Source organism: Ranitomeya variabilis, chromosome 6 (genome assembly GCF_051348905.1).
Source record: "Ranitomeya variabilis isolate aRanVar5 chromosome 6, aRanVar5.hap1, whole genome shotgun sequence".
Taxonomy (NCBI): Eukaryota; Metazoa; Chordata; class Amphibia; order Anura; family Dendrobatidae; genus Ranitomeya; species Ranitomeya variabilis.
In genome coordinates, this window is record NC_135237.1 from 87832759 (window position 1) to 87904847 (window position 72089).

General features: G+C 42.9%; 1 protein-coding gene and 1 long non-coding RNA gene across 5 annotated transcripts; one reads left to right on the top strand and one right to left on the bottom strand.

Annotated features, from left to right (window-relative positions):
* Positions 1 to 8816: 8816 nt before the first annotated feature.
* LOC143781852 (uncharacterized) lies at positions 8817 to 15495 on the top strand. 2 transcript variants are annotated; one of them, XR_013216818.1, is made up of 6 exons: positions 8817 to 9056; positions 10091 to 10270; positions 12452 to 12522; positions 14071 to 14106; positions 14427 to 14499; positions 15124 to 15495. It is a non-coding gene; the product is annotated as an uncharacterized LOC143781852 (long non-coding RNA). The 2 variants fall into 2 exon arrangements; XR_013216819.1 differs by having other exon boundaries at positions 8864 to 9056; positions 14074 to 14106.
* Positions 15496 to 20308: 4813 nt separating this feature from the next.
* On the bottom strand, positions 20309 to 55616 carry LOC143783469 (ferroportin-like). Of its 3 annotated transcripts, XM_077271870.1 has the most exons (9): positions 54978 to 55616; positions 54381 to 54489; positions 45970 to 46037; positions 43119 to 43278; positions 38695 to 38810; positions 36868 to 36994; positions 31122 to 31376; positions 24100 to 24813; positions 20309 to 20760 (listed from the first exon to the last, which is right to left on the bottom strand). In XM_077271870.1, the coding sequence occupies exons 2-9, from the start codon at positions 54478 to 54480 to the stop codon at positions 20489 to 20491; spliced, it is 1812 nt and encodes a 603-aa protein (XP_077127985.1). In that variant the 5' UTR covers positions 54481 to 54489; positions 54978 to 55616; the 3' UTR covers positions 20309 to 20488. The 3 variants fall into 3 exon arrangements, with proteins under 3 accessions (XP_077127985.1, XP_077127986.1, XP_077127987.1); XM_077271871.1 differs by lacking the exons at positions 54381 to 54489; positions 54978 to 55616 and adding an exon at positions 47248 to 47361; XM_077271872.1 differs by lacking the exons at positions 45970 to 46037; positions 54381 to 54489; positions 54978 to 55616 and adding an exon at positions 45061 to 45355.
* Positions 55617 to 72089: the final 16473 nt, after the last annotated feature.

The following is a 72089-nucleotide window of genomic DNA, read 5'->3' on the forward strand; positions in this document are numbered from 1 at the left end:
CCGTTATTGCATTTTAATGCAATGTCGCGACGACCAAAAAAATTCTGGAGTTTCTAATTTTTTTCTTGCTACGCTGTTTAGCGATCAGGTTAATGCTTTTTTTTATTGATAGATCGGACGATTCTGAACGCGACGATACCAAATATGTGTAGGTTTGATTTTTTTATTTATTTATTTATTTTGATTGGGGCGAAAGGGGGGTGATTTAAACTTTTATATTTTTTTTATTTTTTTCACATTTTTTTTTATTTATTTTTTTACTTTTGCCATGCTTCTATAGCCTCCATGGGAGGCTAGAAGCTGGCACAACACGATCGCCTCTGCTACATAGCAGCAATCTGATGTTCACTGCTATGTAGCAGAAATGCAGGTGTGCTGTGAGCGCTGACCACAGGGTGGCGCTCACAGCTACCGTGGATCAGTAACCATAGAGGTCTCAAGGACTTCTATGGTTACAATGCTGAAGCATCGCCGACCTCCGATCATGTGACGGGAGTCGGCAATGCGCTCATTTCCGGCCGCCCGGCCGGAAGCGGTAGTTAAATGCCGCTGTCTGCGTTTGAAAGCGGCATTTAACTAGTAAATAGGCGCGGGCAGATCGCGATTCTGCCCGCGCCTATTACGGGCACATGTCAGCTGTTCAAAACAGCTGACATATCCCGGCTTTGATGCGGGCTCACCGCCGGAGCCCGCATCAAAGTGGGGCTTCTGACCTCGGACGTACTATCCCGTCCGAGGTCAGGAAGGGGTTATTTATCTATTTAAATAATTAAAAATACGGTGTGAGGACTCCTCTATTCTTGATAACCAGCGTTGCTGAAGCTGACAGTGCGTTTATTATTTTGCCAAGCGAGGGCCTGGAAATGGATTGAGAGAGCAATAAATTATTAAAACAACCGCTGTGTTTCTTTCATTAAAATACTTTTAAATCATGTGTGTGTGTGTTTTTTAACCCTTTCAAACAATTGGATTAATAATGGATAGGTGTCATAATTGACGCCTCTCCATTATTAATCTGGCTTAATGTCACCTTACAATAGCAAGGTGGCATTAACCCTTCATTACCCCATAGCCCACCGCTACAGGGAGTGGGAAGAGAGTGGCCAAGTGCCAGAATAGGCGCATCTTCCAGATGTGCCTTTTCTGGGGTGGCTGGGGGCAGATGTTTTTAGCCACGGGGGGGCCAATAACCATGGACCCTCTCCTGGCTATTAATATCTGCCCTCAGTCACTGGCTTTACCATTCTGGCGGAGAAAATTGCGCGGGAGCCCACGCCAATTTTTTCCGCCATTTAACCCTTTATTTTAGCAGCTACAGCGCTGAAATTTTGCACATACACACTACTAACATTAGTAGTGTGGAATATGCAAAAAAAAGGGGATATGAGATGGTTTACTGTATGTAAACCATGTCTCATATCCTGTCGGGTTTGTGAAGGAGAAATGAAAAGCCGGCAATTGAATTACCGACTTTTCACTAACACCGCTGCGTATTTCTCGCAAGTCACACTGCTGGTCCGTGTGGAATCCGTATTTTTCTCACCCCCATAGACTTTCATTGGCGAATTTTTTGCGCAATACGCTGACAAACGCAGCATGCTGCGATTTTGTACGGCCGTAGAAAGCCGTATATTACGGATCCGTAATATACGGCTGATAGGAGCAGCCCCATTGAGAATAATTGTGCCGTTTATTTTGCGAGTTTTACGGACGTAATTTCTGCGCTCTTACGTCCGTAAAACTCGCCAGTGTGAGGCCGGCCTTAGTGGCAGCAGGTGTTGGCTGATAGGAGTAAGGCCGGGATCACACATACGCGAGATACGGGCAAGTCTCGCAGATGAAAACCCAGCTCTGGCGCCAGCACTCCAGAGCAGAGCGTGCAGCCGCACAGCAATACATGGAGCTGCACGCTCCGCTCCGGAGTGCCGGCGCCAGAGCTGGGTTTTCATCTGCAAGACTTGCCCGTATCTCGCATATGTGTGATCCCGGCCTAATAGTCCCAAAAGCCCCCATCTGCTGTCATTGTTTTCACTTGAATATAGCTCTCATCATTCTCCCCTGCTCGCGCCAATGGCCGGCAGAGCAGGGGACAATGTTGGGAACCGTGTTCAGCACCCAGCGCCGGGGAACAGCACTTACTGTAGAGTTTCTTCCCTGGCGCCCATCTGTGTGGTACTGATGCCACACAAGTTCCACAAGAATTACACACACGGACATTGGACGCCCCCCCTTTGAAAATTACGAAGGGGGTCGCATGATAACACAGCCCCTAACCATGTCACTATTTTGGAGCAGTTTATACAATTTAAAGTTGAAAGTCTCATTAAGATTTATGAGGTTCAGAAGTTTTTACAGAAAGGGTTAATTTATCTGGTAAGCTGCGCTTTGGCGTGAGCAGGTTCTTTCTGGTTTTAACTAGTTATTATTCCCGCACTTTTTATGAAAGATGATTGGCTTATAAAGAAAGTGCGGGAGGAATTTTCTCTATAAAGTCAGCTGTTCCATCAGCTGTCGCTCAGTCACCTGATGAAGACTGAAGACAGCTGATGGATCCTCTTCTACAACAGCTGATCCGGAGCGCTGAAGCGGAGGGCGGCGCCGAATGGCTGCGGAGTTGCCTGGCGATGAGGCCAGCTATAAAACCTACCTCTATCACAGAGGTGCCGGCTTCTCCAACGCCTAGGCTGTCTCCCTTCCCGCAACAGGATGAAGCTCCCATGACGCCGGCGCGGTCAAGTCGGAATCCAGTCAGGAATAGGAGGGCGAGAGTGACCTACTCTCCATCGCCTCCGCCTTCCCTGGCGCCTGAAAATGTTCGGCCGGCGCGCACTATCAAGCGGAAGTCGTCGCGGCGGAAATCCCGGAGTCCGCCGCGAGATCTTCATAGGAGCCGGATGACATCTCATCCTCCAGCGCCGGATATCTCGGCTGGGTCCGGCGCGTCAAGAGGGGATGACCCGGAAGTATCCGCCGCCTCTGCGGCTGCATCGAGTGCTGCATCTAACCGCTATGGCCGTACAAGCGCCATGGCGGTCCAGGGACCTTGGCACGACCCGGGGCTCAGCGTCAACGAGACTGTCCTCCAGAGCTCTCCGGCCTCCGTGTCTGCTGCTGCCAGATCCTGGATGGACCAAACTGGAGCACCCGTCGGAGCAATGGCGCATCCCCCTCGCCGAGTGCATTCGCCTGCTGGAGCAGGCTTGAGTGCTGAATCCCATGATATCCAGGACCGGAGGCTTCACGGAGATGGTGAGAGCCTAATTGTCACTTCATCTGTTAACCCCAGTAATGTGAAAGATTTAGTCAGGGAAGCGTTGGAGGAATACCTGGGCAGCAGTATCCTCTCTCCTGCTCCCAGATATTCTTTTAGCGATACTAATTCTGGTAGCTGTAATGTGGTTTTGAAGCCTGGTATTCCAGGGGTTCTTGCGAAGGAATCTCTTACATGCGATATTTCACCGCTGGGTTTTCATTTAACCCCCGCGGTGAAAGAATTGATTTGGAGTAGAGCATTTGTGGATATTTTTTCCCTTTTGCCTTCTGGTAGGGAACAGCAGGGTAGATCTGAGAAGAAAGAGGATGTGGACGATAAAAGGAAGTCCAATCCAGTTAAATCATTTAATAACTGGATTCAAGCGTTCTCAATCTATTCTGCTGTACTTGGGGAGAAGTTTCCACACCTTTGCTCAGGACTATTTCAGCATTTAGACTCTATCTTAGAGGCATATCGCAATTTTGGGGGAATGGCTTGGTTGCTGTACGATGAGTCATTTAGGCAGAAGTTATCAATGTTCCCTAATTTATCGTGGGGTACGAAGGATGTGGGGTTGTGGATTAACCTCATGATACCTCAGAGGTTTTCATCTCATAGACAGACCCCCGTCCCCACGATGAAGAAGGGAGTATGCTTTGCCTATAATGAATCAACGTGTAAATGGGCTCAGAATTGTAGATTTCGTCATGAGTGCTCCTTCTGTGGGGGCACTCATACAATGGCCAAATGTTTTAAGAAGCAATTGCAAAGCAACCAGCAAATTAACGGCAGAGAACCCTTTTCTAAAGGCATCGACCCCAGTGAATCTGGAAAGCATGGTCCCGTGGCTAAACATCTACCCAGATCGGGAGATTAGTTCCCTTTTGTTTAATGGTTTCTTAAAGGGATTTTATGTTCCCCCATTTTTGGGTTCAGGCTGCAAAATTGTGTCTAATTTACCGTCCGCGCTTGAATTCCCTTGCATAGTAGAGGAAAAGATCATAGCCGAGCTAAAATTGGGTAGGGTCTCTGGTCCGTTTGATAATCCCCCATTTGAAAATTTTAGGATTTCACCTCTAGGAGTAGTACCTAAGAAAGACAGCGGGTCATTTAGACTCATTCATCATTTATCGTACCCTAGGGGTGAATCCCTAAACGACGAAGTGTGTGATTATCCTTGTTCGGTAAAATATACTTCTTTTGATGTCGCGTTAGATCTATTGCGGACATTTGGTCGCGATGCCCTTATGGCAAAATCGGACATAAAATCTGCATTTAGAATTTTACCAGTTAATCCGGACGGTTTCAACTCCCTTGGTTTTTCTTTTCGAAATAAATTCTTTTTTGACAGATGCCTCCCAATGGGTTTTTCTCTTTCGTGTTTTTATTTTGAATCTTTTTCTACGTTTCTTCAATGGGTAGTTGAATTTAAATTTTCAGGAGGCGGTATGATTCATTACCTTGATGATTTTCTGTTCATTGGTCCTTTAAATTCACGGAAATGCCAGGATATGCTGGATAAGTTTTTGGAAGTTTGTTGTAGTTTTGGTGTTCCCATTGCTGAAGACAAAACGGTTCATCCCTGTACTTCACTCGAGTTTTTAGGTATTTTAATCGATTCCCATAGCATGTGTTGTTCTTTACCTCAAGAAAAATTATTTAAATTACAAGCTGCAATATCCCGTTGTCTGTCGTTGGAAAAAATTACTTTGAAAGAATTACAGTCTCTATTGGGTCTCTTGAATTTCGCTATGAGAATTATTCCCATCGGCAGGGTTTTCTCTAGAGGCTTATACGACGCTACAGCTGGTTTTGTTTCCCCAAAAAGTCATATACGTCTTGGTAGAGACTTAAAAGATGACCTTAAAGTTTGGTCTAAGTTTTTGTCTAACTTTAATGGTAGGTCTATGTGGCAGACATCATTTGTGCCAGCAGAAGAACTCGGTCTTTATTTTCAAGCTGATAGAGATTCTGGATTTGTTGTATCGTTGTTTAAATATTGGGCTTCAGAGCCTTGGTCTCCTGCTTGGCAAGCGGACAGAGTTTTAAATAATCAGACGGTTTTGGATCTATTCTTGATATTTTTATGTCTTCAGCTATGGGGCACCCTTTTGAAGGATAAGCGTTTATTGTTTTCTTCTGATCATCAAGGCTTGGTATTTGCTCTTAATACTCTGTCTTCCAAGAATAAATTGGCAGCTAGAATTATTAGACAGATTGTGTTTCTCTGCTTGGAGTTTAATATCTGGATAAAAGCTTCCTTTTTGCCTACAGAGCATGTTGTTAAATCTTCATCTGTTTATCACCGCCAGCTACCCATGCGCGAAAGGGAGTCTTTGGAAGGGGAAGAACACAGAGTGTCCTGCTCGCCTTGGATTTGGAATATAATTCAGGAATAATTTCTCACTTTATTGCTCATTCATTGGCTGATAGAACATGGGCCGACTACTCGGCGGCATGGAAATTATGGATAGAATTTTGTTTAAGTAAGAATCACCCTCAGGAAAATTGTTCCATTCGAGTGTCGCTTAGTTTTTTAGAGCATATGGTGTGCAAAGGTTTGTCTTTTTCAGCTGTGTCAAAGAATGTTGCGGGAGTTTCATTTTTTCACAAAATGATGGGAGCTCGCCCTATGTCGGAGATTTTTCAGGTAAAGCAGTTTTTGAAGGGCTTTAAGAAAGCTAATTTTAAACCCGACGACCGTCGCCCTATTTCGTTCCAGCTGCTCAAAAGCATTTGCTCTATACTTCCTTTTGTTTGTAGTAATGAATTTGAGGCTTGTCTTTTTTCCACAGCCTTTTCTCTAGCCTTTTTTGCGGCTCTACGGGTGAGTGAAGTCGTTTCTCAAAAGAAATCTTCCCCTTCTGGTCTGTTTTTTCAAGATGTGAGGGTATTCGATTCTCACATCATGTTGCATATTAAAAAATCAAAAACAGACCAGATGGGTAGGGGGTCTTCCTTACGTTTGAATGCTATATCTGAAAAAGTCATTTGCCCAGTTTCCAACTCTGCGAGGTGGCTTTCTTTACGTCCCAAAGGAGATGGTCCATTTTTTATTCACCATAATGGGGACCCTGCAACGATATTTCAATTTAATTTTATTCTTAAAAAATGTTTAAAAGTATTAAAGGTATCGGATCAAAAAATGTCCTCTCATTCCTTCCGTATTGGTGCAGCGACAGAAGCAGCTAGATCGGGCCTTCAAGAAAGTAGGATAAAAAGCATTGGCAGATGGGAATCAAATAGATTCAAACTGTATGTTCGCCCTGATTTGTACTATTTTTAACATTTGGTTCCTCTTTTAGGTGTTTTAGCAGTATGGATCATCGGGCACTCTTATGTCTTTTGGGCTAAGAAAAGGGCAAGCTTGAGATCTTACTCAGAGAATCTCTCTTTTAATACATCATTCCTTAAGGTTTTTTGGTTTAGCAGGAGAGGAATGCGTTGGATGGAACTGCTAGACGAATTGAGAAGATTAAAGAAGATTTGGCCTCGTCCGGACTTAATAATATTTCATTTGGGGGGTAATGACTTAGGTAAAATTAGTACCCTTAACCTTACTGCTCTAATGAAGAGAGATATATCCTTATTAAAAACTGAGTTTTTTGATTCCGCTTTAGTTTTTTCAGAGATTGTACCAAGGTTTTTGTGGTTCAACAGTGAGATGGTGTTCCTTGAAAAAATCCTTAAGAGAGTCAACAGGAGTTTGGAGAAATTTATGCCTTTAATTGACAGTTTCTCTTTCAGGCACTTGGAACTAGAGGAAGTTATCCCAGGAATGTACAGGGGTGATATGGTCCACTTGTCTGATGTGGGCCTGGATATTTTGAATTTGGACTTTCAGTCAATTATAGAAAAATGGCTTTGGCGTTTGGGGGGGCCTCACCTTTTAGGCGAGGCGTTTGGGAAAATCGCCCGCTGAATTCGGGTGGATTGGGTAAGGAATTGGAGTAATATTATTTATTTATTCAAATGGTTTTAACATCGGTTTTTGGATTAAATTATTATCTTAAAAGTAACTCAAAATAAACGCCACGGCCATTTTCTTCCAAAATTATTCTCCGGTGTCATGTGTCTTTATTTAAAGGTTTTAATGGGGCTTGTGTTACCATGGACGCCCCCCCTTTGAAAATTACGAAGGGGGTCGCATGATAACACAGCCCCTAACCATGTCACTATTTTGGAGCAGTTTATACAATTTAAAGTTGAAAGTCTCATTAAGATTTATGAGGTTCAGAAGTTTTTACAGAAAGGGTTAATTTATCTGGTAAGCTGCGCTTTGGCGTGAGCAGGTTCTTTCTGGTTTTAACTAGTTATTATTCCCGCACTTTTTATGAAAGATGATTGGCTTATAAAGAAAGTGCGGGAGGAATTTTCTCTATAAAGTCAGCTGTTCCATCAGCTGTCGCTCAGTCACCTGATGAAGACTGAAGACCCCACCCTCCCTCCCTTATGTTTGAATTTTTAAAAAAAATGATCAACTGTCGTGGCGTTTGTTTGTGGGAAAATCGCCCGCTGAATTCGGGTGGATTGGGTAAGGAATTGGAGTAATATTATTTATTTATTCAAATGGTTTTAACATCGGTTTTTGGATTAAATTATTATCTTAAAAGTAACTCAAAATAAACGCCACGGCCATTTTCTTCCAAAATTATTCTCCGGTGTCATGTGTCTTTATTTAAAGGTTTTAATGGGGCTTGTGTTACCATGTCATCTCCGGTACCGGTTTTTTCTGGTACTGGAAATATCAGGACATTTGAAACCGGCTTAAAGATGAGAACATTCTGGCAGCTCTGACTTTGAATGAAGGAACTAAAAAATAAATCCACCGGTCCCAACTAGAGATGAGCAGGACGCACAGATGACGTTGCGCTGCCCTGGGTGATCAAAAGCCGCGTCGGGGACGCCAGGTTAGAGATTCGTGGCCTCCCGTCCAGCCACCAGGTACCACTGAACTAGACCTCTCGAGCATCTGCTGAGTGTCCCTCCCTGCTAGTGCCCCTCTGAGATCTCCTCCTGCCAGGGGGGATAGAAATGGAAATAGATGTGCATTGGGGGGTGGCTAAAATGTGCTGCGGGGTGCAAGGCATAGGTTGTCCTTATTTCTCTTCTTCAAAAGTTGGTATGAAAAAACTGATGAATCTCTGTTGATAAAAAACTGAAACACTGATGACAAACTGTTCCATTGATGAAAATACATTTTTCACAAATGCAAAAAAAACTAAAACAAAAACTATGTCTGAATATGGCCTCTTACACACTAAGAGCCCCCTAAAAAATAAAAGCATTCAATGAAAGATAATAATAATAATAATAATAATTTTTATTTATATAGCGCCAACATATTCCGCAGCGCTTTACAAATTATAGAGGGGACTTGTACAGACAATAAATAATAAATCTTCAATCGAATAAAACGTCAAACACAGGACCGGATCTCTACCTCACAGGTATGAGGAGAAGCCACAGCTGCCCATTATGGGATGTGTGATGAGCTGCAGTCCTGACAGGCGGCAGTGAGACTCCACGCACTATACAATGGCGACATCTGCTGGACATGAGCACAACAGCAGTCACGTGACAAAAACTTTTGGAAACTTTTCTAGAATTAGCACTTTCGTTCCCTGACGAGATGCGGCCATCCTGATTGTCAGTGTGAGGAGGCTGATGGGGAGGTGATCAGTGCGGACAAGCTTCCAGTACTACTGTGACCTGGCAATGGGAGGGTCCATAGGTCACACGAGCCTTCTAGGGGCGTTACACAACCCCACCCTTCCTCATTTGGCGTGGTGACTATGGAGAGGTCGGTACTGTGCCGCAGTGCTCGCTGCTATGGCGGAGTGCTCTATATAGATTGTGTGTGACGTCACTTACTCTATGTGTTACAGTATATATATATATATATATATATATATATATATATATATATATATATATATATGTATGTGTGTGTGTATTTATAGCTGTGTCCTGCACTGTACGGGGGGCTTCACCCTCGGGCACCACGTGTTGGGCCTTATGGAACCTCACATGCCTGTGTCTTCTGCTCTATAGCTAGACTTGCTGACTGTGTCCTGTTCTGGTTACTTGTGTGAACAATTTCTTTCAAAACTATATAGTTATGCAATAATGTTTGTTTTTAATTTAACCCCTTAATACATGGCCTTTAATGAATAGCCATTTCCCCTCCTCATGTTTCCTCTCCCTTTCAGCAGCCATTACTGGCTTATGTTGTGAATGATGTGGTTGGATGAGGCTTTTTTTTTTTTTAGACCGGACTCCAGTTAGGTTGCAGTTCGTAGTTAATGAAAGTAAAACTCTTCGAAGTTTCCGTTAACATACATAAATAAGCGATTCAGGCTATGTGCACACGTAGAATGATCCGCTGCGTTTTTTGCTGCAGATTTATCACGGATTTACCACATTTTTTTCTGCAGATTTCACTGCGGTTTTACACCTGCGGTTTTCTATTGGAGCAGCTGTAAAACCTCTGCGGAATCCGCAGAAAGAAGTGACATGCTGAGGAATGTAAACCGCTGCGTTTCCCCGCGGTTTTGTCCGCAGCATGTGCACTGCGTTTTTGGTTTCCCATAGGTTTACATTGTACTATATACTCATGGGAAACTGCTGCGGACCCGCAGCGTTTTCTGCATCCGGTGCACATACCCTTACGTGCTAAGTGTTGATAATTTTTTGGCAGGGTACCTTGATCCAAATAAAAATTATATATGATCAGTTGGTTTTGGACCAGTTGGTGCACCATAGATGAAAATCTAATGGCTAAAGTCGAACTGCAGAGTAACTTGAAACCGTTTTGTTTTTTTGTTTTTTTTTTAGGGCTCATTTACCTGTGAAGGCACAGATGGCACTCATACCTGAGAGACTCTGGGGAAATTCACACGTCTGTGATTTTTCACAGACCGAGCGTTCAATGGAAAATTGCGGAGACGTGTCGCATTGAAATCGTCAATGCAAGTCTATGGGACTGTGGAAAAACAACGTAACTGTCAGGAGAAGGTATCGAAATATTTTAATTTAATTTCTCCTTGTACGAGAAAAACAGATCATGTTCTGATAACGCTTCTGTCTGTCTGTATATATTTATATCTATCTATAGATAATCTCTGCTGATACGGGGGGAAAATGGAGCTCAAAAACGAAACAACCTATCCTTAGGTCACCAATGCTAATCAGGGTCCGACCCCCGGCGATCAGCCACTATCTGTAGCAGCCAGAAGTGCTCAATTGCAGAGCTGGTCATCTTCTGATAGTACCCTGCCTCAGCCACTGCCAAAAGATGGCCAACTCCGCCAGTGAGTGCAGTATTTCCAGCTGCCAACACAGAAAACAGCTGGTAGGCGGGGGTGCCGGGTATCGGACCTCAACTGATCAGACATTGATGACCTAGCCTAAGTATACTTCATCAATGCTAAAGTAGTGGACAACCTCTTTAAGGACTTAAAGGGAACCTGTCACCCCCAAAATCGAAGGTGAGCTAAGCCCACCAGCATCAGGGGCTTATCTACAGCATTCTGTAATGCTGTAGATAAGCCCCCAATGTATCCTGAAAGATGAGAAAAAGAGGTTAGATTATACTCACCCAGGGGCGGTCCGGGGCCTCCTATCTTCATAGGATGACGTCCTCTTCTTGTCTTCACGCTGTGGCTCCGGCGCAGGCTTACTTTGTCCTCCCAGTTGAGGGCAGAGCAAAGTACTGCAGTGCGCCGGGAAAGGTCAAAGAGGCCCAGCACCTGAGCACTGCAGTACTTTGCTCTGCCCTCAACTGGGAGGACAAAGTAAGCCTGCGCCGGAGCCACAGCGTGAAGACAAGAAGAGGACGTCATCCTATGAAGATAGGAGGCCCCGGACCGCCCCTGGGTGAGTATAATCTAACCTCTTTTTCTCATCTTTCAGGATACATCGGGGGCTTAACTACAGCATTACAGAATGCTGTAGATAAGGCCCTGATGCTGGTGGGCTTAGCTCACCTTCGATTTTGGGGGTGACAGGTTTGCTTTATGCAAGATAGAGAGATAGATGCTATTGAACCTGTTCTACCCCCAGGGAGCAAGCATCTTTATTGGTACACTTATAATTTTACACCATTTTTTTTTTTTTTTAAGACTGTGTGAAATAAAATGCCGCCAGAGATGTACACGTTGACTCCAGTGCCGTTTTAGTGAAGGAATGTACAACAGTGACGGCAAACCTTCTAGAGACAGAGTGCCAACATGGCAATTTAACCTTAAGACTGCCGTCACACTAGCAGTATTTGGTCAGTATTTTACATCAGTATTTGTAGCCAAAACCAGGAGTGGAACAAGTAGAGGAAAAGTATAATAGAAACATATGCACCACTTCTGCATTTATCACCCACTCCTGGTTTTGGCTTACAAATACTGATGTAAAATACTGACCAAATACTGATAGTGTGATTGCAGCCTAATTCTGAGATTTTAGTTTAGAAAAAACAACTTCTATAAAGAGGAGGCGGGGGCAGCAGAGAGGAGGCGGGGGCAACAAAGTGCAGCCACAGACAGGAGCAAGGGTACCAGACTGCAGATGTAAAGGAATCCTGGTGTATGCTCCCCCATCCTGTTATATATTCCCCATTGTGGTAATGTGCTGCCTGCACTGCTGCTGTTCAATACATAGGGGAAAAAAAACACTCCTACTCGCCTTCCCTCCGCTCCCTTGTAGTGCGGCGCCATCTTCTGACTCCAGCGTCCAAGTGATGGGAGCGCATGACGCCACTGCCATGCACTCAGTCACATGCACGCCGACGTCAGCTGCTGGCCTATGATTGGCCGGCAGCGTGTATTACGGACCCGGCAAGTTCGTTCTCTGCAATGCACACCTGCACCGTTTTGTTGAAGACGTCTGCAAATTTGCATACACAGTGTCTTTAATAAAATGGCGCCATGGTGCCCGCATTTGCTAACTCCGGTGTCACACTGCAGGCGCCAGGGGCTTCGGACAGAAATCTGAGCAGCCACTAGTTACCACCTGAGGTCTCTATAGCGTTTGCTCTATTTCCTAACCTGGCATAAAGCTTGTGTGTGAGGCAGAACGTTGGTTATAGGACACAGCTGCTCGGGGCGCACCGTGGGAAGAGCCGCCGACCTTCTGTGTAGCGGCACTTTTTACACTGTCCTCTCTATAAGATCAATCTGTCTAATGTTGGTTTTATTCTTGCAGCTCTCCAGAAATGACCGTACTCTGGGGCAGGCGGATACTTTGGTTTCCTGGTGAAAGTACCTGAGTCTGAGGTAAAATAACATTTTGCTCGGTGGAGCGGTAGGGCTGGTGTGTGACCACTGCTGCTTTCAATGTCTCTTAAACAGGACCACCATCAGGGCCTCTTTTCTAGTGGTCATTTCACTGGTGAAACCTCTGTTACTCATGGGTCAAAGACTTTAAAAAAAATAAATAAATATAGCCTATAGCCCCTTATCAGATTCCGTACCTCATTTATTTTGTGGTGTTTGCTAGATATTGTAGCTGTGCATAGTCGATGACGACAACTGTACTCCCTGATTATATCATCATTGATGTGTAAAAGGATTTACCTGAGACTATGCCGGTCCCCAGAAATCGACTCCTGTGACCACTAGGCTACGTTCACATAAGCTTTTTGTGACTGTTGGGAATTTTCTGCAGTGTTTTTAGTATGTGTGGTGTTCACTTTTGTGTTTTTCCAGATCTCTGTGTATTTAAAAAATAAAAAAAAAAATCTTTCAATTTCCACACTGGCCACTGTGGCTATGCTCATACTTCCTGTACGTGTGCATTTCCTGAAACATTAGCCACAATGGTCAGATCCTAGCCCTATCTTTTTGTATTGAAATGTCTATTGAGTGTGTGCAAGTGTCATTGTGAAGAGTGGGGTAAACGATATCTATAACTGTATGTAACCCCTTTCTCATGTACAGCACCATGGAATTAATGGTGCTATATAAATAAATAATAATGAAGTGAGCTGTGACCTAACACAGGATATCACAATAATTAGCTGTGTATAGAGGCGTTACCAGTCACAGTAATCCTGCCTCTGCTGAAAACTGTTCCAGAATTTGATAGTATGAGCATTAGTTTTGTTAATAAGGATCATAATATGAATATAAAAAAATACAGGTAACACAAACTTGCTTTAAACACTAGGTGATGTTCTGATGATGGCTTCCCTTTAAATTGAGATTCTGATTTGGCTTTTATCCTAAGTCATATTCTAAGACTCGTTAAAGGGTTGATTGTGACTTGTAGGATCGCTACTTCCAACAGGTGGCGCTATAGAGTTCAAGACCGCTTTCTCTCTGAAGAGACAATTTGCATATAAGGCTTCCCTTTAAGGCATTCTAAAAGACTTTTCAAGTGGAAAGTATGTTCCTTTTGTGGGGTGGGGGGTTCCTGAAGGAGTTTTGGAAGAGTTTCTATTCCTGTAGTGTTTTTTTGCAGCCTTTGGATTTGACAAAAGTTTAGACCAAAAACTATGAAGTTAGTTAGGTACAATGATTTAAAAAAAAAAAAAAAAAAAATGCTCAAAAAACTCCTCAATATGAATATTACATACACATGAGTAGAACGAGCTTTCCACGCGTTTTTAGGGAGGATTTTGCAAAGCTATTCCAAAAATTCCCCTGTGAACGTAGCCTGACTTTCACTGCTCGCTTGGCATCATATTGTGAAACCTAACGGCTGAATTATGATTTTTTATTTCTTTATGAACTTGTTACACTTTTTGCAGCACATGGAAACCTGCTAATGTTGTTTTTTGTTTTTATTTCTCCAAACGGCCCCCCCACGCTCAATTTGTTCAGTAGGTATCTGATGAATTTCTGACCACGCATAGGAAGGTGAGTGACCGCTACACAAGTATACATGTCATTCTAACAGTGTAAGGCATGTAGCCGATGATGAGCACCGTACTCCTGAGCGGAAGTTATTCTGTACCTGATGCCTTCTAAAGGATTTACCTGAGGCTACAAAAGTCTTCGATCTGATAGGATGTGTATAAGTGAATTGATAACCTGCGTCTCAACAGCGGCATCTTATTCATAATACTTTTATTACATGTATTTAAGTTGCCATCTGGTCACAGTTTGGGTAGAGTGGGGTCACATATAATATTTGGCTGGTTTAATATTAATAATGTGGGTTTTGGGTTTTTTTCTAGCAAACTGATGAAGTTTGGCTTGTACCTGGCATAGGACTGCCGGCCTGTATGGGACTGCCCAAGGGTGACAATGGTAAGACATTATGATATCAGACGGGCAGTTGCATGCGGCAATAAATAAGTAGCCATTGATGAATTTTGTACTCCTGACAGGAGATAATCTCCAGTTGATGCTTTTAAGGATTTATCTGAGGCTACGTCTAATTGGACATTTATGTTAGTAAACACGTTTAAGATGCTTTGAGATTTATTTAATTTCTAAAGGGGTTGTCTGACCTTGGGGTACAAGTCTGCAGTCACTCTGTGCGACTGCAGACTTGTGAATCCTCGCAGTGCGCTATGTTGTGAGTGTTCGTGTACATGTAGTCACGTGCCGACTAGACGTGCACAACCTCGCTTAATGCAAGTGTACTGAGTGAGGCCGGACATGTCTAGTTGGAATGTGGCCCGAAGTATGCAGTTCTCTTAATTAGCTCTTGGCTCCGGCACTGGAGAATCCTCAGTGTGCAGTGCTTTCACAAGTCTGCAGTCAATTAATGACTCCGGACTTGTACTGTAAGGCCAGACAACCCCTTTTAAATGTAGTAAGGCCTAGCGAAAGGAGGAGGCCTGACCAATGTTTGCTTTTTCACAATAAATGAAGGAATTGTAAATATTGACTTTTTTTTATTGCGGTTGGTTTTCTTTTTGTTGGTAGGTTAATCGGAGGAGGTAAAGAAAGTGGAGGACTGCTGTAGAAAGGTCTGCCAGCTGGCACAATGCCGAAGAACAACTTCACGAAAAATGATTGAAAGGATGACAATCACTGATGTTTTTCACCTTTCATAAGAAACATTAAAAAATATTTTCAATCTTGACTGTCAAGGGATAATTCAAAGACATTCTTATTTGTGCATGATTCGCAATTTATCAAGACCTGCCCTAGCTAAAAGACCGTATGAGAGCCATCCCCACCTAAGTGCCTTACAATGTAAGAAGGGGTTGTGCAAACCAGGCGGAAATTTCCTTGAAAGTAGTAAGATTTGGTGTTCTGAACTGTTGGCAGAATAAAAGTTATTTGAGCAACTGATGTGGATCTGATGACTTTATCGCCTTAACCCTTTTCTGTAATAGAACGGTGTCTGATCGCAGGACTGACACATTTACAGTCAGGAGTTGAGCCCGTATCCTCTGCAGTGGGTGTCAGCTGTAAATGCCGGGATCACAGCTCTCGCCATTCTAACTTCTTGGATGACTCGGTCAATAACGGCTGCAGAGTCTAAGAAGTTAGAGGAGGCTCCTTGTCGCCACATCGTTGCCCTGTGACACGACTATGTGGTGCAGATGTTGTCTTGGGCAGCCTAACAATCGGCCTCCATTGCTTCCCTCTCATTACAGCTATTGTGTCCTACAAGCGGTACGCAATAGATTGTCCATCAGCTTCAGGCTGACCGGAATAATAAACTGCAATACAGGAATATTCATCCCAAATTATAGGTGCCCGAATACTGACATTTAAAAAAAAAAAAAAAACTGGACTGAGACCCTGTGGGCAGGAGCCAGCACTATACAGTAAAGCCATAGCCATAATGGCGCTGTGATGCTGATTGCTGTGATACCTGCTGTAAAGAATCTGTGGCTGCTGAATAATCGTCCTCTAAAGTTTTGGTGTAATCACTTCGCATCGGGGTGGGCCTGGGGGTATGGTCGTCTTTTACTTCTCCAGCCTCCTATATTTATTTTATTGTCCCTGATTATTCATTGACCTGACTCCTTTTAAAAATTCCGCACCGCTGCCATCATTGAGGTGGGTGACACAGCTAAAGTGTGATTCTACGGCAGGTCTGCAATAAATTGGCACCGGAGGTGCGGGTATAACATTGGCAAATGCCTGCAATTAGAAATGTGGAATAGTTCTTCTGATTTGCTATCTTACTTGCCCCATGTGCAGACATTGTAGTAGCTTGGGTATCCATGTTTACAACTATCGAAGTCTCAAATCTCACTATGAGTGGTTGTAACCATGGATACCTAAGGTACTGCAATGCCCTGCAGAAAGAGGTAATCGAAGTAGTGAATCAGAAGAACTATACTACATTCCTTATTGGAGGTATTTGGTAATATTACACCTACTACATATTGGGATAGGATCTTGGAGATGAGAATACCTCTTTAAAGAAGAAGTAATTGAGTTGAAATCTTTATCTGTGCGTTCGCCACCTCCGGCACCAGTTTTTGAAGACAGACCATAGAATCGCACTGTGCACACGCTGCCCTCCCCAATCTTGGCAGTGGTGGTGCAGAATTATTGAAAGGAGGCAGGTTCACTTAAAGCGTTTGACACCCGTGATACGGGGAAAAGAAACGGAGGAGGCTGGTAGAGGGGCAGAGAACAGAAGATGACCCTAGACCAGGCCCAATGTACAGAAGACGTCACTAGACCAAAAATTTAGAATATGGTTACTCAACAACCACTGAGCGGTATCAGATTAGCATCACTGTGCCATTATGGCCGTGTCTTTACTGTAGGCCGAATTAACATGTTCAGTATTTGTAAGCCCAAACCTGGAGTGGGTGATAAATGCAGAAATGTACCTAGTCTTGACGCGGCACTACATTAAACCCTTCCTGACCGGATGTACTAGTATATCCTGCTCCGCACATGATGGATGCAGGCTGTGTCATACAGCTAGCCTCTGCCTGTAACAGCAGTGACCGGCTCTAGTGCTTCCATTAACCCCTTACCTGCCACTATCTTCAGCATTTAAGACTTTTTGTACCCCATGCTGTTTAGTATAACCATTGTAACTCTATATTACACCGTACATCCCCACAAAATGTAATAATGTTTTATGTACGCCAACACAAAACTGAAAAAAAAACAACTTGCCACCTAAAAAACAAGGTCTCTTACAGTTTCATCAACAGAAAAAAATATAATTTACGGGCTTAGAAGATGGTGACAACAAACGCGTTCTATTTTAATTTCTACATATTTTTCCACTAAATAAATATAAATAAAATCTTTTCACTTTTGTTTTTTGCTGTTATCTCACTGATCTGGAGAATTGTATTGCCAGGCTGTGTTTCCTTCCCAGTAAGCACTTAATCCTGTTAACCAGTGTCACTGCACCATCCCTGCCCAGCTTTCCAGTACATTGTACGATTAAATGAGCGGTGACATTTCTGGCTATACTGGCACAAAAACTAGAAAATTATGGCTGTGGAAGAAAAGGAGGAATACAGTATGTCAATAATATCGCTAAGGTCACATTCTTAAATCGTGTTTCACAGCCTGAGTACAGGCCACGATGCTTGATCCGGCTGCTGATTTGACCTTTAAAGAGGTTTTCCCATCTCCAAGATACTATCCTAATATGTAGTAGGTGTAATAATAATAGCAAATGCCTGCAAATAGAAATGTAGTATAGTTCTTCTGATTTGCTATGTCAGAGGCTTAGGTATTGGTGATGAGCAAAAAAAAATATGTTTGCATCTACGTGGGAACTAGAACGTAATTTTTGAGCATGCTCAGATAACACCTTATCCCAGCACGTTCACTCATCACTATAAGGTATCCATGGTTTCTACCACTCATATACAAGGTTGAGCGAATTTTTCAAAATTGAGCTCCAATTACGTTCGGTGGCGAATATCATTTTTGTAATATTCGCCGAACGTCATTGGAGTCAATGGGAGTAGAAATGTCTGAATATGTTCGGCATCGATTGTCAAACATACATTCGGCACAAATAGGGTACCGATATGGCAAATTCAGATTTGGCGGCCGAATCCAAACACATTCACTCAACTCTAAATATCGTGACAGTTGTTAGTGGACATTACCATGGATACTTAAGCTACTGCAATGGCCGACATAGTCAGAATAACTATACTACATTTCTAATTGGAGGTATTGCCTAATATTCTTACACCTAGTACATATTGGGATAGGATCTTGGAGATGGGAATACCCTTTTAACTTTACCCACTGCTGTAGCTAAAACTAAATTGTGTAGCTTCTAGTCAGTTCTCTGAATACCACCTCGCCCATTTGATCCTAACCAACAACCACTGGGCCTCCCACATTGAGAAGCTGTGGTTTAGATCATACGTGAAGATGTAATCGGCCATGACATCTCTATAACTCACATTGGGTGGAATCTGTCCGGTTCACTTCAGGCAGCCCGTCCATGCATTGCGGTTTGTACTTAGACCCCAAAACACGGATGCATGAATCTGTACAAATTATTTTCAACTTTGTGCTATTCCACAGTCATCCTTCATGCCTGGCAAGGAACCTTTTGTTAGTGCCTTTTAGGATTGCTCCTTCCAATAGCTGACGCTGGAGTTCCTGTCCTTTTCTTCTCGGAAGAGTCTACTTTCATAGGAAAAAATGGACGCACATTGCATCCTTAGTTGTAGTCTACTGGATATCGAACAAGGTATGGTTTGTTTTTTATTAACTTTAGATGTATGGAAGATGTTTTTCTTCAAGGAAAGCTCAGTTGTGGAGATCTGCAATCTACTATTTGTCACTCACAAATACACAAACCAGAGAGTGAGGGTAAAGGGCAATTTACACTGGCCGATAGTCTGTCCGATTCTAACCGTATCGACCACAACAATTGTGTAGTGTGACTGGGTTGTGCAACTGACCGATGTGTCCAAAAACACTCGTCCGTTGTGGATAAAATCATTTTGGCGAGCGGAAAATTGTCATGTAAATGGAGACTGGTCGCTCGGTCAGTGATTTGACGGACGAACAGAAGAACTGGAAATACAAGTCCTAAATGGGGCTGATCGTGTTTCAAGGCAAAAAATTGCTCCGTAACATTAGAAGCACTGGAACAAGTACATATTCGGAATTGGCAAAAAAAAACTTGATGATATCATAAAATATTATATCATGTATTTAAGATAATTAGTATCGCGTATGGGATTTAAACTTCGAACACACCGAATGTGAACACAGTACACAATGTAATGATGTAAGGATTACTATTCAACCAGTTCATTCACGATTCCCGTCCCGTATAAGCACTTGTCTGATGTCGTTTGCTGGTCGTGAGTTACAATCACATCGTTTAACCGACTACACAAGTCTATGAAAAAACAACTTTTTTTCAGCTGCTAAGGTTTTTTGAATGGATTTAGGGTATTTTGATGGAGCAGAGTTAAAAAATCCCATTACTTTTGCTGAATTGGTTCTAGTTTTTGAGATACCGGTAATTTATCCATGAAAATAATGCATTCCCCCAGTGCGACTTGTGTAATAAGGAATGCAATAGCTTTTGGTCTCTTTGACTTTTTAACAACGTCTTAGGTAGTGAAATATCCCATATGATTTTTTTTTCAATTTGTAGGCTTACAAGCAGAGTTGTTAGGCGAATTTTTTAATATTCGGTTCGGATTACGATCGCCGGCGAATATGGTATTTGCAATATTTGCTGAACACAGTCGAACACCGTTGGAGTCAATGGGAGAAGAGATGAGCAAATATGTTCGAAAACGACTGTCAACCATAAAGTCGGTACCAATATGGCACAAATATGGCAAATCTGGATTAGGCAATTACAAGGCTATAAAAGTGACTTGTTGAAGTCAGAATTCTACTGTAATTAACTATGAAATATCTCAGGAACTAGAGCCAATCTGGCAAAACCAAAGTCATATTCTTAATCAGCACCATAAACGTAGTATAAATTCGTTCAGACATCGTTGGCACCAAGATCATTTTATACCAGATTTATCATCTCCTATATGAACCCTAAGCTTCACCAGTGCGGTTAATATCCAGCTGCGTCTCATCCAACATAACAAACACTGATCAGCTCCAGAAGTAAGAGTACAACAATGATAATAGAGACACGTGGGTGTTTTGCGTAATGTATGTTGTTTATTTCCAGTGAAGTTAATAGATCTGTATATGGAATATGGTGGTTCATGTATAAAATAAAAATATAAAAAGAAATGGAACAGATTGGGTGAACATTGGACAGGTCTGCTAAAGTTATCCAACACTTCATGGTAAAGCTCATACTACAAAGATTATACTGGTATAATGGTTAATCACAAGACTGTCAGGCAGGAGTATTTAGTGATTCCCTCTCTTTTGTTTTATATTTTTTGGTATAAAAAAAATACATGGTGTGTCCAGCGATCACAAACAGGATCGAGATGATGACCAGGAGCCCAAACTGCTGAGGCTGAGGAGCAAGAATGACCATGATGAAATGTACCAGATCCATCAGGTAATTCATTGAGCTTTGCACCCCATTGACGATTCCGCGCTCCGATTCGGGAATGTTCTCCTGGAGAAGTTGAGTCACTGTTAAGTCAAAAGACCAAAGACCTACAGGCGATAAAGATATAACAAATATTAATATAACCAACAAGAGACTCCACATAAAGCTCCATGTGTTCATACTTGACAATATTTTAGACAAGCCTTGTAGGCTAATAACTGTGTAGTACCAGTCACAGCCGAATAGATATGGGGGCGCTGTGCAGGATCCTGAAATGAAAAGGGTGCAGAGCAGTAGCTCCATTTACTATATTAGTATAACACTAGTAACTATGTAGTCCACATGCAGGTAAAAACTTCACATTAGTCTCCATACTATCAATTTCCGAGTTCAGGTTAAATTAAAGAGGCTTCCTGGGAGTTTGCTTATTTTTCATTATGGGGCTAAGAACTTACAGGTAGGTAGTTTATAACTACCTGCGTGTTCTGCCCACGCCAATCTCTGTCAGTGATTCTGCTGCTTCCATCAGCTCTTCCTCTTCTGGGCTGCTCTGTTGGCATGGAGTCATTGCCAATGTCATGTTGATTGACAGCCAGCTCCCCGCAGTTAGGCAGCAGGGAGCCAGCTGTCAATCAGTATGATATCGGCAGTGATGCCCCGTCAAAAGAGCAGAGTGGAAGAGAAGAAGCTGTTCTGTTGACATGATGTCACCGGAAGTAGCATAATCCCTGGTAGAGATCTACACTGGGCAGAACAGGCAAGTAGTTGGCAACTACATATCTGTAAGTTCTTTACCCCATAGAGGGAAAATAAGCAAAGTCTCGGATAACCCCTTTAAGGCTACATTCATCCGTCCTTGTACATGTCCATGTGCTGTATGTTTTTTAAATGGACAATACACAAACACATAAATTACATTGACCCCTATAAACATCCAGATTGAGACTCAGCGCATGTCTTATTTTTCCTCCCAATTTGCAGATTTGACTCGGTCATTAAAGTCTATGGGGATCTACTAAACACAAATGAAAATCAGAAGGCATTCTTTCTACTTCAGTAGTCCATATTTCATACATTTTTCACTTATCCATTGTTACAGGGAATCTGTAAACCAGGTTTTTGTTATGTAATGTGAAAGCAGCAAGAAGTAGGAGCAGAGACCCTGATTCCAGGGATGTGTCACTTATTAGGCTTTTTACTGTAAGTTCAATAAGGTCAGTGTTTTATCAGCAGGAGATTATCATTACTGGACTAGCTGTTGGGTGACTTCTAGACCTGCCTCTGTGTGTAACGCCACCCCCACCACTGATTAGCAGCTTTCTCTCAATGCATGATGTCATAAAAACCTGCCAATCAGTGGTGTGAACGGGATTATTCACAGATCAACTTTCTTAGAACTGCTTGATCTGCAGCTGAAAAAAAAACAATGAAGGCACTACAGATAACACAAAACAAAAACGGTCCATTTACAGAAATATAAGTACAGATACAGATGTGTGAAAGTAACCTAAAGCTGACCATATGGGATATAGCTGTTAGCCACACTAACTTCTCCCTAAAAATGCATGATCAGATCATACGAGTGTGCATTAGCTTTGGGTATAGAGTATTTCAACAGTCTCAAGCACCTGGCATATATAAAATGATCCCAATGCCAAATTTTTTAAGCACTCTGTATCAGTTTGATAAATGTGTCACTTATGCCAAAATCATATTTTTAACATTAATTAACAGTCATCAATTAACTTAAAGGGAACCAGTATTTACTACCACAAACCCAACACATTTATGTTATGTCGCTGTAATCCAAAATCAATCCATACCTTTCATCCTTCTTTGCATTCCAACGTAATCGTCTATTAGCTTTTTATGTTAATGAGATGCAAGTGGATTTGGCGTAGCCCCACATTTACAGCTTTTCGTCCTCTTTCAAATTTTCTCCACCGGCCGCCATCCTAATCGACAAGTCACTCTTATCCGAGTGACCTGCCTCCCTTGCCGAAATCTCGCACAGGTACCGTTATTTCCCGTGCTGGTCGTCTTCTCAGAGGGGGTGACAGCGCCAGCGGGAGATTTGTGGCGGAGAGGCAGGTCACTCTGACGAGCGACCTGTCAATCAGGGAACATATGACTGTGGCAGGCAGGGAAAACTGTAAAGGGGATGGAGAGCTGTAAGTGCCGGGCCAAGAATTGAGGTCCATTAACATAAAACTTGTTTGGTTTGTGGTAGTGAAACCTTCTGACAGGTTCCCTTTAAATGAGGATCAGCTGCAATATCAGATACAACCCACGGAGCGATCTGGTATTAGTTCCAGAAAATCACCTATTCAACACAGGTGAAAATTTATTTTTAAAAAGACTCAGAATGTTTGAAGAAAAACAAAACAGACATTAATTGTCACCAATCACCCAATGGCTTCCATTTCATAGCTTATCTGGTGCATGCTGATTTATTTTTTCTTTTTCTATTTTGACACCCTAGAAATGCCTGATCCAGGAATCACCGCACCAACCCACATTAGCCCTGTTTCACACTTCATTGGCTCCGGTACGTGTGGTGACAGTTTCCTCACGTACCGGAGACACTGACTCACGTAGACACATTAAAATCAATGTGTCCCTGCACATGTCAGCGTGTTTTCACGGACCGTGTGTCCGTTTGAAAAACACGGAGACATCTCAGTGTTCGTGGGAGCGCACGGATCACACGGACCCATTAAAGTCAATGGGTCCGTGTAAAACACGTACCGCACACGGATGCTGTCTGTGTGCCGTGCAGAAGACAGCGCTACAGTAAGCGCTGTCCCCCCAGCGTGGTGCTGAAGCCGCCATTCATTTCTTCTCTCCAGCAGCGTTCGCTGGAGAGAAGATATGAAAAATCATTTTTATTTTTTTTTTGTGTTTCAAATAAAGATCCCGGTCACCAAAACAGGATTGGATAAGTGAGGGTGAAAAATACTTTTTAGTTTATAGTTTTTCAACCAGTCAGAGTCCTTTGAAAAATATTTTTTATTCCCTGAAAACCCCATTTAAATTAATGGTAGAATGTATATTTGGCTTCTACTGAAGGTCAACAAGATAAGCGTTGCGATAGCATCCAATTGCACCACAGCTTGAATTTTTGAAATTATGGCTTCTATTCCACTCGCCCTGATAACTCTAAATCTTGAAAAAAATTGGAAAACATTTCTCAAAGAAAACATGGGCCAGAGAGGTCCATACGTATGACAAACCTGAAAAAGAAGCATCACATGGATATGGCTAAACAATTCACAATTCGAGCCAAGTCGATCTTAGACGAGGAGGTGGTTGTAAGGATGAGATATGTGGTGCTGTAAGTTGTGCCAAAAAATTGCACAAAACGATTTGCTTTCCACGGAAAGTTTTGTAATTCCAATGCAATTCATACATATGCCCCATGGTATATCTTGCCAGCATGAACTTACCCACTCTTGCTAATATTACTCCTGAAAATAACAAAATGATTGAGACATAGGAGTCTGGATGATCCCCGGCACGGACACTCTCAAACAACACAGTATTGTTAGTCCAGTGGATCGAGGAGCGGTCTGGGAGGATAGGCTGGTTGATATTCCCTTGAGATGGATATATGTGGAGTTGGTTCTGATGCAGTTTCTGAGTGTTTGAAGAAGAATTCACACCCATAATGACAGCGAAAATGCCCAAATCAAACGGGCTTCCTGGAGCAAAGACTGAAAATACGCAAAGCATTAAGCAACAAACATGGAGGCAGCTGGATATAATTCCTGTGACCACTAAGCCATAATGTCTTCTTAGTTTGGTAAACAGAAATGTGCCCATTAATCCTGAGATGGCCGACACGGCCATGAGTATGCTGAGCAGAGAGCCACTGATCCCCTGAGTGTAGGCATAACCTGTAGTGATACAGTCAAAGCCCAGGACTGTGGTGTACAGGAAGGCCAATCCTAAACCTGCTAAAAAGACCGATTGTCTGTAGTAGGATTTCCAGCCGTCTGTACAGGTGCGCAACATTCGGTGTACTTTTTGGAAGCAACGTGGAAGTGATGAAGTGCGTTCTGCTGCCGGCTCTGGAGTCCGGGGCGTCTCTTCATTGGATACACTGGGAATGGCTGGTGTGCTAATGTAGTCACCTATGACTGAGCAGATAGGCAGATCCCCTGCAAAAAAGGAAATGAATGGAGGATCACATCAGTGGCTGTAGATAAACCGTATACACGTTAAGTTAACATTTGCTGAAAAATCCATGTTTATTTAATATGGAGAGAGCTGCAGTGCACCCTTGGCATGGCCTATGCCTTGGTGCACTGTTAAGTCCCTATATTTGCATATTAAAGCTAGTCCCTTGTGTTCATTGACAGCGGTCCATTGAAAACACCGAGTGCTCCAAGTGACAGTGCGCTGGTGGCACACAATGCGGCTACAGAGGTACTCTATTGTGTGGATCCTTAAAGACACTAATACAAATGAATACAGGGACAAGAAGGCCTTGCCACTCTAGGCACCGGACCTTCTGTGCGTAGTGGCAAATACGGGAATACAAGTAACAGTGAAGCATGGTGGAGGATCCTTGCAAGTTTGGTCTACATTTCAACAAATGGAGTTGGGGATTTGTTCAGGATTAATGGTGTCCTCAATGCTGAGAAATACAGCAGATACATGTCCATCCTGCAGTACCATCAGGGAGGCAGCTGATTAGCTCCAATTTTATAGAGCATCAAGACAACAATCTCAAACATACAGCCAATGTCATTAAGAACTATCTTTAGCATAAAAGACAACAAGAAGTCCTGGAAGTGAAGATATGGACCCCACTGTGTGTCTGAGATTACACAAAGAGACAGAAGCATTTGCACAAGCCTACATCCACAGATCTGTTGTTAGTTCTCCAAGATGTTTGGAACAACCTGCCGAGTTAATTCAAAAACTGTCTATAAGTACCCAGAGGAATTGATGTGGCTTTAAAGGAAAAGGGCGGTCACACCAAATATTGAATTGATTTAGATTTCTTTGTTGTTCATTCACTTTGCATTTGTTAATTGATAAAAATAAACTTTTACCAATTCTTTAACGTATTCTTATTTTGCAGCTTTTCATACCTACTTACATTGTTTTCTTGTGACATATTGTACTTCATGATAGTGGTAAAATTTCTTCGATATAACGTGCATTTATTTGTGAAAAAAACGGAAATTTGGCGAAAATTTTGAAAATTTTGCAATTTTCCAACTTTGAATTTGTATGCCCTTAAATCACAGAGATATGTCACACAAAAGACTTAATAAGTAACATTTCCCACATGTCTACTTTACATCAGCACAATTTTGGAACCAAAATTTTTTTTTGTTAGGGAGTTATAAGGGTTAAAAGTTGACCAGCAATTTCTCATTTTTACAACACCAATATTTTTTAGGGACCACATCACATTTGAAGTCATTTTGAGGGGTCTATATGATAGAAAATAACCAAGTGTGACACCATTCTAAAAACTGCACATCTCAAGGTGCTCAAAACCACATTCAAGAAGTTTATTACCCTTCAGGTGTTTTACAGGAATTTTTGGAATTTTTTTTTAAAAATGAACATTTAACTTTTTTTCACAAAAAATTTACTTCAGCTCCAATTTGTTTTATTTTACCAAGTGTAACAGTAGAAAATGGACCCCAAAAGTTGTTGTGCAATTTGTTCTGAGTACGCTGATTCCCCATATGTGGGGGTAAACCACTGTTTGGGTTCATGGCAGAGCTGGAAGGGAAGCAGCGCCATTTGCCTTATCTAGATGTGTGGTGAGCACTTTAACCCACCAAGTGCTTCACAGAAGTTTATAATGCAGAGCCGTAAAAATAAAAAATCATATTTTTTCACAAATATGATCTTTTAGCCCCCAATTTTTATTTTCCCAAGAGTAAGAGAAGAAATTGGACCCCAAAAGTTGTTGTGCCATTTGTTCTGAGTATGCTGATACCCCATATGTGGGGGTAAACCACTGTTTGGGTGCATGGCAGAGCTCGGAAGGGAAGGAGCGCCATTTGACTTTTCAATGCAAAATTGACTGGAATTAAGATGGGACGCCATGTTGCGTTTGGAGAGCTCCTGATGTGCCTAAACATTGAAACCCCCCACAAGTGACACCATTTTGGAAAGTAGACCCCCTAAGGAACTTATCTAGATGTGTTTTGACAGCTTTGAACCCCCAAGTGTTTCACTACAGTTTATAACGCAGAGCCGTGAAAATAAATTAAAAAAAAAATTCACAAAAATTATTTTTTAGCCCCCTGTTTTGTATTTTTCCAAGGGTAATAGGAGAAATTGGACCCCAAAAGTTGTTGTCCAATTTGTCCTGAGTACGCTGATACCCCATATGTTGGGGGGAACCACCGTTTGGGCGCATGGTAGAGCTCGGAAGGGAAGGAGCGCCATTTGGAATGCTGACTTCGATGGATTGGTCTGCAGGCGTCACGCTGCATTTGCAGAGCCCCTGATGTACCTAAACAGTAGAAATCCCCACAAGTGACCCCATATTGGAAACTAGACCCCCAAGAAACTTATCTAGATCTGTTGTGAGAACTTTGAACCCCCAAGTGTTTCACTACAGTTTATAACGCAGTCGTGAAAATAAAAATTAATTTTTTTCCCACAAAAATGTTTTTTTAGCACCCCAAATTTTGATTTTCCCAAGGGTAACAAGAGAAATTGTGGAAACCCCCAATTCTAACTGAAACACACCCCCTAACCCTAATCCCAACCATAACCACACCCGTAACCCTGACACACCCCTAATCCCAACCGTAAATGTAATCCAAACCCTAACTTTAGCCCCAACCCTAACTCTAACTTTAGCCCCAACCCTAACTCTAACTTTAGCCCCAACCCTAACTTTAGCCCCAACCCTAACTGTAGCCCTAACCTTAACTTTAGCCCCAACCCAACTTTAGCCCCAGCCCTAACTTTAGCCCCAGCCCTAACTGTAGCCCCAACCCTAACTGTAGCCCCAACCCTAACTGTAGCCCTAACCCTAGCCCCAACCCTAACACCAACCCTAGCACCAACCCTAGCCCCAACCTTAACCCTAGCCCTAACCCTAATGGGAAAATGGAAATAAATACATTTTTTTATTTTTTTATGTTTCCCTAACTAAGGGGTTGATGAAGGGGGGTTTGATTTACTTTTATAGCGTGTTTTTTAGCGGATTTTTATGATTGGCAGCCGTCACACACTAAAAGACGCTTTTTATTGCAAAAAATATTTTTTGCGTTACCACATTTTGAGACCTATAATTTTTCCATATTTTGGTCCACAGAGTCATGTGAGGTCTTGTTTTTTGCGGGACGAGTTGATGTTTTATTGGTACCATTTTCGGGCACGTGACATTTTTTGATCGCTTTTTATTTTGATTTTTGTGAGGCAGAATGACCAAAAACCAGCTATTCAGGAATTTCTTTTTTGGGGGGGGCGTTTATACCGTTCCACGTTTGGTAAAATGGATAAAGCAGTTTTATTCTTCGGGTCAGTACGATTACAGCGATACCTCATTTACATAATTTTTTTATGTTTTGGCGCTTTTATACGATAAAAACTATTTTATAGAAAAAATAATTATTTTTGCATCGCTTTATTCTGAGGACTATAACTTTTTATTTTTTTGCTGATGATGCTGTATGGTGGCTCGTTTTTTGCGGGACAAGATGACGTTTTCAGTGGTACCATGGTTATTTATATCCGTCTTTTTGGTCGCGTGTTATTCACCTTTTTGTTTGGCGGTATGATAATAAAGCGTTGTTTTTTGCCTCTTTTTTTTTTACGGTGTTCACTGAAGGGGTTAACTAGTGGAACAGTTTTATAGGTTGGGTCGTTACGGACGCGGCGATACTAAATATGTGTACTTTTATTGTTTTTTTTATTTAAAGAAATGTATTTATAGGAACAATATATATATATTTTTTATTATTTATTTTTTTTACACATGTGAATATTTTTTTTTTTACACTATCACATAGCCCCAGGGGGGAACATCATGTTATAGTGTGAGATCGCTGATCTGACACTTTGCTGTGCACTGTGTCAGATCAGGGATCTGACGTGCACAGCTCCAGGCTTCCCGGCGCCTGCTCCGAGCAGGCGCAGTGAAGCCACCTCCCTGCAGGACCCGGATGCAGCTGCCATTTTGGATCTGGGCCTGCTGCAGGGAGGAGGAGGTAAGAGACCCTCGGAGCAACGCGATCACATCGCGTTGCTCCGGGGGTCTCAGGGAAGCACGCAGGGAGCCCCCTCCCTGCGCAATGCTTCCCTGTACCGCCGAAACATTGCGATCATGTTTGATCGCAGTGTGCCGGGGGTTAATGTGCCGGGAGCGGTCCGTGACCGCATAGTGCCGGATGTCAGCTGCGATAGTCAGCTGACACCCGGGCCGCGATCGTCCGCGCTTATGCTGTGAGCGTGGCCGATCGCATATGACGTACTATACTGTCACTGGTAATTAAGTCCCAGGTCAACTTGACGGGATAGTACGTCATATGGGATTAAGAGGTTAAAATGGCACTCATTTATCATAGTGGTTCATGTTGTTTGATAAATCTGTCGAATTTTAGGACTGTCTAGTTTAAGTTTACACCATCTATTATTTGGGTGACTGTGCCAGAAATGTTGACATAGTGTGTTGCACATTAGACCACGGCTTTTACCAATAAACCATTTTCCTTGTTGGACAAATCATAAAATGTGGTTACAACATAAAATAAATATAATGCAAGACATGAAAGACATTTATTTGCTCAAATAATGCCAGAATTCTTGGGCATTTAACTTGATAAATATGCTCCTTTCTATGTGCCCCAAAATGATACAGTTAAACATCATATATACAGTGCCTTGCGAAAGTATTTGGCCCCCTGGAACTTTTCAACCTTTTTCCAAATATCATGCTTCAAACATAAAGATACCAAAGGTAAATTTTTGGTGAACAATCAACAACAAGTGGAACACAATTGTGAAGTTGAACGAAATTTATTGGTTAGTTTAAATTTTTGTGGATATTCAAAAACTGAAAAGTGGGGCGTGCAATATTATTCGGCCTCTTTAACTTAATACTTTGTTGCGCCACCTTTTGCTGCGATTACAGCTGCAAGTTGCTTGGGGTATGTCACTATCAGTTTTGTACATCGAGAGACTGAAATTCTTGCCCATTCTTCCTTGGCAAACAGCTCGAGCTCAGTGAGGTTTGATGGAGATCGTTTGTGAACAGCAGTTTTCAGCTCTTTCCACAGATTCTCGATTGGATTGAGGTCAGGATTTTGACTTGGCCATTCTAACACTTGGATACGTTTATTTGTGAACCATTCCATTGTAGATTTTGCTTTATATTTGAGATCATTGACTCGTTGGAAGACAAATCTCCTTCTCAGGCTCAGGTCTTTTGCAGACTCCAACAGGTTTTCTTCAAGAATGTGGGGAAGGTGTGTTCAGGGTGATGAGCTGTGTTGCCTTTATGCCAAACATATGATTTGGCATTGTTGCCAAAAAGTTCGATTTTGGTTTTATCTGACCAGAGCACCTTTTTCCACATGTTTGGGGTGTCTCCCAAGTGGCTTGTTGCAAACTTTAAACACCACTTTTTATGGATATCTTTGAGAAATGGCTTTCTTCTTTCCACTCTTCCATAGACGCCAGATTTGTGCAGTGTACGACTGATTGTTGTCCTATTGACAGACTGTCCCACCTCAGCTGTAGATCTCTGCAGTTCATCCAGACAGATCATGGGCCTCTTGGCTGCATCTCTGATCAGTCTTCTCCTTGTTTGAGATGAAAGTTTAGAGGGACGGCTGGGTCTTGGTAGATTTGCAGTGGTATGATACTCCTTCCATTTCAATATGATCGCTTGCACAGTGCTCCTTGGGACGTTTAAAGTTTTGGAAATCATTTTGTATCCAAATCCGGCTTTAAACTTCTCCACAACAGTATCACGGACCTGCCTGTTGTGTTCCTTGGTCTTCATGATGCTCTCTGTGCTTCAAACAGAACCCTGAGACTATCACAGAGCAGGTGCATTTATACGGAGACTTGATTACACACAGGTGGATTATATTTATCATTATTAGGCATTTAGGACAACATTGGATCATTCAGAGATCCACAATGAACTTCTGGAGTGCGTTTGCTGCACTGAAAGTAAAGGGGCCGAATAATATTGCATGCCCCACTTTTCAGTTTTGGAATTTCCACAAAAATGTAAAACAAGCAATATATTTCGCTCAACTTCACAATTGTGTTCCATTTGTTGTTGATTCTTCACCAAAAATTTACATTTGGTATCTTTATGTTTGAAGCATGATATGTGGGAAAAGGTTGAAAAGTTCCAGGGTGCCAAATACTTTCGCAAGGCACTGTACTTATTTTCTGTAAAATGAGTTTACAAGTCAAATAAGTTATTAGAAAACTTTGTTCTGTATCTTATTTCTTTCTTGTTTTGTACCTTGCACATTTATAAGTTCCAGTTGTCGCTCTATGTAATGCTCTCCGATGGATTGCTGTGGTTTTACAGCCAGCTGAGGTACCATTTTGTAAACTCTGGAGAGAAAGATAAATTCCACGAGAAGTGACACCAGATTCCAACCGAGAATGAAACCGCAGCCAACCACATTGGAAGCCCAGGTCATGACCTGACCCACTGACAATGGGGCAAAGATATTGATTACTTGATCCATCCTTCTCACTGTTGCATTCATCCCTATAATTTAGAGATAGATATCACAAATAAAAATCCAATTAATTACATATTAGCTACCAAAACGTTTCCTATTCATGGTTATACAGTGGCATGTAAAAGTTTGTGCACCCCTGGCCAAAATTACTGTTATTGTGAACAGTTAAGCAAGTTGAAGATTAAATTGTCTCTAAAAGGTCTAAAGTTAAAGATGACACATGCCACTGTATAGGTAAGTGTATTGTAAGGCTAAGTGCACACGAAATTTCCGAGGCAATTCTGCAACTCTTGCCGCGGGTATATCGCATGCGGAATTGGCATGCATATTCCTGCTAAAAACTAGCATAATTAGCTTGCAGAATGCTAGTGTTTTCCAAGCGATCTGTAGCATCGCTTGGAAAACTGATTGACAGGTTGGTCACACTTGTCAAACATAGTGTTTGACAAGTGTGACCAACTTTTTACTATTAATCCTGCCTATGCAGCATCAATAGTAAAAGATAGAATGTTAAAAATAATAAAAAAATTTAAAAAAAATGGTTATACTCACCTTCTGATGGCCCCGGATCTCCTCGGTGTCTTCCGTTCCTATAGATGCTTTGTGTGCAGGATCCTCGATGACATCGCGGTCACGTGACCGCCATGTCATCGCGGTCACGTGACCGCAACGTCATCGCAGGTCCTTCACACAAAGCATCTATAGGAACGGAAGCGGCCGCGTGCATCGCTGAGAGGCGGAAAGACTCCGGGGCCATCAGAAGGTGAGTATATCACTATTTTTTATTTTAATTCTTTTTTTTTTAACAATTATATGGTGCCCAGTCCGTGGAGGAAACTCTCCTCCACCCTGGGTACCAACCGCACATGATCTGCTTACTTCCCGCATGGTGGGCATAGCCCCATGCGGGAAGTAAGCAGATCAATGCATTCCTAGGTGTGCGGAATCCCCGCAATTCCGCAAATTTAATGAACATGCTGCGTTTTTTTCTGGAATGCGATTCCGAATTCCGAATTGCGAATTACATTCTATTAAATAGGATGCTTCATGTGAGCGTTTTTTTTGCGGATTTATAGCGTTTTTATAGCAAAAAATCTGCTACGTGTGCACACAGCCTAAGAGTTACATGTGGATTGGGCTTTATAGCAAATGGCATTACCCACACCGATCACCTTTTCATTTTTAGTCACAGGAAGAAAATCACAAGTGACCGCAGCATCTTTTGCAATGGGTTTTCAGTCTCTTATTATCTTAGATCACTCGGAAAATGCTGAAGTCTTGTTATTGGGGTTATCCCATGGTTTGCAGCATGGCTTGCAGGTGATGCGTAAAGCGGCTACATGGGAATCCTTTGGAATACAACCATTAATCTACACGAGCAGTCCCAAAGAATACAGGTTTCATTCAACTCAGTGCACCCTTGTAGACAGCAGCATACAGAAGGTGATAAGTTGCTTATGGCTGGGTGTCAAACTGGTGAGACGACCACCCAATGTAAGAATGGGGCTATAGAGTCCCCTGTTTGAAGCGACTGTCCTGCACAGGGTCAGACATAGCATTGGTGCAAACAAGGGGCCTAGCAGGTAAGGGGGCCACTTCTACCTTCAAAGCAGAAGAAATGGTCCTGCACAGGGTCGGACATAGCATTGGTGCAACCAGGGGCCTAGCAGGTAAGGGGGTCACTTCTACCTCCAAAGCAGAAGCAATGGTCCTGCACAGGGGCGGACATAGCATTGGTGCCACCAGGGGCCCAGTAGAAAGGGGGTCACTTCTACCTCCAAAGCAGATGGAATTGTACATTATGATGAGCTATTACAAAGGGCCCATAATTTGTTTTTGCTCAATGGCCTCCTCTGTCTGTGTTCTCTCCTGATCCTGTATGCACCACTCTACTAGTTATCTGTGGGGCTGATGAAGATAGTAGAGCGATGCTCTCAGCTACGTCCATTAGTTCTATGCACATTAATAGGAACTCTCTGTTGATGTGTATGAGAATATTATTAATGCTATGCTTATAGAGTAAATATGTTTGCAAAATACACACACAGGGTTAATATCTATTATTAATTTTGCCCATATTTTCTCTACAAAGCCCAAGTAAATGGAAATTATTAAAAGCCCAGAAAACCTCACATCTAAGGATATACTAATTATAAAAGCTCAAAGGAAACTGAATCATCCATATTCATGCACCCTGCAGCGGGACAAATGCATGAAGGCAAATGTAGCAAGAGCAGGAACAAATGAATAATTCTGTTTCAGTGTTTTAGCACAGAGGACATATTTAAAAAAAAAAATTAGATCACATTAATGCCCCACATAAAGTATGTTTTCTGCTGGTCCTTATATCACCAATGCTTTAGTGGACTGTAAATGTGGGTCTCCTAGAAAACTGCAACTCCTAACCTCCCTTTTCTACATGTTAGTTTTTTTGTTCGGGCCAGGTACATGATGGACAGCAGCACAAAGCCCAACATTAGCTGAAGTGCTAGTCTTATCAAAATGTATAAACGTGACTGGTGCGCAAAGTTCTGGAATTGAAGCCTTAGATTGTGATCTTAAATAGGTAGGAACATCTGTCTTAGGCCGGCCTCACACTAGCGAGTTTTACGGACGTATGAGCGCATAAACTACGTCCGTAAAATCCGCATTACACACGGCCCAATGATTCTCTATGGCCCAGCTCCTATCTGCCGTATATTACGCATCCGTAATATACGGTCTTGTACGGCCGTAGAAAATCACAGCATGCTGCGTTTGTCACCGTATTGCGCAAAAAAATCGCCAATGAAAGTCTATGGGGGCGAGAAAAATACGGATTCCACACGGACCAGCAGTGTGACTTGCGAGAAATGCGCAGCGGTGTTAGTGAAAAGCCGGTAATTCAATTGCCGGCTTTTCATTTCTCCTTCACAAACCCGACATGATATGAGACATGGTTTACATACAGTAAACCATCTCATATCCCTTTTTTTTTTTTTGCATATTCCACACTACTAATGTTAGTAGTGTGTATGTGCAAAATTTGGGCGCTGTAGCTGCTAAAATAAAGGGTTAAATGGAAAAAATTGGCGTGGGCTCCCGCGCAATTTTCTCCACCAGAGTGGTAAAGCCAGTGACTGAGGGCAGATATTAATAGCCTAGAGAGGGTCCATGGTTATTGGCCCCCCTGGCTACAAACATCTGCCCCCAGCCACCCCAGAAAAGGCACATCTGGAAGATGCGCCTATTCTGGCACTTGGCCACTCTCTTCCCACTCCCGTGTAGCGGTGGGATATGGGGTAATGAAGGGTTAATGTCACCTTGCTATTGTAAGGTGACATTAAGCCAGATAAATAATGGAGAGGCGTCAATTATGACACCTATCCGTTATTAATACAATTGTATGAAAGGGTTAAAAAAACACACACATTATTAAAAAGTATTTTAATGAAATAAACACACAGGTTGTTTTAATATTTTATTGCTCTCTCAATCCACCTGAAGACCCTCGCTCAGAAAAATAATAAACCAACACTATACATACCTTCAGATGATCTGTCACGTCCCACGAAGTAAATCCATCTGAAGGGGTTAAATCATTTTACAGCCAGGAGCTGTGCTAAAGCACTCGCTCGTGCCTGTAAACCCCGGGTGCTGAAAGGAAAGCTGGGTGATCTGTACTTACCTTGAGTTGCGGTGATGCGCCCTCTGCTGGATGTCCTCATATGAACTCGAGCGTGGGAACTTTTCCAAGGCTCCAGTTCATGAGGACATCCAGCAGAGGGCGCATCACCGCAACTCAAGGTAAGTTTTAACGAACACTTGAGCACATAAATCCATTAGATGTCGGTTTTGCAAGCCTGCGAGAAAATATCGCAGTACGGATGCCATACGGATTACATACGGAGGATGCCATGCGCAAAATACGCTGACACACCCTGCCTACGGATGACATACGGATCACTATTTTGGGGACTTTTCTACGTATTACGGCCGTAAAAAACGGACCGTATTTACATATGCTGAGTGTGACGCCGGCCTAAAAGGTAACACAGTGATATAATATTTGCTTTAGAACTGTATAACTGTTAATACCAATCATACATTCATGACCAAAAGTGTTGGCACCCTTAAAATTGTTCCAGAACATGAAGTGTTTCTCCAGAAAATTATTGCAACTACGTATATTTTGTTAATAATCCAACAGGAGAAACAAAAAAAAAACCTTTGCACTGTCCGTAGATATATGGAGATAACATAACGGCCGATAAACCAATGGAAAAAAACGGTGGTGCACTGTTCAAAAGTTCCCACCAGAAGGAGAAAATGAAAAAAATCAAGTAGCAGACAAGGCTGCACTCACCATATGAAAATATTCCTTCACTTAGAATGGATGGAAGCAGAGTGTAACAAGGACCAGAGTATACAGTCACTCATGACAAAGTGGAAAAGCTTTTTACTTAAACATTATACAAACAAAGAACTTCAGGGAATTGTGAAACCCTTTGAACAGACCAGCTGGGACATATTGGAGGACATGGATGGAACATTGGGGAAGTTGAAAATAGCTGATCTGAATGTTCATGGAATAGGTAGTAGGGACACTGCTTAAGAAGTAATATAAATTATGGATGCAAACTACCGTGAATATTCGATAAGGGTTAAGAAGATGTACGAAAAGAAAGGAGAGGAGCACACAAGAAATATACAACTATTTCCTGCATGTCTGGGAAGAGGGTGGGTAGGGGGGAGTTTATATGGTGTTTATTCTGTATTTTGACCTTACAATCTGTAATGTGATAATCAAAAAACTGAAATAACGAATTTGTAAGCTAAGAAAATGCGTTTGAATGTACATTGCCATATATATGTTAAAATCAATAAAAATTATTGTTTAAAAATATTCCTTTATTGAAGTCCTTCTAAAAGCATGTGGTCAGGAAGAAGGAGCAGGTGCGGCAACCAGACCCGTGGAATCGTGTCTCTACGCGAAACGGCCGTAGTCTGACCAGCCGCACCTGCTCCCTTTCCAAGGCCACATGGTTTTAGGAGGTTTTCAATAAAGAAATATTTTTTGAACGGTGAGTGCCACCTTATTTGTAAGACTGCGGTCACACTATCAGTATTTGGCCAGTATTTGTAAGGCAAAACCAGAAGTGGAACAATCAGAGGAAAAGTATAAAAAGAAACACGTCACCACTTTTGTATTTTTCACCCACTCCTGGTTTTGGCTTTCATATACTGAGAGAAAATACTGACCAAATACTGCTAGTGTGACCATAACCTTAGAGAAATTCTACACCATTCAGCGCATGCTCTAACAGAAGCTCAGCCTGTCTGACCCTTGGTTAGGGTGATTGATGGGGGGAAAGGTCTCAGAACCCAGACCACCACAATCAACAGTATTCATAAAGGATACAACATTTAAAAAAAAATACTTAAATGTTCAGTTACTCTTTAAACAATGATGATTACAAAGTCTCAAAAACCTTCATTCAGCATATCATGAACACTGTGCGTTTATACAAGGCTCACCGGCCAATTGGCTTCTGTTATCCCCTGTAATAACGACGATCCAGTCTTTCTGAATGGTTATGGTTAGTGCCGTGCTTGCAAGATTTGCTAGATCCGCTAAAATAATAACCACTCCATAGCAGAATATCTGTGGATAAAAAAAAACAAAATCACACTTGAATTAGAAAATATTCTTTAAAACAGTTTTCTGCTTTGAATTTCATTTAACTCATAAAAATTGGTCCCCATCGCCTGCTCTAGCACTGCCTCTCTGTCCCGCTCCCAGTGATTGCTTACAGGCTGCAGCGGTGACATCATGGCTACAGCACACACCAACACTGCAGCTAATCATAGGGCTCAGGGGCTCTGTCAGTCATCAGCATCGGAGAAATAGCACTGGTCGATGGGAAGATGAGCAAAACAGATTTCATTTTTTTTATAGCTAGCACAAGCCTAAGGGCTGAAAAAGTAAGAAACATTTAATTTCATTAATCATGCTGCTCCCCAAACCACAGCAACACTCACACTGAGGTGTATGTGAGAAAGGCGGGCTAAATATGACTGTATGCCATTATACTGTACATCCAGAGACACGCTAGCTTTATATTCATCACATGCCATAGAATGGTGCTGTTGTTTTTTTGTGGCCGATATAAATGTGTGTAAATAAATATATATATATATAGTGCAGACATATAAAGTAATAATAATAATATAAATAAATCAGAGTGTATATATGTATGGCGTTGAAGCGCCAGGAGGGCGCGAAACGGCCGTCGTTCGGCTGCCACGTTCTATGTAACTATACACCCCCAAGCCGTGAAGAATCAATAAAGGAACCTGTGTGTGAAGATTGGTGAGTGCTGCCGTTATTTCTCTTCCTCCAACTATGCAAGATTGTTGTCTCTGCGGCTTTAGCACCCAACATCTGAGGGTTAATTGCGGTTTGATGGACTGAAGGATTCACGGTCTGTGACAGCGGTAGTGCGGTCAGCTGTTTCCTACTATTAACACACACATATATATATATATATATATATATATATATATATATATATATATATATATATATATATACAGCCTTTTCTTAATAGTATGTATATATTTATAACAACAACTTCAATATATTAACTAGTAATCCAAACAATCAGATTGAGTTACAATTTAAAGTTACACCACAACTTCAATATTTTCCGATGGATACTTACAAGAAACCTTTTTAGATCCTCAAAATACTGAGGACTCGAGAAAGTGGCAGTTATTTGTTACTCTGTAACTTTACTACAACTTGCCGGTGGCCAAATCTCATCATGGCATCCTAGCCACCTTGTTAACGGGAACCTGTCATGTCCCTAAATGCTATTACCCTGCAGAAAAGGGGTTAATCTGCAGGTTAATTTCATTCTAAAGCGTTGCGGCTGCCCCCAAAAAAGCGCAGCTGCCAGGATGAAATTAACTTTATTTCTCCAAGCAGCCTCTGGCTTTCAGTCATAGAAGCGCAACCGATGCGACATCAGTTACCGCTCACTATGTAATGAGTAGTAACCGCACCCTGGCGCTGACTGAAAGTCAGAGTTTGCCAGAAGGAATAAAGTTCCTTTATGACCGGTTTCCTATAAAATACAGAATTCTGCTTTCCTGCTGTTATCACTACGAGGAGCTTATGATTTGCTTCCTAAAATATATACATTCTACAACTAGCATGTGATAGTGTTGGCGACAATAACTGGAATTCTATGCTGTCATACTATGAAGATATAGAAGTGGGTGATAGGGAGAGCTGTATCACAAAAAAATCACATTAAGCCACAACACAAAGCTGCGGAATCACACAGCACCCAAACTTACTGTAAGCCAGCCATGCCAAATCTGTTCTATTTCATTTTTATAGGAGAATACCAACATCAGGACTATACAGCACGCGGTGACGGATGAATTCTGAATGAATAGTGATGCATGAGCAACTGAGGAAGCAAAATGTATCATTAACATAAACGTGCGCTGAGATTTAGTATTGCTCCTTCAAAGCTTAGCAAAAGAGAACTTGGTACATTGCTGAAATTATATTACAGGTATCCTGGGCTGCAGATAGGCTCGAGTCACACCAGCGTATCAAAAATCGGTGCAATGTTGATCCAGAAAAGTAGGACAGGTATTATGCGAGTACAATGCAATTTTTCTCACCTAGCATCTGTATGACATCCATATAAGGGCTCATTTCCACATGCGAGTCACACGTCCGTATCTCGCATGTGGAAACCAAGCTGTGGAGCCGGCACTGAGGAGCGGAGCGTGCGGCCGCATAGGAACACATGGAGCTGCACAGCTCCGCTCCTGAGTGCCGGCACCAGGGCTTGGTTTCCACATGCGAGGTACGGACGTGTGACTCGCATGTGGAAATGAGCCCTAACATGCATATGCAATCCGTTTTTAACATCAGCTTTTACATACAGTAATTCTGTCATTTAAACCTAGTTTACAAAATAATAAAGTAATAGATAGATAGATAGATATCCACCCTACATGTAATAAATTAGCACCATTTAGTGCCTGTCATGTGGCATTAAAGGGTATTTAGTCTTATTAAAACTATTAAATTATTAATTGGAAAATAAATGTCATGGGTCCCCCTTATTTTTAAAACCCAGCTGAGTGAAAGCAGACAGTTGGGGGTTGGTGTTATTATTCTGGGAAGGGGCCACTATCCATGGATCTTCCCAGCCTATTAATATCAGCTTACAGCTGTCTGCGTAGCCTTTACTGGTTGTTAAAAAGGTGGACCCAAAAAAAAATGATGTGGGGTCCCCCCCTATTTTTTATAATCAGCAAAGACCAAGCAGACAGCTTCGGGCTGATATTAATAGGCTGGTAAAGGTTCATGTATATTGGCCCCTTCCAAAACTAATAACACCAGCTCTCAGCCACCCCAGAAATAGCACATGGAACCCATGCCATTTTTTTCATTTATTTTTATATTTATTAGCTAAATGCATTCACAGTAAATTACACACGCACTGTTATATACATATATGGGTTACATACATATGTGCTGTATTATCAGCTGCGGTTGCACTGTGGTATTAGCGTATTTTTGTATGGCTTTAACTTTTAAGTCCTACTTTGTTGGGCATGCCCTGCTTTTTCTGCTGCAATTTCAGAGCTCAGTGGGTGTTCCCTGTGAAGCACATAGTGTGCTCCTCTGCCTCTTCTCTGTTTCTTTCTTACACTGACATAGCTATGCATAACTTAATTTCTGTGGAAAAATGCTTCAGGTCTATAAATTGTACATCATGTCCCTCTGTACCATACCTGGGATGGTAGATTACTCTACAGTCCTCAAAAGAGCTGTGTACACATAACAGTAGTATATAATTATTCATGGTTAATCAAGATTATTTGCTAAAGAGGCACATTCTTGTTATTCCTCTGAAATATTTAACAAATAAATTGATAACTGGGTGTTACTATTCTCCTTATTAAAAGGGTATGTCCTTACAAAGCAATAATTGGACAGTGCCACAGTGTACAGGGACTCACCTCCATCTGATAGTGCTAAGTCTACACTTTTCTCATAAATTACCTGGAGGAATAACAGAGGAACAGCACATTTGTTATACTTATACTCGCTAAAATTTTCATTTCCAGGTAGGGTACAAGTCCTTTGTAAATTAAAGGGTTTCTCCAATATATAATAATATTTCTTTAAGGCTACATTCCCATGATGAGCTTTTAATGAATTTTTGATGTTGGAGGATTTCTGCACCATTTCTGCACCTATTTTGCAAATTAGGTTAATTGCTGGTTTTTCATTGTGTTTTAATGCATTTTTTTACATGCGTTTTTATCGTGTATTTTGATGCTGCGGTTTTTGTTTCTTGTTCATGTGACATGCTTTACATAAAGCTGCTTTGTTTTTGATACATCGTAGTATTTGGCTTTGACAGTCCTTCACTGATCCAGCAATATGTGAAGAAATGACGCGCTAATGAATGCAATATCATAAAAACGCCATATGATAGCAGAGATGAATTTGTCAGTAAGACAATGATTTCAGAGTTTGTTACTTTGCCATTCTGACACAATGTATTATCTCTGTTTTTCGTAGTACTAAAAAAGCTACACAAAGAGCAAAACCCAATGCGTTACCATTAGTCAGGGAGTCTCCATGATGCCCCCTGGGCCGCTGAATGCCTATGATACCTAAGGAGGGTTTGTAACTTCAAGTAGTCACTTTTTAGTAGCAACTGTCCGGTCATTTATGAGTAAACCATTGCTATTTGTAAGCAAATCCAATGGTGTCTGTAGGTGGCGCTATACTACGTGAAAATTATAACCTGTTCTTGGTAGTCAATGAAGCAGTCAGCTGCTGTCACAGCTTTGCAGAGGGCGGAGGAAGAGGTTTTTGCCTATTGTACCTGAATGGTATGAAAATGTACATGTGCAATTTTGCAAATCAAATATTTTCCGTTTCATTTTTCTGTGAATGTACAATGATGAATGTAACAGCAGTTCTCATTCAGGCCATGGTCCCATGTGAGAAGATGCTGCTTTTTCTGCAGGTGCGAAACAAAATGCACAATAGCAATCTGCTCCGATTCTTGCATTTATGCAGTCGTTTTTTTTAATTAGTTTGCCATTATTTTTCATGCATTCTTTGGTGCAGATTTGACTCAGAGCTTTTTGTTTGTTTTTTGTTTGTTTTTTTGTTTTTTTTTACACATTGTGTTTTTTACAAGCATTTTTTTCAGGCTGTCCATAGAGGACACACAAACAAAAGAGTGCACAGAACAAAATACAAAATCAGGCTAGGTACGCACTACATTTATGGCCTTTGTCGGATGCATACGCTCAGAAGACATGCACTCGACAGTGGCCACAATCGGGATGATGCCGAGGTATCTGTCCATCATAGAAACAGATTGCAAAGACACATATGCCGCATGATGTACGTTTCTTTGCAGCGTCCCTCTGTATAGGAAAGAGTACCCTTCTATGCGGTTGGAAAACCGTATATAGAAGCTTATCAGCCAGATGGAGGCCAAAAAATACACTTATTGCCTTCGTCTGGTGAAAGGGTGGTGCCAATGGGAACATTACAGTATGCGTCAGGAAAAGCTTTGGATGTAAACTGAAAGCTAAGTGCAAAGACGCAGTATGCAAAAAGCCTTAAACCAAATTTTAGCTGCACACTGGCCATGAGATTTCATAAAATCACGTCATCAACGTTGCTTGAGTTGTTAAATGCAACAGATTTTCTGCACGATACAACAGCGGAACATGGCCTCAGTCTGCATTCTGCACAGGAACCAGATGGTGTCATTTTTTAATGCAAAGTATCTGTTGGACAAAAACAACTATAATGGAGCACATTTATTGGGAAACTGTCAGGTCCTCAAATGTTCTAATAATGTCTGTCCGCTGTGCCGAATGTAGGGTTACCGGAACAAACTGAACTGTATTCTCCCAAGGAGCCGCCGGCTTTCAGTCATAGAGGTGTGGAAAGAGCATCTACAGCCACCTCTCAATACTAAGTGAAGCGGCTGTAAACACTCCCTGACACTTTGATTGACACCTTGCTGTGCATAGGTGCTCTGCAGAGCTAGCTGCTTTGTGTACACCTCTACGACTGAAAGCCAGAGGCTCCCTGGAGAAATAAAGTTAATTTTTTGACAGGAATGCTATTAAGCTGCAGATTGAACCGATATCTGCATGTTAATAGATAACAAAAAAGCTTGGGCACTCAAATGAAAATTTATTGTCCGATGTAGACCAATGAGGCAAATACCACCAACATACAACAAAGAAAAAATACAGGATGACCCGATTGAAAGACAGATTAACTTTTCGCAACGTTTAAAAACACAAAGTGCCCCCACACCATTCAGGCATGAAAGGAGACTAGGTCCCATTACCTTTGACCCCTTCTACAGCAGATGCAGCTTGAGAAAGGCATGTTCATGCCGAAACGTTGCGAAAGTTAATCTGTCTTTCAATCAGGTCATCCTGTATTTTTTCTTTGTTGTATGGTGGTGGTATTTGCCTCATTGGTCTACATCGGACAATAAATTTTCATTTGAGTGCCCAAGCTTTTTTGTTATTTATTGCTAACCAATACCTTGGAGCACCACCTCGTACGCGCAGTGAGCACCCCTATATTCTCTAAAGTGCAGGTAAATAGAGTTAGGGGACATAACAGGTTCCTTTTAAATGTGCATATAATAGATTCATAAGGAATATGAGGCTATAAACCAAATAAGTATCATACATCTTACCTTTATTTCTGGGTTTTCGATCGATCCAGTCACCAATTATGGCCCCGAATACCAACACAGAGCCAGCAACTACTAAGCCAAAAACAGCTGTCAGCAGCAGGTTATGTCCATAGAGTTCAATGAGGAACACAGAAATGGCAAAATGCCACATGCGGTCCCCCTGAAAGCAAACGTTAGAACACAATCAGTAATAGTCTATACTGACTGACTCACCGAATAAATTAATCTAAGCGCCGATTTTATAAATCCACGTAATATAGTTAATAGCCCCCTTATCATGCCATTCTCACAGTGGTAGTGAAGATACAGTTGCTAGGGTTTAGAGAGTCTTGTAGACTGTAGAGATTACTTGGCAAAATAGTCAAATAGTCAACCTATAGCACTGGGCATCAATTATGCAAAGTTTTACCTGTCTGTATAATTAAGGCCCTCATACACAATAGACAAATACCAGCCATGGAGTTTGGCAGGACCAGCTGACCATTTCGTATGCATGGTGACCCGTCGAATTTTTCTCATAGTCAACAAAAGATGAACCATTGTAACAGGCAACAGGCCACATTAACCTCTGTCCAGATTAAACCCAGATATGGTGTATTCCCGGGGGATATATTGTCCTAGGCCAAACTATAACCCGGGGTGTAAAATAACACAATATACCCCTCTATTATCTGAGTCCTTGTAAATGAGATTTTAGATGCCATTTTTTAATAACTTAGAACTGACTTATACGTAGTGGGATGGTATTTGTGCTGTTAGTCACACGATGATGATTGATCTTACAATTAGTGATGAGCGAATATACTCCTTACTCGAGATTTCCAAAGCACGCTCGGGGATCCTCCGAGTATTTTTTAGTGCTCGGAGATTTAGTTTTCAGCGCTGCAGCTGAATGATTTACATCTGTTAGCCAGCATAAGTACATGTGGGGGTTGCCTGCTTGCTAGGGAATCCCCACATGTACTTATGCTGGCTAATAGCTGTAAATCATTTAGCTGATGTGATGAAAACTAAATCTCCGAGCACTAAAAAATACTTGGAGGACACCCGAGCGTGCTCGGGAAATCTCAAGTACCGAGTATATTCGCTCATTACTACTTACAATACAATGTGGCTGGTATCGGACAGCAGTCATTACATCTGAGATTACACTGCTGTCCAGTAAGGTAATGGCTTTTACCTTAGAATACAATTATAACTGGATCTGATCACTTCTCAACCTGTCTCTGATTGGTTGTAAAGTGTGCAGATCTCTTTCTATCATACTCAGACACACAGCTGCTTTCACTGTGTAACTACTGAGAAGTGCGGCAAGATTCTTTACTCCATTATATCTTTGGGGAAGTCTAATATTTGTACTGATTGCAGTTTTTCTGCTTCAAGTAATAAAAGTCTGTGTTTATAACGTTAAGATTTAAGTCAGTTATCTTCTAACATAACTTATCTGACAAAGCTGAACCCCCAATAAGATGTTGAAAAATTAAGTAATTCTTGTGTATATCACTCAACGCTGCTGATATCAAGCAGGCTATAATCTGGCATGAGGGGTATGAAATGGCCTAGCTAGGCCATAATATACCTGGGATACAATCAAGCCTAGGCCGCTTTAACCCCGGGTATATTATGTACTTGGGGCATACTATGGCCTATTACATCAGGAGGGTTGAATTTCCATGTCTGATGCTTTTTCACCCCAAGTGATAAAAAGCCACCAGAGGTGTCTAGAAGCAGCTTGCTCCCCTCTCCCCACTGAGTGTGCATGTGTATAAGGATGGTTAAACAGTACTTATTATCAAAAAGTGACTGTCATTTTTTATAAAAAAAAATAATATTTTCTAAATATGCATGATAAAAAAGGACGAAAAAAATAATCAGAATAACTAGAGAGATGAAAAAGCGCAAATAGGGTCTTATCCAGTAACCAAGAGGTATAGAATATTACCAGCATGTAAAAGACCCATCTGTCCAGGAGGAGTTGTCTCCAGACATGTAGAATGTGGGAGCTCAGCACTTGGCAGCTTCCTTCCGTGGTGGTTCATAGTGTGAGGATGGGATATCTCGCAGTTTTGACTAAATAAGTGGTGTCTACGGCATTAAAACAGCAGTTTCCGATGTCTAACTGCCGTAATAATGTTACCGGCCTTTTTTTTTATACTATTTTAATGCAGCAGACATTTATTTAGTCAAAACCTTGAAGTCAGCAAAATCAGATCATTTTTTACTGACCCTTTTTAGTAGAATATACAAGCTCTGTCTGAAAAATGGACCAGACTAGAACATATCCCTAGAACAGTGTTTCTCAACTCCAGTCCTCAAGAGCCACCAACAGGTCATGTTTTTAGGATTTCCTTAGTATTGCACAGGTGGTAATTTAATTACCTGCTCAAGCATTAATTCCATCACCTGGGCAATACTAAGGAAATCCTGAAAACATGACCTGTTGGTGGCTCTTGAGGATTGGAGTTGAGAAACACTGCCCTAGAATATAATTTCAGCTGTTAGTGTGCTGTCCGTGATAACAACGGTCAGCACATGGATGACAAACACTGACGTGTGGATGAGGTCTTTGGCCAGGTTCAGCATGCAGTCTGTGAGCATAATGGCCAGGACATGGCAGCACGTTGGCCAAGGGTAGTCAATGAGCAAGTGCACATGGGTGATTATACAGATGGACCTAGCATAGTGCGGACAAGAACAGTGATGACAAGCAGACTGTGCACACAGTGGGGTGAGATGAGAACTCAGAACACTGGATGTGGATGGCCTGATCATTTTATCATTGTGTGAACCTGGCCTTACTGATAGGTTATATTGCAGCATGAAACACACCAAAATTGAATTCTGAACTTACCCATATTGAAAGCGCACAGCTGACATAGACAAGAAATCTTGGTCCCATGAAGTAGTTGACAGCTGGGCCTAATAAAACCAGTAGAGTAATGTGGTATATACTGTACGGCAATATATGTTTTATTCTGACAAAATTGTATAGTGAAAGAGTGAATGAATAAGGAGAAATACCGTAGTACATTTTATGTCACAAGTTTTCAAACCATAACACAATTCTAAATTCACAACCTAATTAGCTAAAATTATTATCGGAAATTTTTATTTATGGAAGTAAAAATAGCAAAAACATCTATTTTAGAAGATTAACCTGAGATCGGATTCATGCTGCCAGAACCACAGGGAGCTTGGTTCAAAGTTTGGCTGAGCTGGCCCGGGGACTATGTGTCTCCGCTGACTAGTCCGAGATGAGATGAGTCTCCAGCCCGCTTCTCCTAGCCCCACGCCAATTGACTGACCAGTTATTCCTTATGTAAAAGGGATGCAGGGAAAAAAAAGCCATCAGTAGCTCACTTTGTACTAGTTAGACAAGACACATAGTCCCCATGCTGGCTTTTTAAGGTATGTTTAGTCTCTTCAGAGGTTTTTGTGCTAAACATGTGGAGTGTTTTAATCCTTTGAAAATAAACTTTGAAGAATTTTAAACAGAGGCGCCTTCCTCTTTCCTACTTTTCGTGGACTTCTCCGCGGGTCAGCAGCTTTTGGATATGGCACTCTGTGGGATCTAACAGGCATGCAATACTTCAGTATGGTGAGATCATTTTCTTTTTTCATAAGATTATCTCTTCTAATATTACGTACTGCACTGCCCTCAGATGTGACAGCATGTATAAGTGACAGATCTATTTTTAAGACAGCTGGTGATCATAGAAATGTTTGCACAATGAAACTTAGATGGGTTGTCCCAAATCTAGACGTTCTAGCTATAAACAGGATGTGTGATAGGTCTTATACACACCTTCCTAACTGCGGAAGTTGGCACCCAATAAAGAGATGACGAGAATTGGTGCCCCCACTCACACGTTGACTGCCCCTAAACTAATCCTGATAGCCCTATTTCAAGGACAGATGGAAGTCGACTGTATTTCTGATGCTGTGCTCCTCAGCTGCAGAGAAGAAAAAAGTACAACCGGTTGTCCAGGATGTATGAGAGACACACTAAAGGGATTCCCACAATAAAGATAGGGACAGATCACCTCCCTGACCTTTTATTACATAACACCTTGCACTTAGGGTTATTCTTTTAACCCCTTAATGACAGCCAATACGTCTTATAACTGACCTGAGATATGAGAGAATAGCCTCACCATACAGGTAACAATCCAGCAGCTGTTGGCTGTACACTATAGCTGACAACTTGCTGCATCAGGCACGATAAGTGTTTGCACCGTCCAAATCTGTTTAACCCCTTAGATGCTGCTGTCAATAGTGACTTCATCATTATAAATGGTTAACAGAGTGTGGGGGCTTCCCCTTTATCCCAATTGGCACCATGAGATCATAATTATCCTCTATGGATAAATTCATCATCTGGAAATCTCGGACACCACAATAAGCAAAGCTCCACTGATTTCAATGTCCTTTTGTTTAGAATGTTGTGTCAGAGAATTCCTGTGTTGGGAATCTTCGAGAGCTGCTAAATGGATTTTGCAGTTCCATTATTTAGGAAATCAGTGGCTGTCTGACCGTACCACTGTAATACTCTAATGTATCTCAGCGACACTCCAGAATGTCACTATTTAATGGATTTTACCCCTATAATTTTCACTGTAATTGCAGATCTCAGGACATGGTGGAAATTATACTTCTGTAACAACTGGAAAGCCAAAGGTTGGAGGCTATTTCCCTATGTTCATTGAAGTTAACACTAGCGACAGCAAATTAAGGCCTAAAGGTAATAATGCCATGTCTTAACCGTTTTAATATTTTTATATAATATTTTGATATCAAAATATTTATTATTCCAAAAGATGTTTATTACTATAAATATATATATATATTTTTTTTTACAAGTAACATATTTATCTACCATGAAACATGTAAGTAATGTATTTATCTTCCATTAAGCATATAAGTAGCAGTGCATTAGACGCCTTGATATCTAAAATTGCCGGTAATGTGAACCATCTAGCCTTAGACGTGTAAAAGTAACTGTGAAAAGGATTCATGAGTTCTAAGCAACAACATGAACAATAAATTGACTCACTTCAGCTGTTTTAATAGAAGAAATATGATGAACTGTGAAAAATACAGAGCAAGGCAGGTTTTCTTGTATTAAAAATTTATAGACATGCCGCTAATAGCTGTTTCCATAAATAAAAGAGACGGCCATTACAATCACCAACTATAAAGGACAAAAAATGATTGATAAATATTTAGTGTTTCATGTATTAGTATTTCATGTATTTCATTTTTAGATGGTTTTTTTATTGTCTTTATAAATGAAGCAGAGTTGGACTTGCAACTTAAAAGGGTTCTCCAACCATGAGGATATGCCATGTTTTCTAATCAGGTTATGTATGACTGCTAGGATCTTTACTAATCCTCAATTAATCCTCAGTCAGTGACCCGCTGTGCAGAAAAAGACCAGAGGGGGTTTCTAACTCTTTTTTCAAGTAATCAGCTGGCTAACAAAGTTCCTATATTCCTCATAATTACAATGCACCTTTAAAGAGAACCTGTCTCGAAGTACATCTATTTCGATCTGTGGACAACATGGTATAGAGAAGGAAAAGCTAAGCAGAAGGATATATTTGTTTATTAGACAATATTCATATAAGTTATATTTTATTAATTGAAATCCCCATTGTATGTGTAAAGGAGTGAAGAAGCTTTCAACACCCTCCCTTGAAGATATTATAGTTATATAATGCATTACCATGTTTTCATTATTGATTTATCTATTTAGTTGCCTGCAACAGTTAATTAGATGCATACAGGGTTAAATATTGGGGCCAGTCCATAGAAGGAAGAGTTACGTGGGCAGAAATAACTGTTACTGTTGTTATTCAAATAGGCAAGAGTACTGGAAAGTAGAAGGACCTGTGGTCCTATACTTCACAGACCTGCAGTAAGAAGGGTGTGTGTGTTCAAAGAAGGGAGAGCATACTCGGATAGCATGTTCTGATGGAAACAAGGACTAAGTGGCAAAAGGTTTCATTATCTCAGGCACAAGGATCTAGAGCAAACATTATCTAGACTAGATAAGGAGCTAGAGTGTAGCCAGACCTGAAACTTTTCCAATAAAAATGCATATCAATCTGATCTGCTCCTCTTGCATTATAAAATCTATCTGCAGATCAGATAATATTTTCAACATGACACGTTTCCCTTTAAAGCCTCCTTCATACAGATCATTGTCCAGGAAATAGCTTGCTTCCTATCAGGGCCGGACTGGCCATCTGGCAATTCTGGCAAATGCCAGAAGGGTCTGTCTGGTCATGGGCTGCCTTGTCTGCTACGTTGTTAACAGAATCGGTGTTCTCAAGACATCCATACTGTTAAGAGTTGTGATGGAGCACAACGTTGCTGACTCCATGACTTACCCCAGCAGGACACTTATCATTAGAAATATTGGTTTTGTAGAAAATCTTCCTTTCCTCCATCCATTTGGACACTCACTAATTATAATATTAGGGCATATCCTAGTAATATTACACAATGTTCCAAGAAAGGAATGCTTCTATACTACAGTGCTCTATCATTTATGGATGTAAAGATATCTTGGAGTGAATATAATACCTAAACTTTGCCTGCTGTTACGCTCAAGGACTCAGGCCAGGGTACGAAGCCCCACTGGATGGCAGAAACAAGAGACACATGACACAGGTACAGGTCAGGGTACAAAGCCCCACTGGGTGGCTGAAACAAGAGATAAAGAAAGACAGGACCTGGCACCTCAGCAGCAAACCACTAACTCAGGAAATACATTGCTCAGGCATCCCCCTAGAGGTGGGGGGTACCTGAGGCCTTTTGGCAATTGGCTGGGGACACCTAAGGAAGGTGCACACAGTCTGTATAAGAAACAGGAAGTGCCGGGGCCGCCGCCGCCCTAAGCATACAGCCAGGAAGTATGCAGCAAGCAAGGTCATGAGGCCCAGAGCATGGAGCCGGCAGATGACAGAACTCACAGCATGGCCCGGAGTGGTGAGTAAGAGGAGAGATGGGAAGCCATGCAGTGATGCCGGCAGGGAAGTTACACCTGCAACTCTACGTAAAACTACTGTACATCTATAATCTCAAAATCAGCTGGGCTACATCTCTATAGTCATTATTAATCATTTGACAGATATCATAGAGGACAGAATCAGGCTTCAGAAGACAAGTCTATGCTATTATATTACATACTTCCAGATATACATCTCATAGTGCACTACATTTTTGTTGGTCCACTTTTGGAAACATCATATTTTAGGTGCAATTTCAGCTGGTGAAATAAGTATTGAACACGCCAACAATTTTTTAAGTAAATACAGTGGTATGGAAAGTATTCAGATGCCTTTAAAGTTTTCAATCTTTGTTTTATCGCAGCCATTTGGTAAATTCAGAAAAGTTCATTTTTTTTCCCATTAATGTACACTCTGCACCCCATCTTGACGGAGAAAAAAACAAATGTATTAATTTTTGCTAATTTCTTAAAAAAGATAAACTGAAATATCACATGGTCATAAGTATTCAGACCCTTTGCTCAGTATTGAGTAGGAGCACCCTTTTGAGCTAGTACAGCCATGAGTCTTTTTGGGAATGATGCAACAAGTTTTTCACACCTGGATTTGGGGATCCTCTGTCATTCTTCCTTGCAGATCTTCTCCAGTTCCATCAGGTTGGCTGGTGAACGTTGGTGGACAGCCATTTTCAGGCCTCTCCAGAGATGCTCAATTGAGTTTAGGTTAGAGCTCTGGCTGGGCCAGTCAAGAATGGTCACAGAGTTGTTCTGAAGCCACTCCTTTGTTATTTTAGCTGTGTGCTTAGGGTCATTGTCTTGTTGGACAGTGAACCTTCAGCCAAGTCTGAGGTCCAGCGCACTCTGGAAGAGGTTTTCATCCAGGATATCTCTGTACTTGACCACATTCATGTTTCCGTCAATGACACCCAGGTGTCCTGTCCCTGCAGCTGAAAAACACACCCATAGCATGATGCTGCCACCATCATGTTTCACTGTTGGGATTGTATTGGGCAGGTGATGAGCAGTGCCTGGTTTTCTCCACACATACCATTTAGAATTATCGCCAAAAAGGTCTTTCTTCATCTCATCAGACCAGAGAATCTTATTTCTCATAGTCTGGGAGTCTTTCATGTGTTTTTTGGCAAACTATTTGCGGGATTTCATATGTCTTGCACTGAGGAGAGGCTTCCGTTGGGCCACTCTGCCATAAAGGCCTGACTGGTAAAGGCCTGCAGTGATAGTTGACTTTGAGGAACTTTCTCCTATCTCCCTACTGCATCTCTGGAGCTCAGCCACAGTGATCTTGGAGTTCTTCTTTACCTCTCTCACCAAGGCTCTTCTCCCACGATTGCTCAGTTTGGCTGGACGACCAGGTCTAGGAAGACTTCTGGTGGTCCCAAACTTCTTCCATTTAAGGATTATGGAGGCCACTGTGCTCTTAGGAACCTTGAGTACTGCAGAAATTATGTTGTACCCTTGGACAGATTTGTGCCTTGCCACAATTCTGTCTCTGAGCTCCTTGGCCAGTTCCTTTGACCTCATGATTCTCATTTGGTCTGACATGCACTGCGAGCTGTGAGGTCTTATATAGACAGGTGTGTGCTTTTCCAAATCAAATCCTTTCAGTTTAATTAAACACAGCTGGACTCCAATGAAGGAGTAGAACCATCTCAAGGAGGATCACAAGGAAATGGACAGCATGTGACTTAAATATGAGTGTCTGAGCAAAGGGTCTGAATACTTATGACCATGTGATATTTCAGTTTTTCTTTTTTATTAAATTTGCAAAAAAATCTACATTTCTGTTTTTTTTTCAGTCACGAAGGGGTGCAGAGTGCACATTAATGTGAAAAAAATGAACTTTTTTGAATTTACCAAATGGCTGAAATGAAACAAAGAGTGAAAAATTGAAAGGGTTCTGAATACTTTCCTTACCCACTATATATTTGTAAAGGTGCTATTGACATGAAATTCTCACTAGATGTCGGTAACAACCCATCCAATCCCCACAGGCAAAGAAAGCAAACCATAGATGTCCATAAATTATGTTTTGAGTAATAATGAGAAATGACATAGGTAAAAATTATTGAACACATGAAGAACACATGAAGAAAGAGAGGTGCAAAAATAAATCTATCATAAATTAGAAAGCAATTCTACCACTTTGTGAAAAATAATATCACCTGGTTCAACTGATGGCTTATAAAAAGGTGTCTTATTACCAAGGTTCCACACAAGAAACACCTAATGATGGGTAAAGCCAGTGAGCTGTTTCAAGACCTTTGCATCCTTATTGTGTCAAAACATACTGATGGAATTGGTTACAGAAGAATTTATAAACTACTGAAGGTTACAGTGAGCACTGTGGGGGCCATAATCTAGAAGTGGAAAGTACATCATTTCACCATAAATAGGACATGACAAGGTGCTTCATGCAAGATTTCAGATAGAGGAGTGAAAATAATTATCAGAACTGTTATCCAAGAGCTAATGACCACCTGTGGAGAGCTACAAAAAGACATGGAATCTGCAGGTAGTATTGTTTCAAAGAGAACTATAAGTAACACATTCAACGTCAATGTTTGCTCAACAATATTTCGAGAAGCCCGTTAAATAGTGGGAGAATATAGTCTGATCAGATGAGACCAAAATTGAACTCTTTGGATGCCATAATACACACAGTGTTTGGAGATCAAAAAGCATTGCATAGCACTCCTAAAACACCATACCAACTATGAAGTTTGGAGGTGGGAACATCATGGTATAGGGCTGTTTTTCAGCAATCGGCACTGGCAAACGTCATATGATTGGACATTTCAGCAAGACAATGATCCCAAACACACCGCCAAAGAAACTCTCAATGGTTTTCAGAGAAAGAAAATATAGCTGCCTGAATAACTCAGCCAATCGCCTGACCTGAGTCCAATAGAACATTTTTGGAAGAAACTAAAGCTCAGGGTTCATAAAAGGAGCCCAAAGAACCTCCAGGATTTGAGGAATGTTTGTGTGGAAAAATGAGCCAAAATCACATCTGAGCAATGCATGCGACTAATTTCCCCATACAGGCGGCATCTTGAAGTTGTCATCACCAACAAAGGCTTTGTACGAAGTATTAAATACATTTCCCTAAGTGTGTTCAATACTTTTCCCTGTGTAATTTCTCATTATTAGCTGATAGCTTAATAGAAACATATGCACCACTTCTGGATTTATCACCCACTCCTGGTTTTGGCTACAAATACTGATGTAAAATACTGACCAAATACTGCTAGTGTGATGGCAGCCTTACACATAACATAATTAATGGACATCTATGGGTTGATTTCTTTGCCGGTGTGGATCAGACGGGTTGTTAGGAAATCTGGTGTGGATAACAGCTTGTTCAGATGTCAGCTTTTCTGGTATGAGTGCTGTGTTTTTCCCTGATAGCACTCATCCCTATGACAGTCTATGGGGTATTTCACATATTCGATATTTTTATCAGACCAAGTAGTCTTTACAAAGGCATGGAGCCTTGTCTAAGGGTATGTGCACACGTTGCGGATTTGCCTCTGGAATTTTTTGTGCAGATTCTGCATCTCTTGTCAGAAAACGCAGGTGCGGATTTGATGCGTTTTTTTATGCGGATTTTCTGCGGATTTTGTGTAGATTTCATGCGTTTTTGCCCCTGTGGATTTCTATAATGGAATGGGTACAAAAACGCTGCAGATCCGCACAAATAAATGACATGCTCCTTCTTTTAATCAGCAGCGTTTTTCGTGCGGAATTTTCCGCACCATTAGCACAGCATTTTTTTTTCCATTGATTTACATTGTACTGTAAATCACTTGCGGATCTGCTGCCTTTCTGTGCGGAAAAAGACGCTGCGGATCCGCAGTAAATCCGCAACGTGTGCACACAGCCTGATACTGATCCTGATATGCCTGATATTGAGTGTTGGATCAAAGTAGCTGATGCAAGTCTATGAATCCATAAAAAAATTGGACTGTTTTTCACAAACTGATTCATGGAGGTTTCTCAAGCTTCTCCCTGCAGTTTGGATTTTTTTTTTTCCATCTTAGAAAAACTGAAGAAAGTCACCAAACTCGGATAGTAAAATCTGACACTGACCGAACTGTACTCTGATGACACTGATCAAATTCACTGATGAAACGCAGACAGTTTTTTTTATGGCAATGACACAACAGCACAGCTATGTCTTTTCTGGCCTGTTCAGAAAATGGAAAAACAGATTTGTATCAAATATTTACCAAGTAATTTCTTCTTCTTGCTGTTATCTTGTGTATTAGGTGTCTGTGCTGCCGCCCTTTCATTTCCAGGACCCTCAAATTCTTCTAATTCTTCCAGCATTGCAGATTACTATACACAAAGGAAGCAGCCATTTCAATTTACATGCACTGGCAACCATGCAAACCTTAAATCGTGAAACGTAAAAACTACAAACGCGACTGTTCACATCTAGATTTCCGCGAGTGACTGATGCGCTGCCTACAATAATCATTATGGCAAAGTGTAAAATAGCATAGTCCTAAAAAAAAGCCTCAAAATTCTGCCACGTGTTATGTGTGATCTGTATCTAATCTTAGATAAAACAGTCATAAAGAGTAATACTAACAATATAAATATAAAGTGAAGTGTACATAGGCGACGAATGCAACATTATCATTGGATGAACATGTTTATATGACCATATATTGCTCCGATAATTCTATATTATTTTTATGTTATAGTCACGTTTCGAGCTTTGTAAGATATTTATCATTTAGACTCTGGGATATTAGCATAAAGTCCACTTCTTATAATGAGCAGTATATTGCAAGATTTAGGCACATCTCAGTGGTACTTACCATTACCATACACACGCAGGATCAAAACTCTCATGTGTCCTAGTGGGTTTTTTCAAACCGTCGCTGGAAAGAGTTCGATAACCGGAGAGGGGCCCTCCCAGGCATGGAAAGATGAAATTTACCCAAAGGAAATTAAAAAAAAAAAAAAAAAAGAAAAAAAAAGGAAAAGGAAAAGAAAAGGGATGAGATCACTTTCTGAAACTTACATGTACACTTGCTTATATGTACCCCATTGTGTAAAAATGCTGGAGGTGCAAATGTTTCATGTTTGTTGTGAAAAGGACAGCCAGCACTTTCTGTCACACGTGACGGGCGAGTACAATGTGCTGTATCTGGGGTCATTCTGAGCTATGGGAATGCAGTGGATGGAGACAGCCTATGCATTAGGCAGCCTGGGATTTCATTTTTACAACACAATGGGGAAAAAAAAGCTGGTCCGATGCACGCAATAAGCGGATTATATGGATACAAGCCTTTTCACTCTCCCCGCACTGTTCATAGCACTATAGCATAGAAAAGACTAAATGGTTCTCAGTAGAAGATACTAACTTCACAAAACAACAACTCGCTACATGAAATGTAACCCTGCTATAGGTTCTTATGCAGCTGGGGTAGAAATCCTCTAATAATAAAAAAAAAAAAAAAAGAACATGTGAACAGGGGGTGCAGAGGTTTCACCCAAAATGTGGCCTAAAGGGTTACGTGACATGAGTGACATATGGGATTGTAGCTCTTTTTGCCACCTATTCTTTTAAAAATATTTTTATTGTTCTTTTTTTTTATTTTTTAAAGGAACAGGAATAAAAAGGGAGGGGGAAAGGGAAAGGTTAACAATGGGAAGGGGAAAGGGAATGGTAAAAATTAGTGAACTCAAGCAATATTCTCCAATTAACAATGTAACAAAGGTTTAAACATTACAACATACTATAAACTATTATTATTTATTATTATAGCGCCATTATAATAATAATAATTTTATTTATATAGCGCCAACATATTCCGCAGCGCTTTACAACTTATAGAGGGGACTTGTACAGACAATAGTCACTACAGCATAACAGAAATCACAGTTCAAAACAGATACCAGGAGGAATGAGGGCCCTGCTGCTCGCAAGCTTACAACCTATGAGGAAAAGGGGAGACACGAGAGGTGGATGGTAACAATTGCTTTAGTTATTTGGACCAGCCATAATGTAAGGCTCGGGTGTTCATGTAAAGCTGCATGAACCAGTTAACAGCCTAAGTATGTAGCAATACAGACACAGAGGCTATTAACTGCATGAAGTGTATGAGAACATGATGCGAGGAACCTGGTTTTTTTTTGTTTTTTTTGTTTTTTTTATTAGGCCACACAGGGATAGTTAGGTTAATGCGTTGATGCGGTAGGCCAGTCTGAACAAATGCGTTTTTAGGACATGCTTAAAACTGTGGGGATTGGGGATTAATCGTATTAACCTAGGTAGTGCATTCCAAAGAATCGGCGCAGCACGTGTAAAGTCTTGGAGACGGAAATGGGAGGTTCTGATTATTGAGGATGCTAACCTGAGGTCATTAGCGGAGCGGAGGGCACGGGTAGGTTGGTAGACTGAGACCAGAGAGGAGATGTAGGGTGGTGCCGAGCCATGGAGTGCTTTGTGGATGAGGGTAGTAGTTTTGTACTGGATTCTGGAGTGGATGGGTAGCCAGTGTAATGACTGGCACAAGGTAGAGGCATCGGTGTAACGGTTGGTGAGGAATATGATCCTGGCTGCAGCATTCAGGACAGATTGGATCGGGGAGAGTTTGGTAAGAGGGAGGCCGATTAGTAGAGAGTTACAATAGTCCAGACGAGAATGAATAAGTGAGACAGTAAGAGTTTTTGCAGAGTCGAAATTTATTCCATGGCGCTTTACATGTGAGGAGAGGTATACATAATAAAAACAAGTACAATAATCTTAAACAATACAAACTGGTATAATACTGGTATTATAAACTGGTATAATACTTGAATATGGAAAGGAATCAAAAAGAAATAAGATGTAGGCATAATGATCTCAGTTTGTTCCCATATGTCTTAAAAAAAAAGAAGTTCATGGATTTCAGAATTTTGAGTTCCAGATCTTCCATTTCCTAGAATATTTATTTATACCGTTGCTGTTGATAGCGAACCTCCATTCTAAGGTACTATGTTGATGGATTTTACCTACTATATCTATAAATTTCGGCGCTTCATTTTTCTTCCACCAATGAGCTAGGGAGTTCTTTACTACTAAAAAAATGTGTACTATGATGTATTTTATTGAAGGCTCTACATCATCCATGTCAATCGAAAGAAGTGTTTGTCACCTATTCTGAGGGCAGCGGGATGTAGAGACAGAAACCCTGAATCCAGCAATGAGTCACTTACTGGGATGCTTGCTGTAGTTTTTATAAAATTACTGTTTCATCAGCAAGAGATTATCATTAGAGGATTTGATGTCTCATGTCATGTAGTTGTCCTGCTTTGTGTAATCCCATCCCCACCCCTGATTAGCATTTTTTATTACCTGTGCACTGTGTATATAGAAAGCTGCCGATCAGTGGTGTAGGCAGGTTTATATAGAGCTCAGCAATCTGAGCAGTGCTAGATCTGCAGCAGAAAAAAGGCTAGTAAACCTGCTGCATATTCCCGAGCTCAGTATAACCAAGCCCTTACCACTTATTGGCAACTTTCTGCCTAAGCACAGTGTACACGGAAAGCTGCAATCAGTAGTGTGGGCGGGGTTATACAGAGCTCAGCATTCTGAGCAGTGCTAGTTTTTCAGCAGAAAAAAAAGGACTAGTAAATCTGCTGCATATTCATGAGCACTATCTGGGTGGTCTAGATAGGGGCAGCACCTCTGGTGGAGGGCTTGCGATATCCTTTTAGGACAGCTTGTTCATCTTTGGTCCCCATCTGGTACTCAACTCTCACATGTACCTCCAAGCTAAACCAAGTGAGGGTAGCAGTCGGTTTTGACACCCACGGTGACTTTTAAGAGTTAGCCTACTTATGCATGTGAAGGCTGGATTTGGCGGACTGTCCGGGAGAAACCATCTAAGATTAAATGACAGAAAAGGCACATATAGGACATTGCTAACCATCCACTGCATCTAGTAGTCTCGACTAGCTCTTGCCACTGGGACTTGATAGGCATGGACAAGAGAGTGAGGCTGACGACCTGTGCAACTCTTTCTCATTTTAATCCAAGTCAAGCGCAAGTCATGACTTTAATCACCGTGCTTCAAAGTCCTGTGGCGTTGGGGGAGCAATGAATCTCCAGGTTTGGAATCACTGGAAGTTGTAGCCACGAACCTGCACACAGGTCGTCCAGGGCATAGGGCCGATGACCACTGGACCGAAGCAGCAGTGGAGTTGGCAGCCCTCTGGATGTCTGAACAGCCCTCTTTAGGATCACTCTACTCACCTCCATTGAGGAAGGGGCTAGAAAAGGTACCTCAAACATAGTCTGCTTCACCTTGACTTGGCAAGCCTACCGCAGCTGGTGGGTATCCCTCATAGCAGTCTACATACAAAGAAGAAAATGATGGCACTGAACCTTGGCACAGTGGTGGATACGTACTTTTCTGGAGTGGCTGAGACAGCACTGAACGACGAGATGCAGGCGTGGAATTTGCTATCAAATCTTACCTTCTTCACAAACTTGCTCAGCTTCCAGAGGGCTTGAATGACTGCCTGATGACACTTCAGCTCCCACTTACAAACAAGAAGCCTGCGGCGCTGATTAGTGCCTATGCTCCCATCATGACCTATCCAAATGACATTAAGGATAAGTTCTGTGATGAACTTGACACACTTATCTCAGTAATCCCACAGTCAGACAAGCTCATTATGCTCAGAGACTTTAATGCCAGAGTGGGAACAGACTATCAAAACTGGAAAGGATTCATTGGGAGACACGACATTGGCAAGTGTAACAGTAATGACCTTCTGCTCCTCAAGACATGTGCAACACATGACCTTGTCATCACCAACACTCTGTTCTGTCAACCCAGTTGCAAAAAGACATCGTGGATGCACCCACGCTTCAGGCACTGGCATCTCATTGACACCGTCATTGCCAGGAAGAGGGATAGGATGGATTTTAGAGTAACGAGAGCCATGTGTTGGTTCCGAATTCTGAACAGACCAACGCCTCATTGTGTCTAAGTGCAGGCTTTGCATTCTGCCATCAAGAATACCCAAAGGCCAGAAGACTACAAAGATGCTTAATGTCTCCAAACTGCAAAGCAGGAGAGTTGCAGGGGAATTTGCCAATGGCCCTGAATGTCGACTGTCAGAAACACCGCAGGCAGATGGGATCAGAGTTGAAGAACAGTGGACGATTCTTACAGATGCTATTTACAATACTGCCCTGGAGCATCCCGGTCCAGCAGCCTGAAGTAACCAAAATTGGTTACGAAGGATGCCTTGACGTGGCAATTGGGCTCACACATATTGACCAATTTATGTGTGAAGTACCTTCCTTTTTACATAGCAATTTTTGCGATAAATATTTAATGTTTAATAGCGCTTTTTTCCTATTTTTTATGGCAGTAATGCAGTTTCAATGTTCTAGAGTAAACCTTTTTCTTAATTAGTTGTGCAACCTTTATCGTTTTTCAACTTATATGTTTTTTTTGGTTGGCGCCTGCTCACACTCGCTTGGATGTGCAGGTCTTGTTCTCTATTTGTATTAAGCCTTTTTGGACATGTGCCCTACGACTCCCAACAGCCACAGGTGATTTTAAGTAGTTAGCTGGTCCACTCCTGACCCAAAAATTGTAGGGTTTTTTGCGTAGGAGAGGTGACAAAACAGGACAAGGACACAATTACGAAGGACACCTTGACATGGCAATTGGGCTCACATATATTGGCCAATTTATGCGCAAAGTATGTTCCTTTTTTCATAGCAATTTTTGCAGATAAATGTTTCATGTGTACATTATATAGCGCTTTTTTCCTATTTTCTATGGCAGTAATGCATTTTCATTGTTCTAGAGTAATCATTCTTGGTAAATAATGATGCAACCTTTATCATTTTTCAACTCCTAGAAGAGAACATCAGCAGTACAAAGAGCATCAAAAGACCCCACGTCGCTCTCCAAGAAGGATGCCTTTATGAACACAAAAAGAAGCATATAGATAAAACAGCGCAAGATGCAGGACAGCCATGACCTCAAGACCTTCTATGACGCGCTAAAGGCTGTGTATGGACCCCAAGCATTCAACTCCTGATCTCTCCTCAATGCGGACAAAACTAAGCTGCTGAATGGAAAGAAATAGATTCTGGAATGGTGGGCTGAGCACTTCAACAGTGTCCTTAATCATTCTGCCATTTTAAGTGAGGAGGCCATTGCCTGCCTGCCCCAGGTAGAAATCAACAAAAACCTTAATATTCTTCCCAGTGAAAATTAAGTTAGGATGGCAACCCCTTCAAGACCTTGCCCTTTTCCATTTTTGCATTTTCATTTTTCGCTCCCCTCCTTCCCAAAGCCATAACTTTTTTATTTTTCTGTCAATATGGCCATGTTAGGGTTTTTGTTTGTGGGACAAGTTGTACTTTTGAACGACATCATTGGTTTTAGCATGTCATGTACTAGAAAATTGGGAAAAAAATTCCAAGTGCGGAGAAATTGTAAATAAAGTGCAATCCCACACTTTTTTGGTTTGGCTTTTTTGCTAGGTTCAGTAAATGCTAAAACTAACCTGCCATTTTGATTTTCCAGGTCATTACGAGTTCATAGACACTAAACATGTCTAGGTTATATTTTATCTAAGTGGTAAAAAAAATTCCAAACTGTCCTTAGCCCCTTAAGCCCCGAGGGTGGTTTGCACGTTAATGACCGGGCCAATTTTTACAATTCTGACCACTGTCCCTTTATGAGGTTATAACTCTGGAACGCTTCAAAGGATCTTGGCGATTCTGACATTGTTTTCTCGTGACATATTGTACTTCATGATAGTGGTAAAATTTCTTTGATATAACTTGCGTTTATTTGTGAAAAAAATGGAAATTTGGCAAAAATTTTGAAAATTTCGCAATTTTCCAACTTTTAATTTTTATGCCCTTAAATCACAGAGATATGTCATGCAAAATACTTAATAAGTAACATTTCCCACATGTCTACTTTACATCAGCACAATTTTGGAACCAAAATTTTTTTTTGTTAGGGAGTTATAAGGGTTAAAAGTTGACCAGCAATTTCTCATTTTTACAACACCATTTTTTTTTAGGGACCACATCTCATTTGAAGTCATTTTGAGGGGTCTATATGATAGAAAATACCCAAGTGTGACACCATTCTAAAAACTGCACCCCTCAAGGTGCTCAAAACCACATTCAAGAAGTTTATTAACCCTTCAGGTGATTAACAGGAATTTTGGGAATGTTTAAATAAAAATGAACATTTAACTTTTTTTCACACAAAATTTATTTCAGCTCCAATTTGTCTTATTTTACCAAGGGTAACAGGAGAAAATGGACCCCTAAAGTTGTTGTACAATTTGTCCTGAGTACGCTGATACCCCATATGTGCGGGTAAACCACTGTTTGGGCGCATGGCAGAGCTCGGAAGGAAAGGAGCGCCATTTTACTTTTCAATGCAAAATTGACTGGAATTGAGATGGGACGCCATGTTGCGTTTGGAGAGCCCCTGATGTGCCTAAACATTGAAACCCCCCACAAGTGACACCATTTTGGAAAGTAGACCCCTTAAGGAACTTATCTAGATGTGTGGTGAGCACTTTGACCCAACAAGTGCTTCACAGAAGTTTATAATGCAGAGCCGTAAAAATTAAAAATCATATTTTTTCACAAAAATGATCTTTTCGCCCCCAATTTTTTATTTTTCCAAGGGTAAGAGAGGAAATTGGACCCCAAAAGTTATTGTGCAATTTGTCCTGAGTACGCTGATACCCCATATGTGGGGGAAAACGACTGTTTCGGCGCATGGCAGAGCTCGGAAGGGAAGGAGCGCCGTTTGACTTTTCAATGCAAAATTGACTGGAATTGAGATGGGACACCATGTCGCGTTTGGAGAGCCCCTGATGTGCTTAAACATTCAAACCCCCACAAGTGACACCATTTTGGAAAGTAGACCCCTAAGGAACTTATCTAGATGTGTTTTGATCGCTTTGAACCCCCAAGTGTTTCACTGCAGTTTATAATACAGAGCCGTGAAAATAAAAATTCTTTTTTTTTTCACAAAAATGATTTATTAGCCCCCAGTTTTGTATTTTCCCAAGAGTAACAGGAGAAATTGGACACCAAAAGTTGTTGTCCAATTTGTCCTGAGTACGCTGATACCCCGTATGTGAGGGGGAACCACTGTTTGGGCGCATGGCAGAGCTCGGAAGGGAAGGAGCGCCATTTGGAATGCAGACTTAGATGGATTGGTCGGCAGGCTGTTATGACCCCAATGGCGAGGGTCTCAGAGGAACGTGGAAGTCTGCAGAATACAAAAATCCAGCTCATAGGGCAGTGGTAACTGGGTTGACCATATATCTACTCCTAACGCCAACACTAGAAGTAGCCGGGGATCATTCCTACGTTGATTCTAGATGACACGCGCCAGCCGGAGAATCTAGCTACCCCTAGTAGAGGAAAACAAAGACCTTTCTTGCCTCCAGAGAAGGGGACCCCAAAGCTGGATAGAAGCCCCCCACAAATAATGACGGTGAGGTAAGAGGAAATGACAAACACAGAAATGAACCAGGTTTAGCACAGAGAGGCCCGCTTACTGATAGCAGAATAAAGAAAGGTAACTTATATGGTCAACAAAAACCCTATCAAAATCCACACTGGAAATTCAAGAACCCCCGAACCGTCTAACGGTCCGGGGGGAGAACACCAGCCCCCTAGAGCTTCCAGCAAAGGTCAGGATATAGATTTGGAACAAGCTGGACAAAAATACAAAACCAAAACAAACAGCAAAAAGCAAAAGGCAGACTTAGCTGAGATAACTGGAACCAGGATCAGTAGACAAGAGCACAGAAGACTAGCTCTGATAACTACGTTGCCAGGCATTGAACTGAAGGTCCAGGGAGCTTATATAGCAACACCCCTAACTAACGACCCAGGTGCGGATAAAAGGAATGACAGAAAAACCAGAGTCAAAAAACTAGTAACCACTAGAGGGAGCAAAAAGCAAATTCACAACAGTACCCCCCCCTTAGTGAGGGGTCACCGAACCCTCACCACGACCACCAGGGCGATCAGGATGAGCGGCATGAAAGGCACGAACTAAATCGGCCGCATGAACATCAGAGGCGACCACCCAGGAATTATCCTCCTGACCATAGCCCTTCCACTTGACCAGGTACTGAAGCCTCCGCCTGGAGAGGCGAGAATCCAAGATCTTCTCCACCACGTACTCCAACTCGCCCTCAACCAACACCGGAGCAGGAGGCTCAGCAGAAGGAACTACAGGCACAATGTACCGCCGCAACAAGGACCTATGAAATACATTGTGAATAGCAAACGACACAGGAAGATCCAGATGAAAAGATACAGGATTAAGGATTTCCAATATCTTGTAAGGCCCAATAAAACGAGGTTTAAATTTGGGAGAGGAGACCTTCATAGGAACAAAGCGGGAAGAAAGCCACACCAAATCCCCAACGCGTAGTCGGGGACCCACACCGCGGCGGTGGTTGGCAAAGCGCTGAGCCTTCTCCTGTGACAACTTCAAGTTGTCCACCACATGATTCCAGATCTGCTGCAACCTATCCACCACAGAATCCACCCCAGGACAGTCAGAAGGCTCCACATGACCCGAAGAAAAGCGAGGATGGAAACCAGAGTTGCAGAAAAAAGGCGAAACCAAGGTGGCGGAACTAGCCCGATTATTAAGGGCAAACTCAGCCAACGGCAAGAATGTCACCCAATCGTCCTGATCAGCAGAGACAAAACACCTCAAATAAGCCTCCAAAGTCTGATTGGTTCGCTCCGTCTGTCCATTAGTCTGAGGATGGAAAGCAGACGAAAACGACAAATCAATGCCCATCCTACTACAAAAGGATCGCCAGAACCTGGAAACGAACTGGGATCCTCTGTCTGACACAATATTCTCAGGGATGCCGTGCAAACGAACCACGTTCTGGAAAAACACAGGAACCAGATCGGAAGAGGAAGGCAGCTTAGGCAAAGGAACCAAATGGACCATCTTGGAGAAGCGATCACATATCACCCAGATAACGGACATGCCCTGAGATAGCGGAAGATCAGAAATGAAATCCATGGAGATATGTGTCCAAGGTCTCTTCGGGACAGGCAAGGGCAAGAGCAAACCGCTGGCACGAGAACAGCAAGGCTTAGTGCAGCACCCCAGAGTCCTGGTTGTTGCAGTACTGTGACTCCGCCACTATGGGGAGCTATGGTACGTCTGATTGCACTAAGGAGTTTCTCTGATCAGGTACACTCACACCACACTTCACACTCCGGCCACCAGGGGGGGTGGTCCTATCTAGTAGGCCACTCCTCACAACTCTGGTAAAACTGGGGGTTGGACAGGAAGACAGGGAGAAGTAGCTGGGAAGAGCTAGTGAGAGGACCTGTCAGGGATGGGGATCCTGGCAGACTCCTCAGAGCAGAACTAACCAGTAAACAACGGGAATACAGAAAAAGGAGAAATACCAGAAGGGGTCTTGCTGTTAGACCGAGGCAACATCCTTCTGAGGCGCAAACAATCGGTGGCCGGAACGCCGAGCAAGTAAGAGACTTTAAGTACATTGCAAACCACGGCAGGACAGCTAATTACAGGTTGGCTGTCTCACTTAACACCTAAGCAGACAACGGAGGCAGCTGTGGGAGAGGGGCGACTCTAGAGTCCCGGAAGAACTCCAGGCCTACCCCGTCATACGGGTGCGTCCTACCATATCACCTGGAGGACGGAGAAAGAACAGTAGAGACAGAAAGAAACAGTTGTGAGGACTATCCCGGGAGCTCAGCAGGGAAGAACTACAACACCCAGCGCTAGAAGGTAGATACTGATTCCCACCTGTGAGGAGGACTCCTGATGTGTCGTTGGACCGGCCGGTCTCTGAAAACCCAGTTAACAGCGCTCTGGACTGAGGTCTCCAACATCTTCAGTAAAGAGGTAAAGAGACTGCAAGCTGGTGTCCTCATTATTTACCGCGACCTGCACCGTTACAACACCACTTATTGCACCGGACGTCCCCCACTGACAGACAGGGCCACGGACCGGGTCTAGCCACCGTGACCACCCCAGGACTGAGACCTAGAGGCCCGGCTCCGGGTACCCCTCGGCCCTGCGGCGGTGTGGGGGCGCTCCAATTTGGCGTCACGAACAGGATCTACTTAAGCCTGAAGAATCAGGTCATGTGTGCCTTGGAACTGTGATTATTGTGCTTGGACTGTACTTTATTGAAAAGACTGTGCTGTGCCATTTGCCGCCAAAAATTCGCCATTGCCGCGCGCGGAGGGAGGAGCCTCAGCTACGTGGGCGGGATCAGCCAAAAGAAGCGCGGAACGTAAAGCGCGGTGAGGCGCCAATCCCGGAAGAGGAACTCCGACCTCCAGCAGGTTAGTGGGAGGAAGGGACGGCCATGTCCGAGTCGGGAGGAGAGGAGGTGGCGGTCGCAGCCGCGGACGAAGGGGCAGCTCCGGTCCCCACAGCGGGCGAAGCCGCGGCCCTAATACCACCACTGGCTGCCGCAGAACCCGTTGCCCCCATCAGCCAGTCGGACACTGCCGCTAATGCAAAAGCCATAATGCCCTTCTCCATGCCCTACCTGCCCGGAGCGGCCTGGCTCCCACGATACTCTGGGGAGGCACATACGTTCACTGACTTTAAAGAAGGGCTCTGCAGCCTGCTCGAGTTCTATCCCCTAACCGAGCCCCAGAAGGTCCATATGATAACCGGCCAACTCTTTGGGGCGGCTCTGAGAGAATTGAAATCCTGGCCCGCTGAGGATAAAGGAACTGCACAACAGATTTTTGCCAAGCTTAAAGCCACCTTTGATACTCGCACTGCTACAGAGATTAAACTGACTTTCTATGGATGCAAACAAAAGTCACAGGATAGCTTGCGGGACTATGCCCTTAATCTCCAGGAAGCGATGCGGGCCATTAAGCAGAGTGACCCCGGCAGCATGCAGGATGAAGATAAAATCCTGAAGGAGCGGTTCATTGAGGGGCTCCTGTGCAGTCACCAGCGGGGCCAATTGCACTTCCTGGCCATGCAAAATCCAGACTTGACTTTTGCGCAGTTTAAAGATAAAGCTATCCAGGCATTGCAGGAGCGACAGCCCAGCCGCGCAGTACCAACCAGGCGCCCCGCTCTCACCTACCACCAGGAGGTGGCATCGGATACCCCAGTTGCCGCGGAGGCCGACGCCCAGAGCTTCGAGGACGACTCCCCTGCAGGACTTCGTCTCCAGATGCAAGAACTAACCAAGAGCGTTGCTGCCCTGGCCCGGACGGTGCAGTCCCTACAGGAGGCCCCCAAAGAGAAGATCCAGTTGGCTTCCAGCCCGGAGGATGTCCCTTGGATGCGACAGAGGAGGACTCCGCCGACCAGGAGCCGGCCCGACGATCGCTTCCACCAGGATGGACGACCCATCTGCCGCCGCTGTCACCAGGTGGGCCATCTTGCAAGGTACTGTCCTTTAAACGAGCAACCCCTGGGGCAAAGGGCCAACCCTCAGGAGTAGGACGGTCAGGCCCGCAGCATTGGAGAACCAAGTATATTGGAGGACGACCAGTTCTCCCTGTAGTGATTGATGGAATCCCCTTGAATGCTTTGCTGGACACCGGTTCTCAGGTGACGACTATACCTTACGTGCTCTACAAACGGTATTGGGAGGACGCTGATATTACTCGTGGCCCTGATGATGATTTCACCATAATCGCCAGTAATGGTCAGCCGTTGCCACAAGTGGGGTATAAGGAGGTCACCATCAAAGTGGGGCGGGTGGAATTGAAAGCCCAAGGGATTGTGATTGTAGATATTGATCGTCGAGAATGTAATCCCATGATGACTCTTGGTACTAATGTTATAGAAAATTGTCTTGCAGAAGTGATTGTTTTGTTGCAACAGGTGGCAGAAAACGCTGGCCACAGCGAGCAACGTGCCCTGCAGAAGGAAATCAGAGCTCTGATGCAAAGACAGCAGGTAGAGCTGACTGGTGGTGAGATTGGTCGTGTCACTGTAAGTGATTCAAACCCCATCGCGATACCTCCCAAGAGTGAAATGTTAATATGGTGTCGAGCAGCCATAGGCCTCAGGGGTAAGGACTACCAGGCCTTGGTAGAACCTGTATATTCAGACAATAGGCCTACTGTTCTGACAGCCCGGGGGGTGGTAGACGTCCGACAGGGGAGAGTGCCCGTACGTGTCCTCAATTGTGGGGAGGAAGAGGTCCACCTAACCAAGTATACCACGCTCGCCAAACTGTTCACTGTCAATAATAGTGTAATACAGACACCTGAACCCTTGGTCCCGTCAAACGCGGCGGAGAACAAAGGTTCTGCTGAGCACTCGAAAGATTGGTGTCGGGAATTGCATGTGGGCACTGACTCTACCCCATCTCATCAAATACAGGGGGCTTACAGGGTGGTGCACGAGTACGAGCAGGTATTCAGCAAACACCCCTCAGATTTTGGGCAGGTGAAAGGGATCCAACATCACATCCCCACGGGAGATCATCGACCCATAAAAGAGAGATATCGCCCTGTACCCCCAGCTCATTACCAGTGTGCCAAGGACATGTTGCGGGAAATGAAGGAGGCTGGGGTGGTGAGAGACAGCTGTAGCCCCTGGGCGGCTCCGTTAGTCCTTGTTAAAAAGAAAGATGGTACAATGAGGATGTGTGTTGATTACAGACAGTTGAATCGCATTACACATAAGGACGCATACCCACTGCCCAGGATAGAGGAGTCTCTGGCTGCTTTAAAATCTGCTAATTATTTCTCTACCTTAGATCTCACCAGTGGGTACTGGCAGGTTCCTGTGGCGGAGGCGGACAAAGAGAAGACGGCCTTCACGACGCCAATGGGCCTCTGTGAGTTCAACTACATGCCCTTCGGATTGTGCAATGCTCCCGGAACGTTCCAGAGGATGATGGAGAGCTGCCTGGGACACCTGAACTTTGAAACCGTGCTGCTATATCTGGATGACGTCATAGTCTTCTCTAAAACCTACGAAGACCATCTGAAGCACCTGGCCGAGGTGTTTGAAGCCTTGTCCAAATTCGGCCTAAAAGTGAAACCGTCCAAGTGTCATCTGCTGAAACCTAAAGTGCAGTACCTGGGCCATGTGGTGAGCGCTGAAGGAGTGGCCCCAGACCCCGACAAGGTCACAGTGATCCAGGACTGGCCAAAGCCTAGTGACCTCCACGAAGTCCGGCAGTTCCTCGGGTTGGTAGGTTACTACCGGAGATTCATTAAGGATTTCACTAAGAAGGCCGCACCCTTGCAAAATCTGCTGGTGGGCCAACCAAAGAAGACCAAGGGGAGGAAAACCCCCTTCGATTGGAACTAAGAGCTGGAGGAATCCTTCACCTGCTTGAAGTCGGCGCTGACGGGAGAAGAGGTACTGGCTTACCCCGAATACGACCAACCGTTTGTGCTGTACACAGATGCCAGTAATGTGGGACTAGGAGCCGTGCTGTCTCAAGTCCAGAACGGCAAGGAAAGAGTGATCGCTTACGCCAGCAGGAAACTCCGTCCCACGGAAAGGAACCCTGACAACTACAGTTCCTTCAAACTGGAATTCCTTGCCCTTGTCTGGGCAGTGACGGAGAGGTTTAAGCACTACCTGGCCTCCGCGAAATTCACCGTCTTCACGGACAACAATCCGCTAACGCATCTGGATACTGCCAAACTCGGGGCCTTGGAACAGCGGTGGATGGCCCGGCTGTCCAACTATGATTTCACCATCAAATATCGGGCAGGGCACCAGAATGCCAATGCCGATGCTCTGTCCCGAATGCCCAATTTACCAGAAGTGGGAGAAGACCCGGAGGCACTTGAAGAGGTAGAGCTGCCTGCCTTCCATCGCCCCAAAGCCACTCAGAGCTCTCACCATGTGAAGAACAGGCACAAGAACCAACCGGATGCCACGCTGAATCCCCTGCCCCACCACGGATGGGCAGAAACCCAGGATAGTGACCCCGCGGTCCGTCAGGTGAAGGAGCTCTTGACGCAGGCTGGGTTGCACCCTGGCCCAGATGATCCACAAGAAACCCAACAGCTGTGGAAGGGGAGAAGCAAACTGTTTATCCATGATGGCAAGCTGTGCAGAAGGAGCATCGACCCACGTACTCATGAATTGGTGTGGCAGATAGTGGTGCCAAGGCGAGATGCGCCCATGGTTCTGGGAGCCTACCATGATGGAGCCGGACACTTCGGATGGAAGAAGCTAGAGAAGCTACTCCGAGGGAGGTTCTATTGGATTGGCATGAAGAGAACCATTGAGAAGTGGTGTCGGGAGTGTGGTCCATGTAGTCTGCGCAGAAAGGACCGTGACAGCCAACGGACCCCCCTGCGGCCTATCATCACCAAACGGCCGCTTGAACTGGTCGCGCTGGATCATGTGAAGCTGACACCTAGCCGGTCGGGCTATATCTACGCCCTTACCATCGTGGACCACTACTCCAGGTTTCTGGTGGTTGTACCTGTTAAAGATCTAACGGCCAGGACTGCCGCCAGGGCCTTCCAGCAGCACTTTTGTAGACCCCATGGCTACCCAGAGAAGGTACTGACCGACCAGGGGCCTGCCTTTGAAGCAGAAGTATTCCAAGAATTCTGCCAGTTGTACGGGTGTAAGAAGATCAGAACTACACCGTACCACCCTCAAACCAACGGGATGTGCGAGAAGATGAACCAGGTAGTAATCGATTTATTGAAGACCTTGCCTGTGGAAGAACGGAATCTGTGGCCGACAAAGTTGCCTGACTTGGTGGATATGTACAACCACATCCCAGTAAGTTCCACCAACTGTACTCCAGCGTACCTGATGCGAGGAAGGTCTAGTCGGTTACCCGTTGATCTGGACATGGGGGTCCTAGTACCTGAAGATACCTCGCCGGATGCGGATTGGGATGAAGAAAGGCAGCGAAGGTACCGCGAAGTGCAAGAGTGTGTGGAGAGAAGTCTCGCCCAGGCTAGGCAGAAGCAAGAAAGGGACTACAACCAACGCGCTCCTGCGATTCCCCTGTCACCTGGTGAGCAAGTGCTTAAACGGAAGAGGAGGTTACACAAGCTCGATGACCAATGGGAAGCGGAACCGTATACCATCTTGCCATCCGACTTCGACAACACTAAGGTCTGTCTCATCAGCAAGGACAAAGGGGAGACCTCGACAGCGGTATCCAGGGATCACCTTAAGGTCTGCCCCGATAAATTGAAAGAGAGGGGCACGGCCCCAGAGATCTCCCCGCCGGTGGAAAAGGAGAAAATGTTCCATACTGTCCTTGGTGACTTTCCCCAGTCCTGGACGCTGATAAACCAAGCCGTTGCGGTACCTGTTGTAATGTTTGAACAGCCGGACCCGCCAGAAACAATGGAGGTACCAGATCATCTGGCTCCACTACCTCAACAAGCCATGCCAACCATTGAACCGGCAAATCCTCCCTCTACTATCAGTGAATCTGCTGTACCCACTGTTGATAATAGCAGCTCTGAGAGCCCCAACCTGCCAGTGCTACCCAGACTCACTAGAAGTGTAGCTAGAAGACAGTGCACTACACCAGCGGTAGCAAGCATAGCGGGCCCTGTTAGGCCAATAGCAACCCCTGCGCTGCGAAGGTCCACACGCAGCACTCAAAATCAAACTCCTCTCCGCTTCAAACCTTGGAGGTATTGATAAGGGCTGCTATGTAATTGAAAATGTTTGTATGCATATCTTTTTGTTACAGGTTTTTTTAAATGGACACTAGAGTAATGGACGGTGAATTGCTCAAAAACTTCCACAGGGGGACCCCTTTGTTTACCCGGGGTCCCCGCTGTTTCAACCACTGAACTGAGAGTCATAAACTGTGCATGACCTAATTTTCGCAACGTTCAAGAATCCTCACCTCCCGTAAAGGGAAGCATTGTTTTGTTCAATTGTTATGTTATTTCAAAAATTTGTGTGTTTCCTGTTTAACATGTATTATTGTTCTTGTTTTCCCAGTCCCGGAGTACTGGATTTAACCGGGGGGGAGTGCAGCACCCCAGAGTCCTGGTTGTTGCAGTACTGTGACTCCGCCACTATGGGGAGCTATGGTACGTCTGATTGCACTAAGGAGTTTCTCTGATCAGGTACACTCACACCACACTTCACACTCCGGCCACCAGGGGGGGTGGTCCTATCTAGTAGGCCACTCCTCACAACTCTGGTAAAACTGGGGGTTGGACAGGAAGACAGGGAGAAGTAGCTGGGAAGAGCTAGTGAGAGGACCTGTCAGGGATGGGGATCCTGGCAGACTCCTCAGAGCAGAACTAACCAGTAAACAACGGGAATACAGAAAAAGGAGAAATACCAGAAGGGGTCTTGCTGTTAGACCGAGGCAACATCCTTCTGAGGCGCAAACAATCGGTGGCCGGAACGCCGAGCAAGTAAGAGACTTTAAGTACATTGCAAACCACGGCAGGACAGCTAATTACAGGTTGGCTGTCTCACTTAACACCTAAGCAGACAACGGAGGCAGCTGTGGGAGAGGGGCGACTCTAGAGTCCCGGAAGAACTCCAGGCCTACCCCGTCATACGGGTGCGTCCTACCATATCACCTGGAGGACGGAGAAAGAACAGTAGAGACAGAAAGAAACAGTTGTGAGGACTATCCCGGGAGCTCAGCAGGGAAGAACTACAACACCCAGCGCTAGAAGGTAGATACTGATTCCCACCTGTGAGGAGGACTCCTGATGTGTCGTTGGACCGGCCGGTCTCTGAAAACCCAGTTAACAGCGCTCTGGACTGAGGTCTCCAACATCTTCAGTAAAGAAGTAAAGAGACTGCAAGCTGGTGTCCTCATTATTTACCGCGACCTGCACCGTTACAACACCACTTATTGCACCGGACGTCCCCCACTGACAGACAGGGCCACGGACCGGGTCTAGCCACCGTGACCACCCCAGGACTGAGACCTAGAGGCCTGGCTCCGGGTAC

What these genes read in the sequence shown, in the direction of transcription:
- LOC143783469 (XM_077271870.1), bottom strand. Translation starts at nt 54,480, where the DNA reads ATGCTGGAAGAATTAGAAGAATTTGAGGGTCCTGGAAATGAAAGGGCG. An exon ending in GCTGTGCGCTTTCAATATGG is followed by an intron (nt 43,279 to 45,969) that starts GTAAGTTCAGAA and finishes GTTTGCTTTCAG; the next exon opens with GGGGACCGCATGTGGCATTT. An exon ending in TAACAGAAGCCAATTGGCCG is followed by an intron (nt 31,377 to 36,867) that starts GTGAGCCTTGTA and finishes TCTAAATTATAG; the next exon opens with GGATGAATGCAACAGTGAGA.